We start from the raw sequence: 71650 nt of genomic DNA, 5'->3' as shown, positions 1-71650 counted from the left end.
AACCTGCAGTTTAAGATAGTATGTTTTACTGATTCTTATGCTTCAGAGATTATTAACTGTGCTATTTGTTCTCCTAGTTGTGAGCTGGAAAGTGAGAACACAGAAAGAAAGGCAGAAAAATGGAGTAGACCCCAAAAGAACAATGCCAACAGTGTAAAAGTATGTGACAAACTATAGCAGGTTATCTCTACACGTTTTTAGCCGTTCTTACACACGTTGACGTAGATTAAAATATGGGGGGAAGCAATGATATTGATGAATATCCTGTCTGCTTGAGAGGGAACACTGTACCATATTTCTAGATGACAGCTGATGACATACATTTGGTTGAACAGTAAGTGCTTGTTGGCAGATTGCAAACATGCTGGTGCAATGCAAACACCACAGCACAGAGGAGTTAACGTGTCTGTGACATACACATTGTTAGCCCAAGTGAGGCCAAATTTCTTCATTCTCCCTTTTTTTGCTAGAAAACCTAGCTGTTACTTATTTGTATAAAAGATAATCTACTTTTACCATCTTGGTCTGGATGCTGTATTTATTGTATTTATCCTCACAAAACAAGGCAAGAAGATACTGTCTGCTCTCATTTAATTAGCTGAGAGAAAGAAGACAAGAAAAAAGTGAGGTCAAGTGTTGTAGAGCCAAAGTACCCAAATCCAGACTTTTAATGCCACTGAAGCCACTCCAAGCCCCCATCAGCTGCCATCTATCTCTCTGTACCTCTTAGCTGTGTCACCTTGAGCCTTCAGTCACACTGAACTGCAGACATGCCTAGGGGCTGTTCGCTGCCAGGCTCATGCATCCCCAGCATGTGTCCCCTGGGCCAGGTTGTCAGATCCAGAAAGCAGGTACTGCCAGTCAGTGAGATGGGCTGCAGGCTGGGAAACACTAGCTGGGACATGGACAGAAAGAAAGACTTTAATCTACCTCCTGCCTGACTTGTGGCCATAACTTGAATGTGAATCTTCCCTGTGCCAGTATGGTGATTACTCCACAGGTATGAAGGGTGCCCATACTCATATCAGTGACCTTCCTTAGGGACATGTTTACCCTCATGCCCAGTTATTTCTTTCTGCTAGACTCCTGCAGAGTCCATAAGACTCTGTTTGTACCTATGTCCCTTCCTGGTTTCCTATTAAAATGAAGACAAGTGGTAAGGAGAAGAGAAAGCTAAGGCTACACCTTAAACCTCTATGAAGGAGTACCTTGGCACACACACACATTTGTAGGGATGTCTCCAAATATACAGTCTCATGTTTTCCATTTATATTTGTAAAGTCCATTTGAATACATTATTTCCTCCTAGTAATCATTTCCGCAAGCCTTTCATTTAAAATGCTTGCTGTATGTTAAATTGGTTCTGTGTAACTTGAACTCCTGGAGAGTCCCAAAGCCCAGCACATGACAGGCACAGTTGACTGGCTACATGGCAAAGCTGAACAGAGTTGTGCAACTACTAATTATAAGATTAAAAAATAAAAGCACTCTAGTAGCAAACCAGCCCAATGGAAATGTTAACATTCAAAGTTTTGACTTACTCATATTAAGAGGCACTAAAGGGCACTTTCAACTCAGGTTTGTTTAACTGTTAATAACCTTTATCACATTACGGTAATTCCACAGGCAACCAAGTAGGTGTGAAAACTATATTCCCTTCCTTATGACTGTGAAAGTACATGTTATAACATCAAACTTCAAACAAAATTGCTGCACTGTGTGTATAAGTTAATATGGAAAATAATTCTACTCTAATTAGGTTCTTGTTTATGACTTCATGCCCAAACCAGGCTGCTAGGTATATTGTCTTCTTCATTAAATTAATTTGAACAGAAAACTGAACAGAAAAACGAGCTCTGGAGAGACCATATGCTAAAACAAGATCTGCTTTGATCCTTCAAAAAAGAGTCATGGAGAAATAAATAGACCTGATATTTTTCCTGAAACTCAGGTTAGGCTTTCTTCCTCTTATTACACTCCACAGATATGTCCTTGCACCAAGCTATGCAAATAACTCCTGTCCAGGCCTTCAGTACTCTTTTCTCTTGCCTTAGAAGTGTTTAAAATCTATGCTCACTTGGCTACATTAATGAACAAAAGTGAAAAAATACTTGGACATCCCAGAATATAGGAAGAATGACTAGCATCACAGAATAAATGAGGCTGGAAAGGAAGTCATTGAGTATCACCTGCTGCTTATAGGAGGGCCAGTTAGCTCAGGTTGCTCAGAGCTTGCACAGCTGAGGTTTCAGTATCTCCAAGGATGAGGATCCCACAACCTCTCTGGGCCCCAGTCTAACCAGCCTGGTGGTGATATTTTTTTTTTGCTAGTATCTAATCAAAGTATCCCATGTTTTAACATGTGCCCATTGCCACTTGTCCTGTCACCATGAACTTCTGAGAAGAGTCTGGCTCCATCCTCTCTGCTACCTCCCACTAGCTAGGTCCCGACACTGATAAATTCCCCTTGAGATATGTCTTTTTCAGGCTGAACAGTCCCAGGTCCCTCTGCCTCGGACTGTGCTCCAGCCCCTGACCATTTTGGTGACCCTGTGCCTAAGTTCCTCCTGTAAGTCCATAACTTTCTTGTACTAGAAGCCCCAGACTGGCCACAGCATTCAAGATTGGTTTCACTAGTGCTGAGAAGAGGGGAAGGATCACCTCCTTGGTCTTTCCAGCTACACCCTTGCCAAGGTTCCTCTGAACAGTAGCCCTGACCTTCAGCATTATTGACTGCTCCTGCAGTGGAGACTTACACCGCCCTCTCTCCAATTGCCTTCATCATTAATAAAGGCATAAAACACCACTGGTTCTAATATTGATCCCTGAGGCATACTGTTGGTAACTGGTCACGAGTTGGGCTTTGTACCACTAATGGATTACAAACAACTCTCTGAGCCCAGCAGTTCAGCCAATTTTCTACACACCTTATCTTCTACTTACCCAGTCCATATCTCACTAGTTGGGCAATAAAGATATTGAAGAATACAGTGCCAAAGGCCTAGCTGGAGTCAAGGAATATGATTTCCACTTCTCTCCTTTCATCCATAGAGCCAGTTGTATCATCATAGGTATTCCGGCTGGAAGAGCATGATTTGCCCTTGGTAAATCCACGTTGGCTGTTCCAAACTAACTTCTTGTCTCTCCTGTGTTTGGAAATGGCTTGTAAGAGGGTTTGCTGTGTGAACTCCAGGTACTGAGTTGGGGCTGACCAGCCTCTAGGTCCCCAGATCCTCCTTCTTGACCTTGGTGATGAGTGTGATATTTGCCCTTTTCCAGTCTCAGGAATCTCACTTTTATGGTAAAGGCTCTTGGGAAAAGGCACAGAGATTTGTATTTCTAGGTATATACCAAGATAACAAATGACATTTTACTCATTCTGCCTTTTAAACTGAAAAGAATATCACATGGCTATACCATTTATTGTCCTTACTTGGCATTAATAAGGTGATTAACAGATTTGGCTAAATTCCTGGAGAACAAAACAGTGGGCAGCTACTAAGAATCTGTGAGCCAGCTCATCTCCATCTCCACTGAGACTTAGTGGACATTTATACTTTTAGTACGTTTAGAAGGGAGGAGCTTGTCCTGTTGTCACATAAGCAGGAGGGCAATGCCTGGTGCAAAAAAGACCAGGGAATTCACCGGGATTACTCAGCACAGTTACTCATGTATATCAAAGTTTCCAGTTCTGGCCTTATAATCCTAGTAAGTTTCTGATCATGTTACTAATCATAGGTTTTGGGAGTAGCAGGAAGTCCAAGTTAGATCTCCTCCAAAAATCTCCTTTCACCTTTCTCTCACATACCCTTACTCTAAAGCAAACTCTCCTTCCAATATTGCCTACAGTTGTTATTATTCTGACACTTGTGATTCATTCAGTTTACTCATGCAATTGCATGCAGATGAATTTGAAATGTAAATGTGCTAATCTTATAAAAACTATTGCTTGATATTTTAAGGACTTATGGCCAAACAAAGGATCTACAACAGCAGGAATGGTTATATGCACTGTTCTTTATGTGTACAGTTCAATTTTAAAATAACCACAAATATTGTATATAACAATGAAAGTAAAAATGAATAATGACTAAGAAAAGTCATGCCTCTCACTGTCTTTTTGATCATTAATTTCTATTTAATGTCAGGAGTTATGCAGAGGCAAACCCACTCACGTTCATCCTTTCAATTTTCTTTAGCGCAATATCAGCTTTAACAAGGCATACAGTACAAGGTATGCAGTACAATTATGTATGTATTTTCACCTTTATGCGGGAAAGCTCTTTCCCTAGGTAGTATTGAACAACTAGAGCAGCATTAATTTTTTCACTAAACCCACACAGCTTTTTTTTTTTCAGAACCATGGATCTGTCTGTGTGTTTATGTAAATCTTGGTACTGGTAAGTCAAGCTTCCAAGACATAAATTTTAGGAAATAAAAAATAGAGAAAAAAACATGGTGCTTATTACAGTATTTAGGAATTATCTAAGTTCTATTAAGAAATATATATATTTCCCAGTTACCTGGTTGGGGTTTGGATTAAAGGGGAAGATCTGACATTCTGAAAGTCCTGTTTCTGAGTCCTGAATCAATTTTAAGGACTTTGGCCAGAAAACTAAGGGTGGATAGGGAAAGATAAATGAAACTGAAGTTCTTCATTTTGCAAATTATGTTCTTCCTTGTAGTAGTTAAGTGAAAACACTTTTTTGAAGAATTTTGAAGAATCTTGTAAATAGCCTGAATTTTTTGTTATGGCTTTAATTAAGCCGTCTTCCCTCTGGATCACTAATCTAACCCCTTCCATGTCCAATTCCACTTTAAATAAAGCTTGGTGTGTGAAAACATACTGCTGTGAAGGCACGTTGTGTCTTCAACAATGGTTTTGGTTTGAGCACCTGCGGATTGTTGGCTATGTTCATGATATGAAACACAAGGCCATCTGTTTTCGGTATCCCACCTATACAAGCTTAACATATCCTGAAGCAATGCAGTGACTGTACAATCCCACTATGCCCAGAAGGTCTTCCAGGAGACCTTTCAGAGGAATGTCTGGGACCTTATCTTTACTGTGAAAAAATGCCTGAGGTTAGAAAGCAGAGGTATTTCAGGGTTCATTTTATTGCCCTCTGCATTCCCCACCTACCACCACCAAAGCAGCTCTCACTGCAGCAAGGGTTGCCCAAGTGGAGGGTGCCTGGGGGCAGCATCCCCAGCAAGGGGCCCTTGGCTCAGAGCCTCTGTTTGTTCTTAGAAACTTCAGTTCTTAAAACCGATAGCCGGGGCCACGTTGCAGGTAGGTATTAACTGTACTTCACCTGTGTTGCAATCAAGGGCAAAAATGTGCCTTTGCAATCTTAAACTTGTGCTTTTAAGCAACATGTTCCACTGGATTAACTTCAAGAGGAAACAGTCGGTTATAAGGGATGCATGCTTGTCCACACTGAGCTATGTAAGGCCAGCCCTTGTTGATAAGGATGAAGGTACCTTGTCTTCCTTTTTAAATGAAAAACCAAACTGGATTTTGAAGGACCTGGTTACTGCTATTTATTTTCAATGCATGAATTTTTGTCATTTCAACAAAGTAAAAAGCTGATTGCTCACTGCAGTTATATAGCTGATCATGTGAATAATCTCTAAGATTGAATATTAAATTCTTTTTATATAGTGATAAAACTGCACTTGGCTGAAGCGCACAACAAAATGCAAGTTGAAAAGGGTTCTGAAACCCTCTCTCTTACTGACAACACACTTGGAGAGAAGGTTTCCAGTTTTTCTTGTGTTAATAGGTGGGGTTTTATTACTGAAGTATATTTTTAGAAGGACCCAAAGGGAATAATCTGATGGTCTTTCAAATTTAAGATCAGGAAAACATGGCAGAAAGAGAAAGAGGTGGAGCAAAAGAAGAGGAAACCATCTATGTTGGTTTTGCTGGAAAAACAACACATGGATGTGGATCACACTCACATGAAAGTGAGACCGGTGTTCAGGTCAGCAAAGCCTCATTTCTTATGGTAGATTTTGTTAAGAAAAAGACATGGAAGAAAGCAGCAGCTACCAAACAGAAAGCATGTATAAGGAAGCCTCTTATTTTGAAGAGACCAACCAGGATGGGCAAATAAAGAAGGGAAGAGCAGGGCAGGTAGGCAATCTCCAACAGCAAACCAAGTCAGATCCTTGGGTGAATGAAGAGCTGTAGCTTGCACCTACTGATTATTACAGTATCTAGTACTTTTTCCAAGGCTGTAACTTTTCAATTTATGTTACCCCCTTTTCAGTTCACTTGCTTGCGTGGCCCTGAAGGCCCCAAGCATATAGAAATTCTTGCCTTTTCTTTTATTTCTTATTTTAAATAAAAAACCTTTGTATTCCACTTTTTGACCCTTTGTTATGAAGGGAAAGTCTTGACCCACAAGCACATATAGCACATTATTCCAGTGTTTCTCAGTGGCTTGAGACAACTGCTGACCATGAGGCTTAATGCTCAAGTTAGCAGCAGTGCTGGTCAAAGGATGGCCCCATTGATACCTACTGGTCAAACCTGGAGGCCTACGAATAGGTCTTTTCCTCTTCTTCCTCAGTCTTCAAAAAGAGAACAGCCAACAATGTGATCTGATGCTCTGCCACAGACTACTACAGGAAGGCCCAGGCATGCCTCTTTTAAGTTTAGCTAGAAATAAGTGAACACTACTTGCAGTGCAGTATATTTAGGGTTAAATAGTTATACACATATTATTTCAACTTGAATGACAGGGGAAATCTATGGTGCGGCATGAGCAGGATTTTGTCTACTATAGTGTGTGAAATACTGCATAAGATCTGAGTTCTTTTAGTTGCTCCTAAGGGATGCATGACACTAAAAACACTGAAGAACAAAAATCTATGCTGGCACCAGTGATATATGTCCTAGCACCTCACAACTCAGACAAAAGTGTCTGAGAAAAACCAATCTAAAAACAAGTTCTGCAACCTTGACTTTTGTTTAGCAGAATAGGTAAGACATGCACCAGTTTCTGAAGCAAAAAACAACACATGCTAGCTTTAGACTTGCTAACCCACTTTAAACAAAAAACCCACAGAAAAAATCTATCATGTGACACAAAATACCTGTCTTTCTCTTTATTTCCCACACAGCTTTACTGAAACAAGTCTTTCAAGTAATCTTGTGGCAGAGTTTTATGCAATACTCCATTAAAAGTTTGTCAGATGAGGGTTGTTTCTACATCCCATTCTTTTCCTGAGGTTGATGCAGTCCTAGTGTGAAAAGCCTGTTCCATCTGTCTGCCCCTTTGAGGCTGCAGATCCAGGCTGCCTCCCCAGGAGGATATCTGTCCATCAGTCAGTCTCTGGAGAATGTGGAAGGTTTTCTGTGGTGAACTCTATGTTCCATCTTTCAAACCATCCTGCAGAAGCCCTGTCTCTAACTTCACTCTTGTATGCTTTCAGTTCAGATGGTCTGGGACAAAGCCAAACAGAGGACTTGATGCAGGCAGTGTCAGAGTCAGCAGGGCTCTTCCCTGAAATTTATGGGCTTTTTTATTCAGCAGCCCAGGACAAAGTAATTAATCCTGTCCTGGGCAGGTCCTAATGGAGCAATTCAAAGACTCTGCCAGAATAGATGAAGAGCCTCCAAGCTCTGAAGGTTTGAGTAAGACATGAGTTATTTGGCAGAGTTTTATGAGAGTTTTATGCTCACAGCTGACATAAGCCCACATGGACTACATGTTACCCCGTAACAGCGATGACAGGCTACTTGCCTTTTACTTTGTGGTTTTAGCTTTGGGTGTACATCTAGGAACACAACAGCATCTACAAAAATGGACACTCAGTTTCAGTGGTGTTTCACAGAACTGCTCACCTTCTGCACTGGGACACTAGATGCTGCTCAGGACAACTGGATACAAAAATTTCCTACCTGAAAACAGTACTGTTGCTTCTGGGAGGGAGATCCTGTTTTGGAGGTATAGGTTTGACCTTTGCAGAGCTTTGCAAGGTTGCTTTCCTCTTTGGATTATCAAATCTTTCTGGATCACCGTGTGCATGCATACAGTGTTCAAGAGCAAGAGACACTATACTGGTAGTAAGTACTTGCACTGTTAACCTATTCCTCTTTTAGCTTATACTACATTTCACAGCAGCATAGTCCATAGAGAGCCTCCTCTGCCTCAAGAGAAGCAGACTAAACCCTCCATCCTCAGCCTGCTGGGTATGGGTTACACGTTCCACTTACCTCTGGACAGCCTGCAGCTGGGTTTATCAGGACACTCTGCTGATACAGATGGACAGATACAAAATCCTAACTTACTGGGCTTGCACCACAGGTCCTTCCTGGCCGTAAAGGCTAATTTGTGTGTTTATGTCCTCCAGGGATTTGGCATTGCAAATCTTTCACAAGACAAGCAGGCTAATCTCAGCCAATTGAAATAATTTTTGCTAGCCTGCTTTATTCTTCCAGAAGGGAGCATCTGAAGAAACTGTTAAAGAATTATTTCTGGTCTTTCTGGGAGCAATTTTGAGGATGATGGTGAAGTGCCTCCATGCAGAAACAGTGGCACTAGCCTTCCCTGTTCACATGCAAATGTGTGGAATCTCACCACAACCAAAACCTGCTGGTCTTGCCCCATTTGGGGCTTGACAGCATGGGTGTCCCATCTAGCTAACAGTCTAGGCAAAGAGCCCTATTGCCGGTAAGATTATTAGTACAGGATTGTCTCTCTCGTGGGACAGGAGGTCTGTCTTTATGCTGTTTCCTGCTTCTTTTAAAAAAATTTTTTTTTTATTTTATTTTGAATTAGTGCAGACTTGTTTCATTCAAAATACACGATTGATTGAGCTAATCTGGGTGCACAGGATGCAGTATACCGTGTGGCCTCCTTGAAGTCTTTTTATAAGTGACTAACTCTGAATGTCTAAAAGTCAACCAATGTGCTGAATTAAATGACTAAAGGGCATCTGGGCTAATTGGTCATCTTTAGCATATCTAAGGCAAAAATTCCAAGTCTTCTCAAATAGGGCTCAAACAAGTGCTGTCTTGCTAAAGTACAGAGCACCCTCCTGAATGTCTAGCTTCTGGTGCATGTAATGTTGCAATTACATGCCCTTCTGATGCATGTAATGGGCTGTTAAAGGTCTGTCTCTTTTGTGGATTCTTTGCCTTAAACTAGCTAACAGTTCCAAACACTCACAGGGTAACATGCTGAGTTCCAACACTAATCTCTGCAAAGATACCAGGTGAAGCATGTTTTCTGTGTGGATTCCCATCATTCTTGTTTTAAATTCAGTCCAGTGTTAAAAAATTATGTATTGACCGGGCTTTTCTAACAAACATGGCTGGTATCAAGATACATGAACAAGAGCAGAATAATTTTAACAGGGTTATTTTGTATTTATAAGCCATAGGGAAGATATATTAAAACTCTCTATATGTTATCTAGCCCACCCAAGTGTTTCCAACATCTACCTTAGCTCTTCCAGCTGCTCTTTGAGAGATTATTGGGCTACCCAACTGTCCTGGGTTCAGCAGTAGCACTCATTTTTCTCCTTCTTGGTAGCTGGTGCAGTGCTGTGTTTTGACTTTCGGCCTGGGAGCAGAGCTGATAACATGATGTTTTGGTTTGGCCAAGGACTTTGTGAGCCTCTTGCTCTGCCAGGGAGGAGGGAAGCTGGGAGGAAGCAGAGACAGGACACCTGACCCAAACTGACCAAAGAAGTATTCCATACCACAGCACGTCATGCCCTGGAGGTAACTGGGAGTTACCTGGAGGGGCTAGGGGACTGCAGGGTTGGAGGAGGTATCAGTCGGTGCTTGGTCGGGCTGGGGGGGGCGAGTTATCAGTCACCTGGTGCTGAGGTATTGTATTATCTTCCCTTGTTATTTTCTCTTATTCTTATCATTGGTAGAAGTAGTGATTTATGTTATACCTTAGTTACTAAACTGTTCTTTTCTCAACCCGTGGGAGTTGTATTTCTTTCTGATTCTCCTCTCCGTCCATCCAGGAATAGGGAGAGGGCAAGAAGGGGGGAGAGTGGGTGAACAAGCTGTCTGGCTGGGGTTAAACCACGACACCAACCCACCACCTTTTGAATTAATTTCCAAGGTCTGAACCTTCACATGTTTATCAATTGACCCTCACAGATTCTGCACTGGCACTCTTTTGATAAGCCACTATCCCTAGGAATAAGCCTGGAGAGCTCAGGAAGCAGCAGGACACAAAAGCACCAAGCTCTTGCATTACTTCTGAAGACCTTGCTCACTGAGTAGCAATCTGAAGGTAGAATGCTCTCTCTCTAACACTTCAGCACAGCCAGTTTAAGAAGAGGTTAACTCCTTGTTTTCATACAATAGGCACCTTGCAGCATTCCTGTTGTGTTCCAAGATGTGAAAATCCTCTTTATCAGGCTGGAGTAGTTTAGTAGAACTAAGTTCACTAGAAACAGGGCAGGGGATTGTTTTGTCTTGAAGATCCAACAACAGGAGAGAAAATAAAACAAGGTAATGTTTTCACTTACTGTATAGTTGGTAAGATTTGCCACATGGACATAAGCACAAGCAGAAATTAAACAAAACCAGAATCATTAACAAAGGGGCAAAATAAATGAAAATGACACACTCCCCCCCATCATTAGATATTTACAATGTGCCCCCTCCAAATCTGAATAAGGGAGGATGGTTTTGAAGTAGACTTTAAAAATAAAACAGGAAATGGAAGTACAACTCCCCCAGAACAATTACAATCCAGTTGCTTCAGATACTTGTTATCTGTGGGATTACATAGCAATGTAACAGCAAAAGAAAAATAAGTGGCAATATTAATCCAGTCCAGATACAGGAGCATTTTGTCTCACAGACAATCTTTTTACACCTCAAGGAAATGTTCTTGCAATATTCCATGTGTTCCTGGGTACTTCAGTACCTGTACCTTTGCATAGACAGCTCTGCAGTCAGTAGCAACACAAGCTTTATGAAGGCTGGAGCAATACATTAATGCTATTAAGAGAGGGGATGCTTTGCAGTAGGACTAATTGAACAGAATCATGTGAAAAGTGGCCTACGAATATAGAAAATACTTTGAAAAAGTTTGAATAATAGAAAGAGATTGGAAGCAAGGGAAATCTAGTCTAGCATAACAGGCACATAAGCAAAATAGTAGAAAAAGTCTGGGAAGATGGAAGATAGTTCCAGACAGATTTTATTTTTAATGGGAAATGGACCAAGTAACCTAATTTTTCATGCCTATTTACTATGTGAATAATAAAAGTATGTGGTCTGTAGTCTTGTTTAGTAAAACTACATAAAGAGTTAAAATAAAGCAAAACAACTGCTTACTTTTAAAATCTTCAATATAAAAATAGTACGTGAAAATACTGATTGATGGGAAGCAACTAAACTTTCAAATAGCTATAGGTGTATGCAAACAACTACAAAATAACCTGAATTTTGATTAGTAAATTCTTGTAAAGATACTTAACTTTGCACTTTAAAAACAAACAAATAAACAAAACAGGGCAGGGGAGTTAGATTTCCACGTACTTAAAACATTTACCAGCTCCTGAAGCTTTTATAGGTTTCAAAATAATGTGGTCTAGCCACTGTGACTTTTTTATATGTTATCATTTCAGTTCTAGTACTCATGCCTCTCTCATGATGCTAGCGGTGGAAAAAAAAACACCCTTAGTATAGCCACAACATGTTAATAAAGTTAATTATCATTTGACCCATTTCTGTTACCTAACTTCTATCTATTCTCTCTATTCTGCTTTTTTTCTTCAAAACCTGTGCAGACAGACTCAAGATAATAAGCATTTTGCAAACAAATTCTGTAAGTCTGTCTGCAGCATTGAGTGTGTGTATCACATCCTCTATCAGCCACAAAACTCTGGAAAGACTGAGAGATATAATGGACTATGTTGAGAGTATCGGGCAATGGAGGATGGAAGCACGGGGATATAAAGTTAGTAGAAGACACTTGGCTGGTTAACACCAGAAGATCTACTAACCATCTTGGTCCTGCCCAAACAAAACTCCTACACACTGTGGGAGGAGATAAGGTCCTTGCAGTGCACATGGGGAAGTGGCTGGGCAAGGTGGTGTGGATTCCTCCTCTCATGGGAGAAGGCAAACCCATTTGTATTGGTAGCCAGAATGGTGCTGGTAACACACTGGTTTTTTGGCTACTGCTGAGCAGTGCTCCCACAGCATCAACACTGCTATTCTAACATCCCTTCCCCCTCCCACACACACCCCGTAGGCTGGAGGTGGGCAAGATCTTGGGACATAGCCAGGAAAGCTGACCAAACTGACCAAAGGGATATTCCGTACCATATGGTGCCTGCTCAGCAGTAAAGGCTAAGAGAAAGTGGGAGGAAGGGGGAGCATTCATTACTTATGACATTTTTCATCAGGAGCAACCACTACATGTACTGAAGCCCTGCTTCCTGGGAAGTAGTTAGACGTCACCTGTTGCTTGGAACTAGATAAAAAAATCATTTGTTTTCTTTTGCTTCTGTGTGTGACCTTTGCTTTTGCTTTATTAAACTGCCTTTATCTTTACCCATGAGGTTTTTTTCCATCTTATTTTCTACCCAACTGTCCTGCTGAGAGGTGGAGTGATAAAGCAGCTTGGTAGGCACCTGGCATCCAGCCATGGTCAACCCACCACAGTCTGGCCCCACTGGCCAATTAATAATAAAGGTACAGTGTTAAGAGCTAAAGCATAGACTTTGTCAGCTTTGGATATTGATGGAAATATTAATTTCCCTAGGACATTTTCTACAGTGTACATGCAATCTAAGTGGTTTTCATTGTACCTATACTTTAAATAGCTTTAAACAAAACAGCGGTGAAGATGCCAGCCTTAGCTGGTATTTGTTTTATGAGGACTATTGATGTTGCTACCACAGAAGTATTTAAGAGGTCCATCACCAGCAGAAACTTGTATTGGCTAGCTTGTACTCAGGATGAGTTCAAACTACCTTTTGAAAATTACTCACTCTGTGGTTGTAGAGGAGTTTGATGACCTATGTCAAATCAATGACAGGAAAAAAATACTTTGAGCTATCTTCTTTTAATTTCATAGAACCTTTGACATGTTTCAACGTGGTTGGGATTTGATCCTAAAGGAGTTATAAAACTAATAAGAAAAAGTTTGGTAAACGAGCAGTTAAACGAAGTAAATTCAAGAATTTACTTCCTTTATGCTAAAGTGTTGGCAAGTAAAGCTAGAATTAAAGCATCAATCTTTCACCTCTTGGAGGAAAATAGTAACGCCATAGTTCTCATTATTCACCAGAAAGGATCTATTTTCTCATGCCACATTCTCTAAAGATAAGAAACATTTTGGCTTTGTTTTATTTGTGCCTTCAAAACCAAGACTTCTTTACATAGGCAGCAGGCAAGCAAACAGTTCTTGAAGGAATTAATTCTGAAGGAATTAATGTAGCCACAGAACCAGAATAAACCAATGAAGAGAGTCAGACCTGAATTAAAAAGATGAAGTGAGATGAAAAAATGCAAACATATTTTAGTGATTGATAAATAAATTGTAGCAAGCAGTATGACTGCTAAAAGTGTGATGTTCTACTTCAGGTTAATACTTTTTATACTAAGATGTAGAGGAGTTGTAACTGTGATTCAGAAATTATTTTCTACACTCCAAAAAACATTCATATTGCAAATAGGGCTTCACTGAACCACTCCAGTTACAATAAAGAAAAAGAAAGGTCAAGAGAAATAACTGAACATATTGGAACCAAACTGTAAAATCTTGTCTTACTCACAACCATAACGTTGCCCTGTGAAATGTTATGAACAACACATCTAGCTGCTTTTACGGACAGCACAGCTTCCTGAATGGTACAGAACTGCAAAAGTCCCCTCATTAGGAGTATCTGTTCAGAAGTGCAATAACAGAAACTGAAATATAGCATTTGCATATGCAAACAGCACTTCCTCATAATTGAAATTAAATACTTCTTTCTTTTTTCTTTTTTTTTTCCCCCCCAAGTTAATTGCTGGCTCGCTGAAGAATACAAACAGGTGACACTGAACTGCATTTTCACTTGCTTATAGCTCATCTGATCCAGTGAACAGGATCAGTATTTTGTTTGCAATCCATCAGTGATTTACAGTTTTCTGCCTTCATCTGCACAGGTTATCATGGAATTAAAACAATGTCCAATTGTTGATAAAAATCGGGTACTTATACCTGATGCAGGAACAGACCATAAAAGCTTGCCTAGCTGCATGTAAATATAAAAAGGACACTTTATTGTTACCCTTTTATAACAGGTTAATCAACAAGTCTCCAAGCACTTTTACAAATATTTGGTTAATGTGAAAATAGCTGTACTCCTCTTGATAATGCATACCAGTAATTCCCTTTAACAGAGCAGGAAGTGGAGGCAGCTGGAAAAAAGCTCCCCAAAGTTATACAGCAAATCTGGAGCTGAACTAGGATTGAAAGTGAAAAACCCTTAACTCTCTACTATTCAGACAAACAAAAGGCAATTCTTTTCAGATAGGATTTATCTCTGGTTATCTCATGCAGGTATGCAAAAAATTCAGCTGTTCAAAAGGATCGTTTGGGAAGATCTGGCTCCACTAAATCAATGTTAATTGATTCACATTCAGATCCAAAACGTCACTTTTGGTTTCTAATTGAAAAAAAGAATTAACTCTTAATTTAAGATTTATCACAGTTTGTTTCTTTTTATTTTCTCAACCAGTATTTTTCTGCATGCATCAGCAAAACCACATATCTATGATTCTAATTTCTACTGAAACACATGTTTTTCACTAATTATTTAAATCCAATTGCATAAGAATTAAGTATTTTTCCTTTTTAAAATTCATATTAAATAAAATATTTGAAAACGTAATATTTCTGTAATTCCTTTTTATAAGAAGAGTAGGATCAGTCTGCATCAAACCCCATAGTCACCGATGCATTGTAGTTGTTTCAGGGCTGTTTGCTGGCACAAAAGTAACTATAAACCTTGTCTAACTGGCTGAGTAGTTTAGATTTATGGCTGCTTTGTGTTACAAGTGCAAAACAAAGTTAAACCACCAGATCAGTTAAAAAAAAAAAAAGAGTCACAAGTATCAGGAAAAAGCCATACAATAAAGTTGTGTAAGTTGTCATTAAGTTTCTGTGCCACAACAGCAGCATTATTTGAATGTGGATAGCAGGTCAAAATTGTAGGTCCAGTTCCATTCTGATGTAGGAAAATGCAGCTGTATTTACATGGTACACCCAGAAAAATCCAACAAAGAGCGGTATTTGAATTTATAGTCTCTCTTCTTTTACAGTAACAGACAAGAAACCCATTGAAACAACATGCACCTAAAGGAAAGTTAAGGCCACTTATTATTTCTGACAGTTTATTCCCTCAGGGAGAGAGCAAAGAATTTCATAACTCTGTGACTTTCTTTGTCTTTACACAAGAAAGCTAAACTGGGGGGGGGGAGAAGGGAAAACCAAGAAGAGCCATGGCAATTTTCTGTTTTTTTCCACTTGTATAGGGCTTGAAACTCCTGAAAAAGTTTCTGACAGGCTGGGAAAGAAGTGTGAATGTTCACAGGGACACACCTTCCTAATCTGCAGGCACAGGGACCCTCTCCTAGCTCCCCATAACAGGGTAATTGGTTTAAGGAGTTGTAGTTTTTCAAGCATATTTAGTTAATACTTTAACAACGGACTAGCTCCTCTTTCACAGGCACTCAACAGTTAGAAAAAAAACCCAAACATACTATTTTCTAAGATACCTGCCTGTTTTTCAAATATACCTGCAGCAGGTAAATATCTGTGTGTGTATTCTTGGTAGTTATCAGCTGATGCAAATGTACTTCCAAAGTCAACATACATTTAGTTTAAGCTTAGTTATTAAATGACTAATTAAGCTCCCAGGTTTGATACCGTTTTATGGCTGAGTGAGTAACTGTAGCAAAAGTGTCAACCACAGAGCTCTCTCATAGTACAGGTGAAAAAGAAATGCATATAGAGGACTCCACCACTGTAGGGCATAAGGTGGCACCTGGTGCTTAAAGCCGAGTTGTGCAAATGAAGGAGCTGTTGAGTTGGGTGAGCCAGTTCCTCATCTGAATACTTGTGGGTTGTCTGGGTTTTTTTTTCCAGTTGTGGGCTTTAACACCAATTTCCTTTGAGACACCTCTAATTCTAGTCCTATTGGTGTGGTAAAAGGAAGTCTTGTGCTGTAGTTGCAAGTGGCAAGGGCAAGGTCGTCCTGGCATGCTTTCAGTGAGAACTCTGCAGGTTGGGTTTGGAGTGACCTTATTTTTGGAGTGATCGATGACTCCCCTGGGTTTTGAATAGACACTAGAAACACAGGAAAAACTTCAGAAGTAGGAAAGACAATGGAGCGAAAGACAATGGAGCAAAAAACACGTTCAGTATTAACAGAGTAGGAAAAGAACTGCTACAACAAAGTGCTGCAGAAACAAAGTGAGTTATGATTAACGGCTAGGCAGAGCTACCTTAAAAAATAAAGCAGGTGTCACAGGAAGCCATGTACCAAGAAAGGTACCATGCATGTAGTAGGACGTACAATGGTAGGTGATACCAGATACTTAAAAAAGATCAGTTTATTTTACATGCTGAAATGCAGATGCTTTGCACTAATCTATAGAAACATTTTCTTACACTCCTGTAAAAAAAACAAAAAACATCCAAACATCCTTCCTCTGCTCCCCCCGCGCATACATATGGAGGAGGAAGTGGCTCACCGAACGTTTAACAGTTAATTTTAAGTGAAAGAAAGGTGTTTGCAGTGTGGAGATGAGCAGTGTTAGGGTGGGCCATGTTGAAGCTCTCAGACACCTGATATTCTGGGCTGCGAACTCTGGGTTCCTCAAGCAAGAGAAAGTCTCTTCTAGAGGACTCACCTGCCGCTCCCAGTGCGTGCAGCCACCCTGAAAAACTAAACCCTGCCCAGACCTCTCCTGTAAAGGTTGCATGTAATCCACTAGTAAAATGAATAGTGAGCACCCTGCTCTGCAAAAGCATAATGAATACACAAGAATACACACATACAACTATTTGGGAAGCGATTTACAGGGCCACGAGCTCAGCCGTCCGCTAGAAAAGACAAGCTGAACAGACCTAACAGCTTCTGCTGCCAAGAGGAGGCAGTGTCCCCCTCCCCACCTCCACCTCACCGCTTCCACTGCTCCAGTTCTCCTATTCCTTTGACCTTAGTTAGCAAACTGAGTTAACCTTGGGGAATATTAACCCAATCAAAAAAAAAAAAAAAAGGCAAAAAAGCTTTTTACCACGTTAGAGATCTGAGAGGCCAACACTTCGGTAACCCAGATACCAGCCCGGAGGAAGGGAGGAAATGGGGGAAAGAGGGTGGGAATGCACTGTTCACTGATCGGCTCAGCCATCTCCGAGAAGAAAAGGTGTTAACAGGGGTAATCAACGAGCTGCTGGCTTATGCCCAGATCTTCAAGTCTGTAAGTAAGTAGAGCGCCATTCTTTCTAATGGAGCTGCACTGACTCGGGGGGGGGCCCCCCCCCCCGGCAGGTCTGGTATCGTTTTCTAATGCAAAAAGCAATGTGAGTCCTCTTAAAGAGTTTAAAACTTCTCTGGTAGAGGAGCACACCGCATTTCAGCACAACATATTTGTTACCTGTTAGCGTGTCCTCCCTAGTTTTGTTTTTAACACCTGAACTGATGTAGTACCTTAGAAGTGGCGACGTACAGACAACATCAAGTTACAGGGGAACCCGCTTGCGTATTTTACATCTCCCTTTCTCCTTACCTGTAGCCATTGTGCAAGACATTTGGACAAATCCAAAGTAAGATCCAGAATATTCTTAAGCTCAAAAAATGAGCTTTGTCTTGAGAGAGGAACTAGACATCATAACTACAGCACTACATAGCTTCCAAATGACTTTCAAAGAAAAAAAAAAAGTTAATTTCCAAAGCAGATAAATATTCAGGTTCAACTGAAGAGAAGAATAAATCTTGGGGTGATCCCCCTTGAAAGATCTGGTCATCTCTCCTTGTTGATATGATGCCAAATGACAAATTTCAGGGCTGTTTCTTTCCATCTTATGACTAGATAGCTTGCTTCAAACCTAAAACGCTTCTAAGCTCTGAAGGCTCCCAACAGAGTTACTGTAGATTAAAGACAAAGACATGCCATAGAGATGGACATAGTAGAGAACTACAGAAGTTGACACCACGGTATATTTTGTTTCTGACCTGGGACAATTTTATGTTTTACTTCAGGTGAAATTTGAGGTCCAATTCCTGTAACTGAATCCATACTGGAAAATTACTGAATCTCATTGATTCCTTATGGGAGAGCATGAGAAGAAATAGTCCTACAAAAAGGTTCAGCTGAAAAGCCTAAGCTAAAGTTTAAGGACGTTTCAATACTACTTACGTTTTTTTATGCTAAAGGGTATGAAGATACATAGAGTTCTCTTTGAATAAACACATAAAGCTGGAAAAATACTGAACATATGAGCTTAGCTTCTTGGTGTACTTGATGTAATTCCTTGATATGCATTCGGAAATATAAACAAACCCCAAACACTTATCATGCCATACCTGTGTACTGTGCCTTATCTGTAGTCTCCAAACAGAGATGTTAAGATTAGCATGCAGCAATACTGTAGCTAACATGGCACTTTTATTTAAAGTAAGTGGAATTTCTTCAAGCACCTATGCACTTTTCCAGTCATACTCTGAGATTTTGGGATACAAGTGGATTATTTTTATTTTTTTATTTTTTTTTTCCACTGGAGCTCAGCTTTGGCAGATAAAAACCTCACTCCTGCATAGATCTGCTTTACAGGGGAGTTACCGCAAGTTATTAGAGCGTTGTAAGTAACGTGACCATTGAGATTGCAGTGATTTTCCAGAGTGCCTCTTTCTTAAATGGCCTAAAAGGCAGAATTAAAAAGAAGCAGTTTGCTTGGGCTGGATGTTTTATAAGCAATCTTTACCAGCTCCTGACCTGCCCTGTTCAGGGAAGCCTCGTGGCTTCTTATTTGCATACAGCACCCTGAAACGCAGGGAAGACAGGTTGATATGGAAGAGCCAAAAAAATAAAAGGCACGGACCCACCACCACAACCCCCTTAGGGTAGAGCAGAAACCCCAAAACCCGGGTCACGGTAACCCCGGAGCGGGGCTCGCAAGGGGAGGCACCATCACCGCCGCGCCCCCGGGCTGCTGCGGCCAGGGGTCCCCTTGCTCATGTCCGGGATCCTCCGTCCATCAGCCGTCTGACCGGGGACGGATGCCGGCTCCCACCGGGCACAAAGGGCTGGCGCACGGCTGGACTCCCCAGGGGGCTCCTGGGCGCCGTCCTCCTGCGGGCAGTGCCCTCCTCCTCCCCGGCAGTGGGAGGAAGGGGCCGGGCAACGCATCCACCTGGCGGCACCTGCCCTTTCCCCTCTGCTCCCCCCGCCGGGTAACTCCTCCCCGGCCGCGCCGGCTGCTCCCGGCTCGGTGCACCGCGTTCCGTCCCTCCTGGGCTTCGCTCCGGCAAGGGCAGCCCCAGGTAAGCGCGGTGCTCCCCGCCGTGGCCCCTTTGCTTCACACGGACTCTTCCTCCGGGACCAGTCTGTTCCCACAGGCCGGGAGTACCGTCTCCCGTGGAAGGGGGGGCCCGGGTTCGGCCAGGCCGCTCCGAGTGGCGCCTGTGGTTTTGGCTTTTGATTATGGAAGTTTACTTTGGGGGAGAGCGGAGGGACCCCGGGAGCACCTGGAAATCGCCATCCCACATAGGGGCCGGGGCCCGCTGGGGCTGGGGGAAGTGGGGAGGACGGGACACGTATGTCGTCGTCTCCGGAGAGCAAGAAAAGGAGGTGCGGGTAAATAAAATCCCGGGGTCTAGTAAACTCTCATCTTTCTGCGGCGTTTCCCTGTGCTTTACCCAATTGCTCCCTTTCCGTAGCTGGTTTCTCTACTGGTAAATGAACGCGAAAAAGTTGCGGTTCCCCGCGGAGCGGTGGGCAAAGCAAGGTGGGAGCTGCGCACTAGCGCAGGAGAGGTGAACGGGTTATTGTGCAGTGAACAACGAGGTTCCAGGAGGTACGGGCGGAAAGGTGCGCGGTGCCCTACCCACGCCAGCGCTGGCCCACCTCTGGCTTCTCGAGATGGAGGTTGTCCATTTCTTGCGTCGTCGTGGAAGGAGACGGGACGCTGAGAGATTAGGCAGCTTTGTCAAGGTCACCGTGTGAGCAGTTGGCCACACAGAGGATGGACAGCATCTGATTCTGGGGTCTCTTCATTGAGTTCCTTGCAAAAGCACTCATTTCTGATTATCGTTGTCCCAACCTGTCAAGTAATTTTGGAGGAGTAACTTTGTTAATAGACTGCCTTCCCACAGGAGCCCTAGCATTAAAACTACTGGGCCAAAGTTTTGAATGCTGAAATCAGCTGTACTCCCCACTTCCCCTCAGGTGGTTTTACTGACTATCACAGCTTACCCGGACTTTGAGTTTCACCTCAGGTTTCTGGGTGGGTGCGTGACAGTGAATTTAAGAGACCATTCTTACGCTGTGCCTTTGTCCTAGCTATTACTGTTTGCCCTGAGTAAAGTGACACTAATGCCTTTAGCGCTTTAGGAAGAGCCAAAGGAAGCAGCTTCACCTCTGGAGGGTGGCTTTTATCAGCTAAGACAGTGTTAGGCCAGGAAAGAGATGGATGTTGTATGTGGCATAGGCCAATGAAACTGGGAAATGATTGCACCTGTGGCTATTACTTACAGGTATCAATGTAAAGCCAAAAGACAGGTGAACTAAGATCAAATGTAATGTCAAAGTTGGACTTAACAGAACTTTTTTCATTTTTCCTTTAATTCTTAAACTGTTAAAAATTATACTGGTACATAGAAAAGTCTTCCTGGAGCAAATCAGTCACAGTAGTCTAGCCTGAAAATGGAAATAAGTTGAAAATATGTTCCTGGATGTTGATGAAAAAACAAAGTAAAACAGTATTCTGGAATGCTGGTCAAAATATTTCTCTTGGGAGTTACTGCTCCTGAACATACGGGCTGTTCCTTGTGTCAGGCAAGGTTTGGTCCATACCGAATAGTTCCAGTACTGCGATGGTAGCTCAGTTTTGTCTGAGTACTGTATCCGTACTTGTCCCATGTCTTCGGTGCCTGGATCCCTAAACTTGTCTCTGGCAATAGGAGCCTCCCTGGGGAGTGAATTCAGACCTCCTTCCGTCAGTCTTGCTTTTCTTTCTTCAGTGTCATACACCCCTTGGAAGTGGTTTACAGCTCCTCAGGATCGCTAATTCACAAGTTGAAAACAGCTGACCCCGGGAAAATACCTAAATAAGTCTGATTTGTTAATATGGCTAGTTCTTATTTTCCTGCATAATGGGTACCTGTTGGTACCATATTCATACAATATTCATTTTCAACTCTAATATGGTAGGCAAATATTCTTGAGAGCTTTTTTTTTCCTTGCTGGAGTCTTTCAGTGCTGTAGACAGAGACTTGAATTTTATTGCCAGGTGGGGTTATTTGCTTCTGCCATGGATGGGAAAGGACGGAGGCAGAACTGGGGATCTAGCATAGGGAAAGAAAGCATCCAAGTGCAAGGCTGCCTGTTGCTGTATCCTCTAGCAACACTGTGATCTGTGCATGAGGTGGTGTGTGGTGTGGGCAATGGCTGCCGCTGCAGTTGTTGCCTGACCAACAGATCCGTCTCCTACCATGCCAGCAAATCTTGTTCTTCTGGGTTTTTGGTCCTTTATATTTCAGAAATGGCTTTTCTTTTGTAGGGTATTCTGCCACTTATCATGCACTCAGCTGGGCAACACCACTTTGGCCTCTTTTCTTACTCCACCGTTCGTAAGAAAGGCATGTGATATGATGGGCTGAGTTTTATGGTAACATCTGTTCAGAGAAGACAAATAGATGACTATCCATAGTATGACTACAGCATCCTATAACTGTTTAAAACAAGACTGCTACACTCAGAGCTTTTTCACGTGGAAGGAGTATTAACCTTAGTTTGCTGGTTTTGGGAATACTGTTGTGGACTTTATTTGAGCTGCTGGTAGTGCTTGTCAAGAGGCTCTGTTTGTTTTTTTTTTTTTGACAGCTGTTGATAAGTAGTAGTACAGTTTAATGGTATTTTAGGAGTTAATCTAGAGTAGGTTCAAAGCTATTTCTTAGGAGATCTAAGAATGCCAAGGCTCTATTTGTGGCAAACTTTCGTATAATTATTTGCACAGCCTCATATATTTCTCTGCAAGATGTGTACTATTACTGCATAGGCACGCTGGGTAGAGCTATTGAGAAGGTTATCTAAAAGGTCAGGACCTTGGAAGAACCTGATTTTGAATACTTGGAGACATTCAATTGCTTTGTCTTTGGTCTCTTCCAGAAAATAAAATTTACCCTGTGCAGTAAATGTTATTCATTTTGTGAATCATCTCGATAAAAATACTCAGTAGAGTATCAAGGAGCTCTTGTTAATCAAATGACATGAAAAATATTAATTAGTTGCTTATTTAGTTCTTTTTTCATACATAACTGATTTTTTTTTTAACCTTTCTACACTTCATTTGCAAATCATGCTAATTTTTAGTGTTGCTTGTTAAACAGGAGTCTTGACCATGTTTCTTTTCTCTTGTCCAGATAGCAGAAGCAGGAATTGCCCACTGTGTGAAAAGATCATATAAATGAATCTGGAATAACCTCTTTGCTTATTTTCTCTGTCCTTATTTTTTTATTGCTCCTCCTCCCTTTCCTGCTCACCTTCATGCCACGGTTATATTGTGTTTAAGGTTATGCTACTGAAACTTGTAGGTGGCTATAAAACTGTTTGGAATAAAAAGGATGAACTCATACTTCCTTTCCAGCATCATCAAAAAAGGCGTAATTTCTTGGCTTGCCCTTTTTAAGGTTGAGCTTTGCACTGGAATTACTCCTTTGCGATCTTAATAAGCTTTTCCAGTTTGTTCATTTGCAAGTACTCTATTTCTTTATCTGGGTAAAGGGAGCAGCTGATTTTTTGGATGTGACACTGAGTTAGTATTCGTGTAGAGTGTTTGGGTGCTGTTGTGTTTTGGCCTTTAGAAGCTGGATTTTACTTCATGAATTTGGCTTTTAATTGTTCTGTCCTCTCCCTCCTTCCTTGTTTGCATGTGTTTGCTTTCACGTAGGCCTAACTGTGAAGAACTAGTTTGGTTTTTTGATTGTTGTTTTTCAGTTGTAGATACCTATCATAGAGCTTAGCAAACAGCTAATGTTGTTTCTATTTCAGGAAATACCACAAAATATGGATTGAAGTAATACATAAACGCAGGAAGTATGCTGTTGCCCGTATAACTCTGGCTTCACTGACCAAGTTGAATTCATGTTGCGTTAGGATATCTGAAGTTAATGGTTTGACTCTAATTGACCTAGGCATGAAAGCAACATAGAGTATAAAGGCTTGTGGAAACTAATATAGCTAGCAGTCCGTGTGGAACTCCATGCTTCCAAAGCATGTTACTGCTTTTAACTGACAATTACGTCGGGAATTAGCACAGAATTGATACAGAATAGTGTACTAAGGCAGTACAATTATTATTTCTTGCACGGAGAACTAGGGTAGAAGCCAGCAATTCTGGTTTCATTAACAAAATTGCAGTTAAATCTTTAGCATTTCTTTGCCTTTTGTTCTTTCATCTTTTTGGGATGTTGGCTCCTGTCTAGTGAAGGGCACGCAATGTAGAGGAGTCATGACCTGCTGCTGTGAGGAGGAGGTAAAAGGGGAGGCTCACCTTTACCCAACAGTAGTGAGGTGGATGTGGCATTGAGGACCACTTACAGCTGAGCAGCATGACCCTGTGCTTGGTGCTTTTCCTGTCCAGGGACAGTGACTGTCACTGTGGTAGGGAGGAGGGCAAGCCTTTGGATGACTAATAGTCTAGGAAGTTTATATTCAATTATGTTGTATGTTATCAAATGAAGTACAGCCCAACTCTGCTGCAACTTTCACTTAAATATGAAGAACTAATTTGCAGAAATCCATAGAAAAAATTAAAAAAGCTACAGAAGTTGTTAGCAAGCTGATCTACAAGGCCCTGGCCTCCTGAGCCCTGTCTTCCATACCTTCAAGTCTGCTGCAGGGGAGGGAGTTTCATCCCTGTTTCCTTGCCTGAAAATTGCTGTACACATTAATTCCACTAGCTCACTTTAAAGGACTCTTGAGGTTTGTTTCTTCAGATATACCCAGTAAAGTGCCATTATATCTTGTCAGACATCAGGAGGAATGACTGGCAGTGGGAGGGAAGGATAGGTGTATGTTCCCATTAAACTCTTCTGTATGAGGGTGGGTTTATGATACTTTTTTGTGGGATCTATTTAAATCTGTCTCATGTGTGAGGTGAGTTGGAGGCCAAAGTATTGGACTGAGATAAGATGGACCAGTCGCTTCCAGCTAGGTAACTGCTGGGATGGGGAGTGTTTGACAGGTCTGTTTGTTTCTCCATGACCCGGCTTATCTGTGAAGTTGTTGCAGTATTCTTGGTGTATTTGTAAAACTTTTTGAGGTGTGTCAGTGATGTGTGTTTAGCAAAACTAGATTATATCATTATTGGATGCTATACATGGATTTTTGCCTAAACTATTTCTGCAAACTAACAGGAGCCTAGTGGTTTTGCTTTAATCTGTTTTTAGTGCACTGGCAAATGTGTGGCAAATGTATATGTGCAATAGCATGGAAATCTGTATGTACCTATGTCGTGGTTTAAGCCCAGCCGGTAACTCAGAAAGATGCAGCTGCTTGTTCACTCCCCCTCTTCTTCCTCCTCCTGCTCCTGAAGGGATGGAGAGGAGAATGGAAAGAATGGAACTCCCACAGGTTGAGATATGAGTAGTCCGGTAACTAAGGTATAACACAAAACTGCTACTGCTACCACCAATAATAATAATGATAAGGGAAATAACAAGGGAAGAGAATACAACTGCTCACCACCTGCCAACCGATACCCAGCCCAATCCAAGCAGTGATCTAGCCCTTCTGGGTAACTGCCCCCAGTTTATATATTGGGCGTGATGTGCTGTGGTATGGAATATCTCTTTGGTTAGTTTGGCTCAGGTGTCCTGTCTCTGCTTCCTCCCAGCTTCCCCTCCTCCCTGGCAGAGCACGAGACTCAGAAAGTCCTTGGTCAGAGTAAACATTACTTAGCAACAATTAAAATCGTCGGTGTTATCAGCGTTGTTCCAAAGCTGAAAGTCAAAAACACAGCACTGTACTAGTTACTAAGAAGGAGAAAAATGACTGCTACTGCTGAACCCAGGACAACCTATGACTTCCCTGTGTTTTCTGGTGTGATAATGCAAAACTTGTTAATCAGAAGCTGGATGGGAAATAGTTTTCCAAAGCCTTTGAAATGCTAATGTAAAAAATACTTGTTTTTCTTTCTTTGGTCATAGTATCTGTTTGGTCACAGTACCTTACCTCAGAATCACTACTTCTGTCTGCTATCACTGAACTTCCTAATAATCCCCCCCCCTCCTTCTCAGAGAACAAGGAACAAAAATTCCTTCCTGTGACTTGTTACTTATCCTCTAAATCTGTGCAGAGCTACACTTCCTGACTCTGCTGTGAAGAGCTGGGTAAGAATGGATGCAACATAAAGCATAAGACCTGCAGCCTTAGTCACCAATCTGATGGACCTACTGTAAGTAGGAATAAGGCTTGTTTTTTCACGTGTCTGCCATGAGAATGAGAGTTCAACAGTGCATTATTATTTACTTTTTGTTGTTAGCACTAATAAGCAAATACCAGAGTGAGCCTTCCTAAATTGTTATGAAGTATTGGCGTGCTCAAGCCAAGCCACTGTTGAGATATTTACAATTCGGTTTTGGGTAAGATGATGCCTTAGTACAGGTTCTGAAACATAAGCTTATACTTTGGGCTGAATTATGTTGTGTCTTAATATGACTGCTCTTTATAGTCATGGCTTTCAACAGGGGTCATGGCAATGTGCCTGTGTGCAGGGTACTGCTTTGCAAGCTGGAGAAAGGTATTTTTCAGTGCATGACTGAGGCACTTCCTAGGCTGCTTTTTCATGTAGAGTAACATTATGAAAGGACTCAATAGATTAAATTATTTATTAAAATGATTGCTTATAGAGGTGTATAACTGCCTATTTTAGGAGTGTAGCAGAAACATTTTGTGTTTCTTGTGTCTTTGCTAGTCTGTCGTTTTACACAATGTTAATGTTTAACTTTAGAATAAACTGCTGTATGCTTGAAACATTGGCTGTGTGAAAAACTTTCGTATTGGTGTGGCATATTGTTTCCCTGCTGTACTCTTTTCCCTGTTTTTGCTGTGATGACTACAACACACAACTGAGATGACAACTGTTTGCAGTGTGGAAGAGTGAAAAAGATGTGGCTTGTGGGCTGCTAGCTGCGGCATTGTTAAATGAGTTAGTTGAATTTGTATTTCCTGATGCTTTGTTCATGTTCTTGTTTCTGTGTCATAAACCTCAGAGCGATACATGAGTAAGTGTTGAGAGAGGCAGGAGGACCTGAACTTGGTACTGACACCATGTGGGTTGTTGCCAGGATATTCTTTAACTCTCATTCTGTCAGCGAGAGTGAGCACTAACTTAATCTTCTTGGTTTGTGTGGTGCTCATGTTAATGAATAGTTGCCACTGTATAATCCTCAAGGTTGTATTGAGAGGCTATTGAGATCTGATTTCATGCTGCACCTTAATTTGGACCTTCTCTTGAAATACTTCTGTATTTTTTTCCCTGCAGATTTGGTGTTTTTCCAAAAGGAGAACTGACAAGACACATGACAAAGCTTCTGTTTGTGATTGTTCTCTGTTTTATTTTTTATTTTTATATAGGTTCAGGCTTTACTTCCAAACACTTGAATTATTTTGATATTGCTGATAAAGATGACCTCTACTGTAGTAAGTAAAATATTCAAAATATTCCTCTCTGATTTGTTTTTTCTTTAATGAGGTTTTATTTGTTTACAGGTAACAGCCTGTTGAGTGGTGGGTGTTGTGGTTAACAAGTCTTTTAAAACGCAGAGTAGTTGGGTTTTCTGCAAAAAAGGAAAGTTACTCTGAGGCAAGTGTAAGAGGCTTGAATTGACTAGCACTTCAAATGCCCAGGTGCTTCTGGGAGAGATGCATGCTTTTAAAGCTTGTTTTGGAGGTATAGGTTGAAATTGGTTCTAACTAATTCTTAATGCTCTTTCAGTGTAGATATTCCACAACCTGTTTGTAGGCCAGAAATACCTTAGGTATACCTGGTGGTGTTTTAGGACATTATGGGACAGTAAGCATTCATCCTAGACCTGGACAACTGCACCCGGAGAGGCTGTTACTTGTCAGTGTTTCTTTCAATGATGGTGCTACCTAAAACTGGCCTTGCTGCTTATTTCTACCCTGTTGGGTGTTCTAATGCAATGGTTTGTGCAGCCAGCTGGAAGGCTGGGCTCAAGAATCCTTCTTGAGTTGCTTTGGATCAGGAGACTGATCCTTTCATATGCCTTCCAGCCTCACTCTGTTATTTTTATTATTCAAAATGCAAGGTATTAGGCATGTACTGTAAATCTCTTTGTGTGAATTTGAGTGACTAGGATGTATATGCATGCATGATGTATTTCTGCATTGGTAGAATTACTTAGTAGGGTTCTGAATGTAAATGGCACCTGAAACTCACTTTGTCCTAATTCTCTCTTGCCTCTTGTTTTTAATTTTCTCCTGTTTCCTTCACGTCAACATTACCATTTAGGGTCCACCGCCATACTATGAAAATTGTGGCTTTCAGCCAGAAAATATCTATTCTGCCAGGCAGCCAGTAGGTGCTAACCCATATCCCCAGTACTTCACAACAAATGCTCCATCGGTGCCAAGCTATGTCCCAAAGGTTGATACCTATCAGTCAAGTAGGCCAATAGAACATTCATCCAGGAGAACATGTTCATCAGGTAAGTTTTGGTGTGATTTTTTTCCAAATTTAAACTTAAGGTCTTCCTAAGTAAGACAATAAAAGGGATCTTCCCTTCCAAGTCTGGTATTGAAGGAGCTACCTCCCTGTGGATGAAGAAGTAATAGCTGGCTGGGATACCAGTGTAACTAGACAGGAACCTGGGCTATTTGGAGAAAGGATAGTGGAATGGAGGAAAGCCTGTCAGGCAAAAAAGTGTGGGGTTTTTATGTCAAGAAAGTAGGTGGTGTTGGTGGTTTGAAATTACCTTATTTGTGAACATAATTTCTCTTCTTGCTTTCATTTCAGGTATAAAGAAAGCCATAATCATTATAGTAACTATTTTAATAGTCATTTGTTGTGCAGTTGCTGCTTTCTTCATTTGGTATTTTGGTAAGAATTATTTTTTTTTTGTTATGAAAGAAAAGATGTATTAAACTTTTAAAGTTAGAAATATAAATTCCTCCATTTTATGCCAAATTTGTGACAAGAAAGCCTTCATTACCTGAACCTTCATTGCCTTCATTACCATGATCCATAATGGGTTCAAACTTAAACAGGGGAAGTTTAGATTGGATATAAGGAAGAAGTTCTTTACTGTAAGGGTGGTGAGGCACTGGAATGGGTTGCCCAGGGAGGTTGTGAATGCTTCAACCCTGGCAGTGTTCAAGGCCAGGTTGGATAGAGCCTTGGGTGATATGGTTCAATGTGAGGTGTCCCTGCCTGTGGCAGGGGGATGGAACTTGGTGATCTTAAGGTCCTTTCCAACCCTAACTATTCTATGATTCTATGAACTTGTATTGCTTCCTAATGGAGTTTGTGTTTTTGTTCTGTTTGGGTTTTTTTCCTTTTTTGTTTATTTCTTTTTAATGAAAAATGCTGCTGTCACTTTCCTTTAATCAGGGGAATATGTTTTTGATGTAAATGATGTCATCTGCTTTTTGATTCTTCTGGAGCAGCTTATTCTGTTGATTTCTCTGGAAAGCTCCAATCTATCTGCAGAGCTGGTGCACTATAACTGTGCAGCACCATAGCTGTTAGTAGAGAGTAGCTTGAGCTCTTGCAAGGGTTTTTGCACTGGGGGATAGCTGGCATGTGGCTGTGTGTCACCAACATGTTCTGCAGTGCATTTCATTAGGAAGTCACTGCTGTACATCTTTTCTGAAATGTAACTGTTCTGAATTTGAACTTCACGTAAATTCAGGTGAAGGAGGAAGATTGAAGCAGATTTGTATGCCTTCACTGCAGGAGTGTAAACTGTCAAGATACCTTTTATTTTGATAAAATGGGATCTCTCTTGGAGCAGAAGTAATTTGCATCCATTTATTTATTTCTGTGAGGCTTTTGCTTTGAAAGCGCGGTAATGCGTGAGCCCAGCCTGTCTCACCACTGTGACCCTTACCACAAATGGTGTCTTCACCTTGGAAGTCATCCCCAGCCAGGCTGTCTGAACTCTGAAGCTGGGCTAGAGCGCTTCTGTTCAGCTTAGGATAAGTTTGTCTTGTGCTATCTTAATTTCCCTTTCATGAAAGCCACTTTTGAATGAAACTAAAAAACAAATTGTTATGGTTTTAGGAGCCCCTCTGTTCTGTGGAGGAAACAAAAGGAAGAGAAAAGGGTGTTAATTTAAAACTATTAGGATGAGACTCACTTTATTTATACAGGATGAATGTAATCTTGTTTTAAATGGCAGCAAAAGCAAAAGGATGTAATTGGAGTAATTGCTTTCTTCCTGCTTTTCCGTTTCTCAGTGTTATGCTTTGTCAGTGTAAAGCTGACTCCTTTTAGACAATTTAATGTCGCTTGCTTATTCACGGGAGGCAGTGGACAAAATCCAGTCAGCTGCATCAGTGACTTAATCTGACAATTAATGTAAAGAACTGAGCATCTTCTGTTGTGTCCTTCTGTTGTTCTTCTCCCACCTCTGAGTTAAGGTTAGGGTTAGAGCTCTTTCTGATGTTTTGCTTTATCAAAGTGGAACACTCCTTGAGAGTAAACAGTAGTCACCTAAGGCTAAGGCAATTGATGTTCAGTCTAATGTATGTGTTGTTCTTTACCTGCAGTAGAGAATCGTTGTCTGGGCTCCTTAATTGAGTGTGGATCTTCAGGAGTGTGTATACCACCCTCACAATGGTGTGATGGAGTGAGTGACTGCCCCAGTGGGGAGGACGAAAACCGGTGTGGTGAGTGCTGGCAGTCAAGCAGGGGGACCTTCAGCCAACTGCAAGAGGTTTTTGAGCAGATTGCCTAGTCTAAAGCCAGCCTAAGCTACAATAGGGCTGTTTTAGCCTAAGTTATACCTCTAAAATGGTTTTAGGATGTTAGAATGCATTGAAGGCTGTATCTAGGTATTCGCTTTGTTTCCAGACCGATTGAAAAGCTGAAACAAAATGACTGATTTCAGGGGTTTGAGATGGCTTAACTTTGAATCTGTTTTTGGAATATCACCTTTTCATTTGAATGGGATTTGAAGGGGGCCTATAGGGATGCTGGGGATGGACTCTTCATTAGGGACTGTAGTGACAGGGCAAGGGGTAATGGGTTCAAACTTAAACAGGGGAAGTTTAGATTGGATATAAGGAGGAAATTCTTTCCTGTTAGGGTGGTGAGGCACTGGAATGGGTTGCCCAGGGAGGTTGTGAATGCTCCATCCCTGGCAGTGTTCAAGACCAGGTTGGACGAGGCCTTGGGTGATATGGTTTAGAGCAAGGTGTCCCTGCCCATGGCAGGGGTGTTGGAACTTGATGATCTTAAGGTCCTTTCCAACCTTAACTATTCTATGATTCTGTGATTCTGTAAAACGGAATGTAACATTGTCTCTGGAATGAACATAGTTGACTTTGAAGTAGACCTTCAGGTGATAATATAAAGCTGGTGGTCTTCAGTCAGGCTTGTCTTTTTCCACATATTTTTCATTCTTCATTCTCCCAGTAATGCTTCAACTACTTCATAACTCCTTTGTGTAAGAAAGCCTGATCTGATTAGTTTGTTCAACTGAAAAGATGCCAAGGGAGGCTTTAGTGCAGAGCTGAAGGTGGAAACATCAATTTGTCTGTTCCAAAGGCACGGCATCTCATTTCTAACACCTGTGTTGTGCCAGTGCTACTCTAGAAAACTGGCTGTACTCTTTTAATCTCTGGGAACTTTTATTCTGCACGCCTTGTGTAAGGGTAGTGTTTGCTGGCATATGCTCTAAGGCTGTTCCTCTCCATTTGGTTAAATAATGGGTTTTTGGAGACGCTTGTTCATTCCATGATTTTGCTTGAAATATTTTATATTAATGTGCAAATAATTTTGCATGTTACATATGGGATACAATATGTAAGGGATACAAAACACACTGGGAGATGCAGTGTCAGAGCTAATTGCTCCTTGATACATTCTTGCACTATAAGCACTTCTCTGAATAAATTTGATCTATTAATATCCAATAAAAATATATTACAATAGATTATGTTTTATTTTTACACAATGCATGATATATTAAGAAATACATGGTTGCAGGGATGGTGAGAGGCTATTGCAGTCTTTCTGTGTGGTAGAATGTGAAAGAGAATTTTGAGCAAAAAAGCTGTAATGAAAGATGAACAGTCTTGAACACTTGCGGTTTTAAACTGGCAGTTCTTTAAATTGCTTTACACAAAGTAATAAAGTCATTTCAATATTTCTATCTACTTGGTATTTCTTCAGAATTGGGATAGAAGGCAATATTAAATCAACACCACTTCATACATACAAATATTATGGTTATCAATACTTTTAAGGAGCGAGAGCAGTTATATAGCGTGTGATGTTCTTGGTTTGTTTTGTTTTTTTTTTCTTCTTCCTTTTCTGGCAGTTAGACTTTTTGGACCAAACTTTATCCTGCAAGTTTATTCACCTGTCAGCAAATCCTGGTATCCTGTTTGTCAAGATGACTGGTATGATGATTATGGGAAGACTGCATGTAAAGACATGGGCTACAGTGTGTAAGTCTAACCTTCATTAGCCTTTGCACATACATAGAAAGGTTAAAGTTTTCCTCTTGCTGTTTTAAAGAATGTGTATGTGAAACAAAAGGCAGTTGGCAGTCTAGTTTCTGTGAAAGAAGATGGGTGTTATTTTAACAGTGGTAGCTGTTACAGAATCAAAATGAAATATGGCTCCAATGAGTTATGAGTCTGACATGCATGCCGTAGTAACTCAGTGGAGTCACTTGTACCCAATACATTCACTTATAAACGTCTTCCAGAGCTAGCTTCAGATCATTATAATTGCTCAGTAACATCCAGTCTGACTGTCATCACCAGTGTTGCATAGAAAGCCTTGATCTTCTGAGGACCTAAGTAACACAAGCTCATGTGGAAAATTGACGTAAACATTTGTGGCCCTGAGTGCTGCCTCTGTTCTCCTTGCAGAACGCCATAGGCTAAATTCTTCTATGGTTGAAACACTTGATGTTGCCTCTTTTTGATGCAGTTGTCAAATGCTGTCTACTGTTGTGCATGCAGTAGTGGGTGAATTTATTGCCCAGGCAGAACTTGTGTGTGCCCACTCTTGTCATGGCACTCTGAATTCAGGTCTTTGAACCAGCAATGACCCCAGCAGTTCCAACTCTAGTAAGACAGCCCAGCAGTGACTACATGGAGCTTGTCCTCACCTGGAAAGGCTGGCAGAACAGCCCCACTTGCTACTGCTCTCATTGTGCCACAGAAACGTGGCTGTCATGACTTACTGGACCTGAACTTTGCTATGCTGTGTAAATGTACAGGCAAAGGCATCTCTTCATCTTACGCTATTTCATGAGGCTGAAGATTCCTGCTGTGTGTGCATATTAGATAAAAATAATATTTTAATCTAGTAACTGTTTGATGGGAAATGAAACTTGACAAAATTTTAAAGAACCTGAGTCTCTGGCACCGTACAACAACCGTGGGTACTGTGCTTAATTAAAAAATAAATAAAATCCTATTATTGGTGGTGCTTATGTGAGAAACTGTAGCTTGGCACACTATTGTTTTTTGTTTGAAAACTGAAACTGCTGGGTTTCATAATGGACTTTCTGTTTTGCAGAGATACATACTACTACAGTCAAGGAGTAGCAACTGAAGATGGCTTTAAAAGCTACATGAAGCTGAATGCAAGTGCTGGGAATGTAGACTTGTACAAAAAGCTGTATTGCAGGTATCTTTATCTAATACAAACTTACTTCGTTTTATCAGCGTCTTTCTAGCTTTGTAAGAGGTGTACTTTCTTCCTGTAGCATAATGCAAGCACATCTTTTAGTGGGGTTTTTTAGAAGGGAAGAGACTTTGTTTTTCATCCATTTGAGCAACTGCTCTCCTATTTAAAACCACAGCTGTCATTTTTCCACCCTTCCTCTCTTCTTTTTCAAAAGAGATGTCCCGTCCTGCTCCCTCCATGCTGCCTACATGGCTGCCATGTCAAAGGTACTTTTCTAAGGCTCTTTAGCCATCAACAGGAGTTTCTACATGGTGTCAATAGCTACCAGCTCTAACACATTCACAGCAGATGGTACAGCTTTGGGTTTGGTTTTTTTAGTCATATGAACACACAAAATGAATCTTTCATTGTGGAAAGTATTTTTATTCTCATCAAACAACTCTGAGGTGTCTGGTTTCTAAACCTGTAGACTGCTGTGCCTACGAAGTTCCTGTGGCTTCGTTGTTTAGATTCTTCTACAGCTACTTCATAATTCAGCTCACCTTTTTCCTCATGCTGTTCTTCATATTGCTTCTCAACAGGCTTGCAGACCTTTTGTGCAAGAAATGGTGGAGGTCAGATGGTTGCTGGTAGGGTAGCTGGAAAGGGAAAAGTGGGAACTCTGGGCAGGAAAATGAAAGTGAGGGCAGGGCATATAGCTGGAAAGGATAGCAGCAGCTGGAGGGTGATCTTTGCCCACCATTTGCTTCACTGTATACCTAAAAACCTGTTTTTTTATATATTTCTATTGCAGTGATTCCTGTGCATCAGGAAAGGTGGTTTCTCTGCGCTGCATACGTAAGTGACTGTTTCTCAAGTTTCTGCTTATTCATGCTTTGAAATGCCCTGACTGGGAAATCCTTTCAAATATGCATAAATAATTGCCATCTTTTGATGGGCAGATGATTTAACTGTGGTTTCCAAGTTTCAGATGGTAAGAGATGAGAGCAGGAAGGGAGAGGAGATGAGAATGTTGGACTCCAGTTGCTTTTGTCTTTGCTGCCACCAGCTCCTTTATATTTACTTGCCTGCAGTCAAGCTTTATAACCTTTACCCAGTAATTGTGGTAGGACATCTATGGCACATCTGCTCTCCAGCTCGCAGACACTGGGAGGGCAGTGTGTTCTTGATGGTGATGGCTGTCATGAGGCAATTCCTGGCTGTTGTCTGTTTTGTTGCGCAACACAGTACTGTGTCTGTGTGGCTCACCAGAGATGCCTGAATACCACATTCAGGGGTGTAAAGAACCACTGGTTTGTGGTGAACTGATTACAGCAGCTACCAAATACTCATCTTGATGTTTACAATGTGAAGGGAGTGTAGGCTATGGGAGACTTGCGATCTTGGTGTGCAAGGCAGGGGTGTAAGCTAAGACATATTGAAGTCCAGCAGTGCAGAGGTCAGACATAGTCTGTGCTCCTCTCTGCTAGGGAAGCCTTGAGTTGCAGAAGCCATCTTCCAGACCAGCTCGCTCTTTAATGCCTCTGTGTATGTAACTGACTCTTTAGAGTGCGGCCTCTCCACTAAAAGCGTCAGCATCATGAACAGAATCGTGGGTGGCAGCGGGGCGGTGCTGGGGCAGTGGCCATGGCAGGTCAGCCTCCACGTGCAGGGCACCCACATCTGTGGAGGCTCCATCATCACCCCTCAGTGGATAGTGACAGCTGCACACTGCGTGGAAGGGTGAGTCTGTCCGTTGTCTCTTGAGTCCTGATTTTTCTTGCTTCATGCTGAAATACACAAATTTGCTTAAGCTTCCCAACTTTTTCCTTTAAAGCTGAATTAAATACCATTCCTCCTCTCCCCCCTGCCTTTAATGCAGGTGCTAAGTATGGTATTTTGTCTATGTAGCAGTATGATTTTCAATTGTTAAGGGAAAATTTGTTGTGGAGGAGGCTGGCTGCAGATCATCTGTCTATTTTCTACGGGAAGAAAGTCTTACTTGTTAAAGGTGGAAATTAAGTTGAATGGTGGTGCAGGGCACAGGTACCCACCCAACTGAAGATGTAAACTCAAAGCACAAAACTTAATGCCAGACAGTACAATGTTTTCATGAAGGTGTTAAATTGCACTGTGAGGAAAAACAGAAAAGGGGAAAAAAAAAATTGGGAAAAAAAGAAGCGCCAAACCTTCAAATAGCATACAGCTGTAGATATGATCAATTTGAAGATGCCTATACCGCTTATTTCCTCATATCTTCATGCCACATGGTAGTGAAGCCCAAGTCAGTATTAAATGTTAGTTTATACCTGTCCAAGAAGCACCATAAATTGTCATAAACAAGGAAAATAACTGGTACTTGGTGCATTTTTAACATGTAAAGGAGTGTTGAGGGTGTTGTGGTACATATGCACAGTGGCAGAATATATTTAAAAGGTGGCTGTTGGAGAAAAAATTCACTAAGGAAAAACATTTTTACTGGTTAGTTGACTGGATCACAATTTGAGGCTAAGCCAAGAAAAAATAACTTTGTCCTAACCTTGAGAAAGGAATGCAAGTGTGTGTTCCTATGTGATGATCTTACCCCTCCTTTGTTTTCTGATTTGAGCTCTGTAAGATGCAAAAGCTTTAGAAACAGCAGTCAGGCTCTAGCTGATACAAAGCTGGTTTTCAGTCTTGTGGTGGGGTTGGAGTTTTGTTTCATTGGTTCTTAGGTTTGGTTTTTTTGGGGGGGGTGTTTTTTTTTGTTTGGGTTTTTTTTGAGGGGGGACAACTGTTGCAAGCACTACTGCCTTGGCATTTCTTGTGGAACGAGTTCTAACACTTGCAGGAACTTTTCTAGTGATCGTTTTTAAACTATGCTGGAGCACAAGACTACTTAAATTGCATCTAGCAAACATGCTCAACATTTAAAGCCGCCAAAACCACACAACAAAAAAACCCCACAAACCTGGCATTTTCAAGATAGTGAAATTCCTTCACTGGATCATATTTTCACTACCTCTGGGTTTTGCTGCCCTTGTGTGCTTTGGATAGATAGTACACAAGTGATACCGCAGACATGTGAGACCTCAGAAATAACTGCTTGATCCCTCAGCCATGGAAATCAATAGACTTCAGTGTTGCAGACTCAGATTATAATTTTCTGTGCTGAGTGACTAAGGGGACAGAGAGTGATACTTATCCCATTTCAAAGATTTTTTAAAAGTTTATTTTTATTATATTTATGAAATTAGAGTCAAGCTTTCCCGAAGTGAGAGGACTTGTAATTTGTTTACCTTGTTCTTTGGAAATGGTAGTCAAATGCACGTGCATTCTTGGTCACACATGCATTTGACTACTGTTTCTGAAGACTGTTTTTTGAAGGTCATAATCCATGACTCGTTACCAGAGAAGCAAACCTTCTAATCTTCCTTTTTCCTCTAGACAATTTTCTGAACCGCACAGCTGGAGGGTTTATGCTGGGATTCTGAATCAGAATGAGATGATCATAAAAAATGGATACAAAGTGCAACAAATAATTTCCCATCCAGATTATGATACAGATTCTAAAGACAATGATGTCGCCCTTATGAAGTTAGAGACATCGTTGAGTTTTACTGGTATGTATTCTGCTCTTAGGGAAAAAAATCTGATAGCAATGAGCGTGTCCTTTAAAACTTTTGAAGTTCATCAAGAAATCCTTGTATGTATTTATGGCAATAACACAAAACGCGGGTAAAGACACCTTAGAGACAGAGACAGGGTAGAGGTAGAAGCAGAGGGCCCACCCTCCGATTTTCTAAGTAGAATTTATTTAAATCTAGTACATGGTAAAGGAGTTTGGGCTTATTTCAACTATTTTCTTTTACCCCAGAATGTTGTACAGTGCTTATGTATTGCCACTCCTATATATACAGGCTCAGGATATAGAGGTGGGGAGCTGACTGAACCCCAAACCAAGTTATATGAAGTAACAATTGGAAAATCAAAAGAACAACCCCAAAAGAAGTGTTCCAAGAAGTGTCTGTCTTAAAAGTAGCTGTAGGTTGTTTGTAAGCAAGCAGTATAAAATAGAGAACAAACCATTATTTAAACTTGAAGTGCTTTTTATGTACAGGTCCTTTGTATTTCAGTGCATCATTTTGAAGTTCTACTGGAAGTAATCTGGAGGAGCTCTTCTGCTGCTGCTAACCTCTGTTTAGCAGGTTTTTGTGTTTCATGCTTCTCATGTGTAGCCTTTGAATCCTGCTTTCTTTGTAATCATTTTCAGCAGGGTTTTGCAAAGAGAATGCAGAAGGTAAAGTACAGGGAAAACTCATGGTGTGTATGTATTGAAGTGGTGGTCATGATTATGGTTATGCATTTATTTTGAATTATGTCTGGACATCTGGGATTACAGATGTTACTGTGTTTCTTTTGTAGATACTGTACAGCCAGTTTGTCTGCCTAATCCAGGAATGATGTTTGAGCCTAATCAGGAGTGCTGGATATCTGGATGGGGAGCAGAGAGCCAAGGAGGTAAAGAGTGGCTCTGGAATACTTCGCTCTTCTACATAAACCACAGCAACTGTAGGGAGGTGTTCTTTGCCTCTTGCAGATTTCATGTGCTTTTAATAGCCCTATAGGTAACACAGTTGATTTGGGGTTGGAGTAGACAGGTAGGTGCCATCTTCTTTTGCTTTACAGCCCATTGACAGCAAAGCAGGGTAACTCACTGAACTCTTGGGAGGGAGTTTCAATGTCGTTTTCTCTGTGTGGTGGACCGTATATCATAAGTGTCCATCCCAATGTTTCTAGTATGTTTAATCTTGAACAGTGCTAGCAGAAGAGATTTATAATAGCGACATAATGTGATGCTTGTTCTATTTTTGTCTTTGTATGTGTGGTTTTGTGTGTGTTTCATTTTTAGGTAAAACATCAAATAACTTGAATTATGTTAGGGTGCCCTTAATAGAACAGTCTACGTGTAATTCTGTCTTTATCTATAATGGTGCAATTTTACCTACAATGATCTGTGCTGGATATCTAGAAGGAGGAATTGATTCCTGTCAGGTTAGTATTCCTCATTACCACGTAATAATGATCTGATTATTTTTGTGGTCTCACTAGTAGGCTTTTCTAATAATCTATTAATTACAAACAGATGGGGGGGGTGAGGAAGGAAAGATAACATTTTGGTTGAGTTTCCAATTCCTTTGATGGTGCGTCCCTTAAAAAGGGAGAGATTTTGTTTCATCTTCTGAATGGCTGCCAGTTCCGAGTTCTCAGTAAATAACCAAAGAGGGTGAGGCAGTCCTTTTGAATGCTTCAAGGATGTTTTGTTATCTGGTATTTAAAGTTCAATGAATGATCTTAATAACCACGGTGATACCCTACCATTATGTCAGTGAACACGAAAGTCAATAATGCCTGTATCATTTAGTGCGTTGGGCAAACAATTTTCATCACTATTGCAAGCAGTCGTTATTTAATACTGTAATTGCCATCACATTTTGTTTTAGTGGCTGCCTTACAATGGTGGTTAGCTTTTTTTGAAACTTAACCTCTATTCCTGAAGTGAAATGCATTGTGTCTTTTCTGGTGGCCAGGTCAATAATAAAACATTTGCATTTTGTGCAGGGTGACAGTGGAGGTCCTCTAGTAACTAACAAAAACTCCTTGTGGTGGCTGGTTGGAGATACTAGCTGGGGATCTGGCTGTGCTACTCCCAATAGACCAGGAGTGTATGGGAATATGACTGTGTTTACAGATTGGATTTATAAAAACATGCAGGTAAAATATTTGGGTGGTTTTAATAATTGAAAATGTCCAAAATTCTAAACCTTGATTTTATTTATTAAAAAAAAGTAATAATAAATGTGACTTGTCTGCTAATGGGGCTATTCTGTTGCTAAGCATCTAAGTAATTGATAAGGTAGTCAGTCAGCTGTCAACAGAACTTGAACCTTTGTTGGTTTGGTTTTTCTACACAGGCAAACCGATGACAATGCTGGCTGTCCTCCTTGCTGATCGATGTTTCTGAGAACAGGAATAAATGAAGCCATGGGTGCCTGGGATATTTATTCACTTTGCAAATGATTTTTTTTTTTTCTCTTTGAATTATTTTAAAAAATATCATGAAGGATTGTACACTCGGTTCTGTGCTGGCTACAGTGACTGATCTTAATCAATGAAGGATTATCACAATGATCACCTTTCTTCTTGTGGTGGTCTTGTGCCTGGCAGAAACTGTTCTGTCACCTGCTTAATGAAATGTCTCTCTTTAGTTGAGTAACTCTGACTTGATAATCAGGTACAGGCTTATAATGGCAATTTTAATCAAAATTTAAGATTTTTGTAGCAGGATGATGAGACAGTTGGTTTAGTAGTGTTTTAAATTAAATGTTAAGTAATATGAATGTTGACTCTCTGAGCTGCTGGTTGGCAATTTAAAGATAAATGAATGTTGTTTTTTTTTTTGTATAGAATCACAGAACGGTTTGGTTTGGAAGGGACCTTAAGGACCATTTAGTTCCAGTCCCCCTGCCATGGGCAGGGACACTTTTCTTCTAGACCAGGTTATCTAACCTGGCCTCGAACACTGCTAGGGATGGGGTATCCACATTTCTCTGTGGATACCTGTTCCAGTGCCTCACCACCCTCATAGTACAGAATTTCTTCTTAATATTTAAACCTAAATCTACCCTCTTTCAGCCTGAAGCCATTTCCCCTTGTTCTGTCCCTACATGCCCTTATAAAAAGTTCCTCTCCAGCTTTTCTGTAGGCCCCCTTTGGGTGTTGGAAGGCTGCTGTGAGGTGTTCCCTGAGCCTTCTCCAGGCTGAATAAGCCCAACTCTCTCAGCCTGTCTTCACAGCACAGGTGCTCCAGCCCTCTGAGCATCCTTGTGGCCCCTTCTGGACTCGCTCCAGCAACTTCATGTCCTTATGTTGGGGGCCCCAGAGCTGAACGCAGTACTGCAGGTCGGGTTTCATGAGAGCAGAGTAGAAGGGGAGGAGTATACGTATGACGGTAAGTTTTCATGCATTATGGTAGAGGCACACAAAAAAACCCAACCATATATTCAGGTAATTAAAAGCCCTCTGTATCTCAGCACAGCAGTCATCCAAGTCAGATTGTTTGAAGTGAGACCAGTGCAATTGTGCTGTTCTGCCTTAAGCTTCTCTGAACCCCCAGAGGGCAAAACCTGCTGTCACTCTTGATGTAGGCTACGGTCCAGAGCTGTAGCAGGAAGCAGTGAATTAAGTGTCCCAAAGGCGAGGTTCCTGGCTGCGCACATTGAGGTTGAGTCTTGAACTCTCCCTGCTGAGAAAGGCAAAAGGCAAAGTTTTTCAGTAAGGCTGTGTTGCAAGCAATAGACCTCTGATTGCAGACACACGTACAGAGGCTGGATGTTTTATACAAAGAAACACAACTTTGCATTTCTGTGTAACCAGATGAACTACCTCATTTATAAAATTTGGCTTTTAATTCCTTACAGCTCTCCTTTTATGTATCTGCATGTATGTTTTTAGCAAAATGTAATTAAGGTCAAGAGTGCCACCTCAAGTACGATTTCGAAAATAATTTATAATCATAGTGCAAAGGATCAAAAAGCCATAACAAGTCTATTTTAAGACAGATAAATCTTTTGAATGAAATGACTCCACTTGTTTTCTCCTTTAGTACTGAAGTGCAATTATCTTGCATGTAAACACTGCACCAAATAAATTTTTTTTATAAGTCTTTTTCCTTAGTAGTGGTTTGTATTTTTTTGCTTTGTGTTTGGGTTTGGTGTTGGGATTTTTTAATTCTTTTTTTTTGGAGACAGTTGCTGCATTCAGTGTCTGAAGTGCTTTGAGAATCCAATTAGGAAAGAAAACCTTCAAAATACAAAACAAATTAAAACAACACAAGAGGGTGATCCAAGAGGCTTTTTTTTTTTCCTAAGGTCCTTGAACAATCCCAAGGCAAGAGAGCTTGATGTCCCTGAATGCTGCATTTGTTTTAGCAGCTGGGTCTAATGAAATCACTCTGGCTTGTGAAAATGAAATAAGCAAGTTTAGCCTAAAGGCAGTGGGCCCATGGAGTCACACCCTGTTTTGTTATTACCTCTCATGCTGCCTGAAGCAATGTGTGCCTGCCTGTCTTCTCAAGATGTGAGACAGGGTGTTTTCAATAGCACATGAGCATCAAGTGTGCCTTGGGGAATACCATGAAGTAGTCAACAAGTTGAAAGTACATTCAAAATAGAGATTAAATAAGTTATTGTGGTATCAGGCTTTGTTATGGCTTCTGACCTGCAGCATTTCAAGTCAATAGTAGCAAAACATTATACTGAAATGTGGAAAACTGGCTGTAGTGCTAAACAGTTAAGAAAGTTGTACACTGTACTGGGGTGAAAGCTGTGCCACAGAAGTCAGCCGTTTACTGCTGCTGTTTCATGCCAGAGGGATAAACACCTACTATTCTAGCCTGAAGAGGCAGCTTCTCTTGTAAGCATCTTCTAAATTACTGCATGCCATGCTGGCATGAGCACTTTTTTCTCAGCTAAATGCCGATGCTACTCTTGCTACATAAAGCACAGCTTTGCCTGTTAAAATAAATCCTTCATATGAAAGATGCTGTGAGTACAGCATGCAGTGTTATATTTTGCACTGGCTCTCGTGAAATGAAAGAGCTCTTGGAAAGCTGCTCTGTTCTTTGGGGAGGGATACCCTTCTGATGTTTAACATCCTGAATGGTTTAATTTCTTGGTAATCCAAGTCCTGCCATCTATTGAATTGCCCATCAGTCCCAAAATTTCAGGTGATGCTCCAGGCTTCTAAAAGAAACAGCATCAGCCTTTCTCTACAAATCAGAGAACTGACAAAGGAGAAGCAGAGCCAACAGCATCCTGTAGATGTCCTGATAAAATGTGGTTCACTATTTTTCCATCTAGGCTGGAATTGTTTCATGCCCACTGTGTACACTCTACCTCCTGGGCTGGGACTGAACAGCGGCAATAGCTTGCAGAGTTGTTTTTCAGGCTGTGGCAGGAAAGACATCAATCACTGTGAAGCAAAACCACAAAGGGAAGTGTGGGATTGCTAAGGTTGTGCACTATGCTTCATCTAGGATAGTTAGTTAGGTAAGGTGATTTCTACAGTCTGTGAGTTACACAGCTGAAAGCCCTCATCCTCATCAAACAAACAAAACACCACAACCCTCAAGAGCTCTAGCTTTTTAATAATTATTTTAATGGTTATACAAAGTTCATAAAGCAAATGTTTAAAAATTGGACAGCATTTATTCAATCACAACTCCCACAAAAGAGCACTTAACATAAGGGTAGATATTTGCCTGTAACATGATTATGGAAAATAACACTAGAAATGAGTGCTGGCGTTACATTTTCAGGGGGTTTTATGAAGTTCCTCAATAATGCTAGAAAACAAGTAGACTGAAAAATTAAGAAATCTACAGTGAGGTGAAGTTTCGCAGGTACTGGCGGGCTTTGGTGAGACGATCAGCTCGTTCACTGAGGTAGTGCTTATGCTTAGCCGCTTCACTGTCCTCCTGAAGGAGATGGCTTAACTTGTCTTTTTCTTGTAAAAGATGCAACATTGTGGTCTGTAAGTCATCCCCAAAGTCATGAAAGGCAGAAGACAGGATGATCAGAGGTATCTGATTAGAGAGGCGTTTACTTGCTCCCTGCAAAAAGGGGGAAAAAGGCAGAAGACTTATGTCCCTGAAAGAACCAAAAAAGGAAGGGGCTATAGGCAGTATGGGAAGAAATGACAGCACATTTTTAAATGTTAAGCACTGAGTTATTGGTCAAGAAGGGAGTGCTTCTATGAACCAAAAAAAATGTTTGCCATTAGTCTTTTTTGTACCTAAAGGTCTAAAAACTAAGAGTTACGGGAATGTCAACTGTTGCTTTTTTCTCTCAGTGAACTAAACCCAAGGCAGGCTGTTTGCCACTTGGCTCTGCCAGCTATTGTTGGTAAGAGCTTATCCGAGGACATACCTGACGAACAGTATTTGTGAGCAATTTCTGGCATCAAACGTGTGTTCTCTGAAATGTTACCAATCCATTATGGTACAGGAAATCAAAGAGTGTTTTTTACTAAACTTGCTAAATTTCTGTATTTAGATGGTATTTCTGATGTGGTTGTCCTTTTAAGTGGAAGACAACTTTGGAGCAAGCATTAGCTTTAAGGGAAAATGTCTTCAGCAGTAGTGAGGCTTTGTTTTGCCTACATTCCATCTATTGATATCTCAATGAGATAATTTTCTGCTAAGCTGACAAACTGTCTGGTCTGCTATTTGTATATACAAATTGAAGCATTGACCTAGAAGAGCTTGTGGGACACTTTCCCTGAGACATCTGCAGGCCCTGGGGGCTTAGCTGGTGCTCTTGGACAGTGGGAGGTTTGAAACCTTTCCAGTGCTGGGAGGGAGCTGTCTCCAGCCCTCCTAGTGCCAGGTGAGCACTTACTCCTGAGAGACTGGTTGCAATTGAGAAACGTGCTGTCTTCCTTTCTTCTTGTAGCATCTGACTTGCAAATGGTAGTGGGAAGACCTTGAAGAGGCACATTTGATTTGTAGGTCCTATAGGGTTTGGGCAGCCTGTTTCCAGAGAAGTATAAGGTGTTTCTGGCTTTACATCTGGAGCTCAGTGGGTGCAAATCTTCCATGTACAAAGGTGGGGTTGAACTCAAGCTGAAAAATACCTAAGACTAGATGTTTAGCTTTTCTTTCTGTTTTGCAGAGATCTAGTCAATAGCAAGCAATTCGGCTGAGTCAGCTAAAGCACTTACTGAGCCTATGTTTCACTAGGCACTACTGACTGTGGTGGAAGGGAGCCTACATGCTTTAAATATAGGTGCTTTTTTGGAGCCAAACTCTACCCAGAATCTTGACAATCATGCAATAGGTGACACAGAAACATGCATGCCATTTTCAAAGGCCATGGACACTTAAAAGCTTCCATTGCATGCAGAATGTTTTGACCTTGTGTAAGTCCCATGGATATATGATGCTCTGGTATTTGTTATTGTTGAAAATGGCTCTTAGGGCATTTACAAAAATGTATATCTAACTTCTGAGACATTTGTGCTATAACAGAGAGAATAGTGAGGGGGCAGGGAAGAGTATGCAGTTCTGCCTTTGTCTCATTCTCTGAAAGCAGATAGCTTTCTCTCCTTCCATCAGCCTGAGCAGCCTGAACATTTAATGCAGGAATTTGTCAAAATCTTGCTATTGGAATTCAAGGTGAGCTGTTACCTACCTACTGCATTATTAATATTGAACTTGTTGCTTTCTAGGAGAGATTTTACAAAACAAATATCAAAAGCAAATACTGATACTGCATGTTCTCTTTGCTGTCTTTCTTTAACACAGTATTTTGTTAAAACATCCCATTTGTCTTTAGAGACTTAATTTCTATGAACTCTCTGCAATGCAGCATACACACTCTGATCTCTACAGATAGCTGAATCCGATGTTTTAACTTAACATTTTATTATCACTCCTCTTGTCACATTAGTTTAGGCTCCAACTGCAAGCCACTGACATGGCTTTCTGCTGGCAGGAGGAATATGCAGAAGGGCTTGAGGCTGACCTGAGCTGACCTAAGCTCTCAGATGCTGTGCTAAATGCTGAAGTGCTGTACATAATGTTGCTAAGCTCATGGAAACCAGTGTTATTTGAAAAATGTGATACAGACTTACAGTGGGGGAAGCTATCCTAGGCCTGTTGCTTCTTTTGCTGTAGAGGGTTCTTGCCATCAACTGAATATCAGTAACTTGTAGTTACAGGGCCAAGGGCTCTTCCTCATCCTATCCTCTCCTCCATGCTGGTAAGTGATCGAGGGAACATTGTACTGGCATGGGGCTATGTAGTCAGCAGGAGCCACTGCCTTCTCTGTGAAAAGCTAGAAAAGAGAGCTCACTTGCCTGTAGTGTATTCCCTGAGCGAGGGGCATCAGGGAACCATGCCAGGCTGGGAGGCAGTTAACATGTGCTTTAGGAACCAACTATCATTTTAAGAAATTGCAGGCTTTTCTAATCACCATATCTGGCACTGTGCAACTACTTCTCCCTAGAAACTGTGCTGAAACAGCCTTCTGACCAGCTTTGTCCTGGCATTTTCATCACTGGTCAGAAGCTCTGATTAGTTCATACAGAAGCTATGCATGTACTTGGACAAGGCACTTACACCCTCTGGCTGCTATTCCCTGCATAGTAGTAGTATGAAAGACTCAATATGTTAACTACAGTGAGACCTGGACAGCGGGTATATAGCATTCAAAGTACAGAACAACTGCTGTATGTTCATCTGTAAACTCACATAGAAGTAAGCCTTCGTATGAGAAACCAGTTCCCGGACAAAATAGGGCTCTTGTTGCAAATCAGATCCAACCTGCGATTCTTTCCCATTGCTGACTTTCTTAAAGTATTCTCCATTAACAGATTTTAAATCATTTATGTAAAGGTTATCCTGGCAGTATACAATTCTCTCCATTTTAAACTGGGTCCGGATACGTCTTTGAGCCTCCTCTGCTTGTTTCTCTCTAACGTCTTCAATTCTAGTCTAGAAAAGAAAAGAACAAGTTCTCAGACATTTGCTTTTTTTTTGCAAAGGTGTTGGTGCATAGCAGCAAAGTTCCCTCAGTCATCCTCAAATTCCCTTAACATGCTTTCTTAGCACTCTTAAGAAAGCATCCCATCTTTTCTTTCATCTTCAGTGTTTACCAGCACTTCTTCCCTCTGCATCTCTCTCACTGCCTAAAGACCCTCCCTAAATACTTCTGTGTTTGGCTGAAATAGCTTATTAGCTTGGTATCTGGTTGGCCTGGGAGCTCAGTAGGGTTTGGCCATGCAAGTAAAATAGAAAACCATCTGTTTCACTCACATTTGCATTTTAGTTTCCTTTCTAAGCAGTACCCTGTGAATGGACACTGCTTCCTTGCTGTCCAGCATTGCTTCTCATCTCTTCTTCAAAGATCTTTCTGAGAGAAAGGCTCAACGACATCCATATAATTTAACTCTACCCCAAACTGGGAACAGTCATCTTCTAACTCTCATGTCAAATGATTGTTAGCTTGTCTGCTCTTGCTCCCTTTTATTGAAGATGAGATTCCTGCACTGGCTAACAACATGGCTTGCCTTTCAGAAAGGGAAAAGCACTGTTTAGTACTCTTAGGCTACCCACATGCTTACAAATCATTGCAGGACTAAAATTAATTATAAACTCTTCAAGGCTGCCATATTGTGTTTTCTTTGCATTGTGGTGTATGTATCAACAGTGTGACTAGAATGAGTGAGGAATATATGTTTTATATCTTGTCAAAGTTGTACCAAAAGGCACTTTCATTAGTCCCATTGTAAAGGTGCTATCATTTTCATGCTTTTCCTTATTTTATAAAAAGCATAGGCGTAAAAGAAATTCAGCGGTTGCATAAGGGTAATGCAATGGGATAGGTACTCTAAGCAGTATTTACAAATGCTGTCTTTACAAATGGCTGTATTTACAAAGGCTGTTCTGTCATGCTCTTGTCTCAGGTTACAGGTAATGTCTCACCTTAACAGCTCTGTTTAGATTGTGGAAATTACCAAAATGCCTTGTAGTGAGTTCCGTAAATTTCTCTTCAACCAGTCCTAACAGACAGACAGAAGAAGAACAGACAGACAAAATAATGTCAAGTAATCAAGTGAGGTTTTTAAGCTATTGTTAATATGAGACTTGGGAAAGCTACCCATTTTCTGTATTCATCCAGAAATAGCTGGGCAGCTGTACTGGTGCACTGTGCCTTTATGACCAATACAAACAAGCAGGAATTCAGATTTCTAGGTCCAAGAGTGTGAGACATTAAAGACCTGCTGTAATCACTTAACACCTGAGAGATTGAATATCCCTGACATTTCTTTTATGAAGCAATTTCTGTGCTTACAGCTGTATCTGAGCAGATGTGCCATCACTTGGCCATGTAAGCACACCTGCATCTCACCCCCTGAGTTGCCCCTGCAGGGAGAGGGGCTAGCCACATATAGGACAGATCACTGAGTCTGGCACAGACACCGTAGCTGCCTCCTAAGGCAAACATAGGAGAGAGAGGATCATGACATACTTTTTCCTTGGGTGGTTTTTACTGGATGAACTATGTACTCTTCCCCCCAGTCTCAGCAGTCACTATATGATACAGCATACAATACACTGTATGATACAATGTACAATAGCATGCAAAGAACTGGCAAAGAAGCTGGGCTCCCAGTTCAGGTTTGTGAACGCCACTCCCTGGGTTTGGGAATACCAAGCTGCTGGGCTGCAACCAGGTACTTCTACTGTACTATTACTTTGTTATTTATGATAGTTACATTCTAACTTTATTTCACCAGCCACTGCGAAAAGTATTAATAATTGCCAGAGACCGCATGTAGAGATTGGAGGCTCTAGAGAAGTAAGACTCCAGGTTCAATCAAATTCACTTCCCCACTCTGAAGAATCCTGCCTGGAGCTCTTGCTCCAGCAGTGAGAACATCTGCTCATCCTGAAAAAAAAAAGTTAGGTGCATGGGTATGTCCCATGCAACAGCCTCATGAGGCCTGTGAGACGTACCAATCACCCTGTTCAGTATCTCAATGGCTGGCTCCTCCAGTTCTATGATCTGCTCTTTTATAACGTCTTCAAATGTCCTGTAATTGGTAAAACCTGGGAACTCTCTTCCACGATACTGTTCTTCGTATTTCCATGCTTTACCGGGTACAGTTTCATTAACTGCAATATTAAAATAACATTGCTTTACAACTAATCACTCTATTTATGAATATCAGAATTACGAAGGAGGTCTGTTTCTCCTCTTTGAAATGCTCTTGAGAAGAGCAACTACTGAGATGATCTTTCAAGCAAAACCGTTACTACAGAACTGTGCTAACACATTATTGCTCAGTTAATGACACAATGGAGCAACCACCTACATGACAGAAAGCAACCCAGAAATCATGATGGGGCTCAAAAATACTGGTTCTGCTTGGAATTGCTACCTTCATGGAACAAAACAATACCCCAAACTCCCTAAACAGTCTTATTCCAGGGAATCTACTGTTGACTATTTTTATTTAAGATATCACAGTCAGTATTTCTTTGTTAACATTACATGAATTTGCCATCTTAAATGGGGTATTATCTCTTTGAACTGGTTTACCTATTCAGGCAAAGACAGGTCTCTTGAGTGTTTTGAAATGGCCCTGTTTGGGGGTCAAATTTGTGAATTACATGCAGATGTGGAAGTAGAAGTCAAGCTATGAATGCTTTCACTTCTAACATTCAGATATACGAATCCATAGTTGGATAATTAAAAAAGAAAAAAAAAAAATCAGTGGAAAAAACTCCACAGAAAACCCAGAAGTAGATGTAGAGAATCTCTTCCAGAGTCTGAAAACCAACCTGTACAGTTAAGTTAGTACAAAGTTGTAACATGGCCACAAGAACATCTATCAGCTTTGCAACAGAAAGTTCAAGGCTTCAAATATCGAAAGGGTCTACTACTCTTAGTACTTTCCTTCATCGTAAGAAAGCTCAAGTTAAACTGTGTCATCTGACATGCGATGATGTACCTTCAGAAATCCTAGAGATGACTGATAATAGTGCCTTTTGTTGAGGAAGAGCTCGCTAAAGCTACCTGTAGTTTTCAAGTTATGTAAGTGAACTTACTTTGCTGCACATGTAAATACTTTATCTGGGCATGTATACACATGATTTTGGGGTAGCATATTGTCAGCAAGAGTTATGCTGTTGTAACAGCTGCTGTGTGTTGCTACGTGATCCTATTGTGAAGTTAGATGTATTAGTTTAAATCAATGGGGATAACCTGAAAGAGCCCAGACGGTTCCCCACTGTGGTTCAGCTGCCTTGGAATGCCTTGTAATGCAACTCAGTTGTTCTTGTCCTGTGAAGAAGTTGCATCCTTCTGCTAGTGCTTTCTGCTATTTACTTTTTTTTTTTTTTTGTCTATTTCATCATGCCTTCATTATCTTACTCTTTTATTCCTGTCCATAAAATCATGTTGATTGGCTTGATATTTCATGGGTGTGACATAAGAGATGTTAACATACACTAATGTCTGTCTGTCTTTACATATATGCATATATATATATATATGTTTGTCTCTGGTTGATGTCATTCTTGCAGCCTATTTGTACCTATCATTTTAGAGTGACTAGTAATGCTGACATAGATGTGCATAGTATTTGCTTTGAGAACTGCTTGTCTGATAGCTGATGCTAATTCATCTCTAAGAGCAAGTGATGGGGTCTCTGAAAGATGTGCAGGAGATGCTGCAAAAGATGTTGAGTGTGCGGCAGAGTTCAGCTTGTGTGCATCACCCTATGACTGTGTTTAGCTCTGAATTCAGTTAAGCAATTAGCAAAGTGGGAGATACACGGGAAGGGGTGCTCTTTACAAGGTGTGGTGATTTCAGACTCAGAATTGCTTTCTCCACCCCTTAAACCAGAGCTAAAGTAGAACAAAAAAGACCAAAATTGCAAAATGTTCCTAATAATAGTAATAATAAAAATAGTAATAGAATTATAGCAGATTCATTATATAGTTTAAAATAATTATAATGATGATAATGATATGTTTGGTTTATTGCTGTTATTTAGAAGAATGGTTCAGAGACTCGCCAACCAGTTTTGTGGCAGGGCCCATAGTCTTGATTTTACTGTTTTGCTGGGAGAAGAGAGAGATTCACTGATCTCTCCGTAATGACAGCATTTAACACAAGCTCCGTCCTTTTCCTCAAGGACTAAAGCATAACTTGCCTAACACTACAACAGATGCATGCTTCCTGCTTCTTGTTTTTACTTTCGTGGAACAACCCATTGATGATGCTGTGTCTTGATTTAAAAGCAAGGGAATAGAATCTCAGTTCAGCTGCAAACAACGGTTTTCTATACTTACCCTTTGCAGCACACTCTAGGAGGACCGCTTCCCATGTTTGGAACTCTTTGCGGATTTTTGTAAAAAGTCTGATTTCATTTCCAACCAACTGTTCCTCTCCACGTATTGTCTGAGAGACATCTTGGTTAAAGAGTTTGATCAACTGTAGTGAATTAAAGAACAAGCAAGAACGTTGTAAAGTTTAATTTCTCCAGACTGACTTGCATCTGTAAAGCAAATCTGCAATCTTCTGATGTTAAGGCAGGAACGTGGTTCATTGAAAACATCCCTTCCTTACATCTTTTATGCTTGTAACTCCTGTTGTTTTGTTTGGTTTTTGTTTGGCTGTCCCCAAACCAGCACAGCTGGAGGAGAACAAACTTGATACTTTTTTTGTTTTTCCTTTCCTGTGGACTCTTAGAACCATTTAGCAAATTCTATTTGACCAGACTTGTATGAAACCTTTGAAGGCTGATGAGCCTTCATAAGTGCCCCTGCTGGCCTCCCAAAAGCTTTCTGTAAGGGATTAGTTCCCCAAGATAAGATACTTAGATGGTAGTAAACCATATTTTGATATCAAGAATGCATTCGATGAGTGCTGTAAACAATATAAACCCTTCAAAATGTTTGGCAGGCAGGAGTGTAATTTTTCCATCCCTGAAATGCTTGAGTTTGACCTTTCAACCGAGTTGTTGTTCAGTTCTCATCACATAATCACATGAAAAATATTTCTAGAAGGGACCAGGAGCTCCTGTGGTCCATTATTTTTGCAGCTATGGTGTATTCCTGCCAGAGGTTTGTCTATGTTGCTCTTGAAACACTTCGATGACAGATACCACAAGCTTCCTGGTGCTCTATGCCAATGGTTTCCTAACTGTTAGTGTTTTCTTTTTCTCCCATGTTTACCTCTTCATTCTGCTCTGTGACAAAATCAATACTGATACTCACATCGGTGAGGACAGTCAGCTTCTCAGACTCTGTTGTGGGTGAGACTGTTCTGTACTTTTGTAGATCCTGTAATGTTTTTTGGAGTGCCTCATAAATTTGGTTCTCCAGTGCTGGCAAAGTGTTCTGGTGGGTAGACAGTGAAGAAGGATATTTAGGTAGGTTGAACATGTTTGGTTTTGGAAGGCAAATAAAATCACTCTAAGAATGACCTATACCTGCACAAGATCTTTGCTGTTCTTTGAAGTCTAAGAGCTTGCTGTCCTTGCATCCCACACATGACAGTGGGATACCATGGAAATGCAAATATGGCCTTCATTGAGAGCAGGCAGGGGGCTAAGACCCCTCTGAGAAGACAAGCTGGACATCACTGTGAGGTGGGCAGAGCAGCTACAGTCCCTAGGCAACCTAGCAATAGTCCCTAGCAACATTTCATCTATAGTGAGCCAAAAACTATGTCCTCACAGGTTGTGCCAGGGAGGTGGTGATGTGGGGAATGCATTGACCCTTCCATTCCTGATAAATGCCTGAGTGAACACAGCTGTTTAGTTGCATCAGAATATGTAAATGCTTGTTTTTTCTCCTTCAGTACTGAATTTAGAGGCTCCCTGTATTTTAGCATTTTCCCTTAATGGAATAAGATGTATTACATACAGATACATGTCTATAAAATTAAAAGTCCAATATATTTACATTAGTATAATAACATAATAAAACAGTTACGTCTTACTTGATTTTTTTAAAAACATTTTCAGTTAAATAGAAATTATTGTGTTTTAGTAAGCTCATAGCAGTAACTTGTCACCCAGTCAATCAGCATTCACAAACAAGAAGAAATAACACGGCTGTCATTGAAAAGGCAGGAGTTATGAGTCACAAATGAAATTATTTGCCTATTGTAATGTTCGGGTTAAGATTAATAGAACACAGTTTTTTTCACCTTTAACTCTCAGTGCAATTTGTCCTCAGATTGTTGGACTGAAGGATAATTAAGTGCTCTCTATGCATGCAAAGATGCAATCCGATTGCAATCAATTGCAACCCAAGGTTGAAGGGCTGAACTTATTTCTAGATTGTAACTAACACAGCTTAGTATAGCACTTCTGTTACTTACAATAATATGTCTCACAAGTTCATTTGTGAGCTTTTCTGCCAGATAAGGGATAGTAGCTCTTTTTTCTTCCAGCAGAATGCTGCAAAAAAAGAGGAAAAGGTGATTTTGAGTAGACTACATGGGCAGGGCAAGGAGGTAGCACTGATGCTTTGCTGTTTTCACTAGTTGTACACAATTTGAGTAAATACACAAATTGAGTAAAATAAGGGATGTCTGGGCAGTGCAAGCACAGATGCGGCAGCAGCCCAGGACTCTGGGCATTTTACACAAGAGTTGTTTGTCAGATACTGCTACTGGCAAAGCAAATGGAAACAGGGAAGAACCTGAAAATAGCAAATTGTAACAGCAGATTAATGTGCTGCTGTGTTATTTCTGCATTGAAGTACACTGATTCCAAACCCTTTTCACCTACCATTCTCTATGTTATGATTGCTTTGCTGCTGAGTCATCTTCTGGGGAAATCTGTGCCCTTAGCACAGGCAGTATCCTTTCTCATGCTGAGTTTAACCATGTTTCCCAGTGCATAGAAACACTTCAGTGCGTGACTTGAAGTGCTTAAGCACGTAAGATGCTTAAATTAGATTTTTTGAGACTATTCTGAACTTTCGAAGACCATTGCACTTCTCCCAGGGTTAAGGGGAGATATATATGTCAAACTTGTATCCAAAATGCATTTTAAAGTTCTATTTGATGTGTAAAATTCTTCTGGCTTCCTCGAATGTAACACTACATGGGCAATGAGAAATAGTGCGTATCATTAATACCTGTTTCTAACCCTAATTTAAATCTCAGCAAGTCAACGGGAAGCTTTGAAGTGACTTTAATATGTTTTCGATTAGGTCCTTGCTGTGAGAAGTACCTGAAATGTTTGTGAGCCTGGAAGAATTTTCTCTCCTGCTGGATTGCAGTAGCCAAGGACAGTTTGTCGTGGATGTCCTGCTGCCCGCGACACTTCACAATCATGTAACCTTTTTTGAGGGGAATGACCTTGTTTTGCATTATCTTAATGACAGACTCTTCAGTTCCTCTATCCACCAGGTCAGGTTTTGTGAGGATCCCTGGGAAATTACACAAAGAGAAAGTTAGTCAGGTGCAGAGATTAAAGGTGGGAGAGGTGTAGCAGGACACCCAGAGCAGGAATACTCTGCACCTTGCTTTATAAAGCAACTTCTCGTCATTTGTTTGGGTTTTTTTTTCTCCTCTAGAGAGCTGTCAGCTCTTGGGCTTTGCACTATAAAACTTGCTCCGCAGTTGGCCTCCCACTCTCTTTTTGCCTTGCAAATCCTTTTTTAACAGGCAGCAGCAAAGCTTTCCCGCAGTTATAACACGTATGCCAGCGAGACTCAAAACTGAGGGATTCTTTGAGCTACTGGATCATCTCAAGCTTTGTAAATAGTTCATTTAGGCTGTCTTTTCCTTCTTCTAGTAGCTAATTCTACAGATCTAGCATGGAATACAGAGCATCAGACCTTCATGGAAACAAGATTCACATTTCTCTTCAACTTGTAGATAAAAAACTGTCTCACCTAGTGTCCTTTCTCCACTGGGATCCACCTCTTGAGCCATTTTCAATGCTTCTGTTGTTGCAATATCCACATTACATGGCACCACTACCAAATTGAGTGTTTCTTTGAAGCGAATAATTTTTTTAAGTAGTATTTTGATCTGGAATGCAATGCAGCATTAACAAAATTCAGTGAAATTAGATGCTTCCACGTAAGATGTGACTATTTCTAGCAATATGAGCCACTGCCTAATGGCATTAAATGTCACAATTACTAAGGATAGTATTACATGCTAAAGGATAGCATGGAAATGGATCAGCAGTAAAATGCAGCCTCTTTTTCTATGTCAAGATTAATCAAACATCTAGCATGTTTAGATGTTATACCTGTCCTGAGAGCTATCTGCAGTTTAACTTCTCATGCATATAATCTGTCATGGAAATATTGAAGATATTTTGCGAATAATCACATGTGAGAAAAACAAGTTCTGATGCCAAGGTACACACTTACAGAAAGCAAGATAGATCATGTTGATAAATCTCAAATTTGTATCTCTGAAAGGAGAGAAAATGTCTTTGTCTTACATTTCAGTGGAGTATTTGTGGGAAAAGAATCCAACCCAAAACCTCAAACCAAAACCAGGCGACCAAACAAAAACCCCAAGTCACACAAGTCATCTATTTGGTGTTGCTTCTATGTTCCAATGCCAGACTAAAAGAGTTTGCCATAGTTTGTGTTGTATTACAAAAGGTTTACACACCTCTATTGTGTTTATACTAAAGTAAGTTTATTCTTTTTTTCTGCTGAGTTTTGGTAAAGGTGCATCTCTTTCCTACTTCACATTCATCCCAATTTCTAACATGCTACAATGCTATAGCCTCTGTCTATGAGGGATGCAGGCTGAAAATGTGTGGAATGTGTCATACCTGCTGCTTTTTTCTGAATACAATAGAAAGATTACTAAGTGTGAAATGAAATTCATCTTCTCCCAGGGAATTAAGCTCAGATAATCCAATCTTGTCTTACCTGCTGCTTTCTTCTAAATACAATAGAAAGATTACTAAGTGTGAAATAAAATTAGGCTTCTCCCAGGGAATTAAGATCAGATAATCTAATCTTGTCTCAGTTTTATTGGTATGTCTAGTTCAGTTTGGGCTACTCTTATTCCAAGTTCCAATTTAAAGGTATTCTAGGAGAAACAGTACACCCAGCTCCTGCACATCATCCTTATAGATCATAGAATCATAGAACAGTTAGGGTTGGAAAGGACCTTAAGATCATCTAGTTCCAACACCCTGCCATGGGCAGGGACACCTCACACTAAACCATCTCACCCAAGGCTCTGTCCAACCTGACCTTGAACACCACCAGGGATGGAGCATTCACAGCTTCCCTAGGCAACCGATTCCAATACCTCACCACCCTCACAGGAAAGAATTCCTTCCTTATATCCAATCTAAACTTCCCATTTAAGTCTTAACCCATTACCTCTTGTCCTGTCACTACAGTCCCTAATGAATAGCCCATCCCCAGCATCGCTATAGGTCCCCTTCAGATACTGGAAGGCTGCTATGAGGTCTCCATGCAGCCTTCTCTTCTCCAGGCTGAACAGCCCCAACTTTCTCAGCCTATCTTCATACGGGAGGTGCTCCAGTCCCCTGATCATCCCCATGGCCGTTCTGTGGACTGAACCACACCGCTTGGTGTCATCAGCAAACTTGCTGAGGGCACACTCAATCCCACTGCCCATGTCAGCGACAAAGATGTTGAACAAGACCAGTCCCAACATCAATCCCTGAGGGATACCACTCTTTACTGGTCTCCAGCTGAACATTGAGATATTGACCACAACTCTTTGCATGCAGCCATCCAGCCAGCTGTTTATCCACCGAGTGGTCCATCCATCAAATTGATGTCTCTCCAATTTAGAGACAAAGGATGGCCTTGTCCAACTAGAGTTTTATCTGCATTCCCCAGCGTTTCTTCTAAAAGCAACCAGAGGAAGAGCAGAGATCCCCCCCAATTTAGTGCATATTCCGTTTACTTGAAAAAGGGTCTGCTGGGACCCCTTAAGGGGTGAGAAAAACCAGGATGAGTCTGATTCTGATGAGCTCCATAAGTAAGGGATGACAGAGCGAAAAACCTGTAAAAGGGCCAATTTGCTGCCTTGTTCCAGGAGAGCTTACAAGAGCTCAGATCTATTCACCTTTGCCAAATGCACCCAAAAAGCTGGTAAGTGACAACTCATTTTGGAATCTATCTATCTTCCAGACTGCAGTCTAGCCAAGGTACAGACAGGCAACACTGTGTTCAGGGTCCATATGGGTGGCTTATTCCATGCTCCCATGGGTAGGCTGTGGCAGGGCCCCTGACCTGGCTCCTTCACAGCTAGTGTGCCTCTGGCACAACAGGGCAGACAGAAGATCCTGGGCCTCGCTGTTCCTGTGAGCAATTCCTTGCCTGAAAAATAGGCCTATTTGTCAGTGTAGCTTTATTGCTGGCTCAGAAGCCCAGCATAATAACTTCAGCATCCTACAGCAAAGGCTTGTATATGAGGTAGGTTACAGAAGTGACTGGATGAACAGATTGGTGCGAGACTGAGTTTTACCTGTTCCCCAATGTCTTTTGGCTGGTCCCCCACAGCCACTCTGGCAATTCCAGGAAGATCAATTAATGTCAGATCTGGTACGTCTGGCGACCAAACTTCTAGAGAAACTAGTTCTCCACTAATGGCACCTTTAGTACCAGCCACAACATTCTGGGCTGAAGAAGAAAAGAACAAGTCAATGAATATAAGCTTCAAATAATGCATGAAAGTGAAGTTGAGCACAATGACTTTGAAAAATATCTGCTACCAACTAAAGTACTTTTAGGCTTGGCTTTTTTAGGCATGGCATCCAGACATGCACGTAAATCCATTAATGTAAAAATATAAAGAAATTATTATGCAATTTGTGGATACATGGAGTCCTTTTGCAATGTGAACTTTAATATTTTACAGAGCATATACTTATTAACTTTCATATACGCAAAATACACATAAGTAAACCACAACAAAAGTGATAAGACAGAATAGTGATCAGTTTTAGAAATTCGATTTCTCAGTGTTAAGACACTTTGTAGGCATTAATTAATCCTTGGCTGCCTCAAAAGATAATGACATTCTATATTCTTCACATTTTGATAGGTTGAGAGATCAAGTGATTTGTCCCAAATCTTGTAAGGCGATACTGCTTGAACTGTGAACAGTACAGACAAGCAAGGAAGCTCAGTAGTCATTATTAGGAGGAATTTTCAGTTCTGTAATTAGATTAATCAATTCATACCACTTACTTGGCCAGTTTTGGAAGGATATGTTGAAAACACCAAAATAATATATTGAAAAGCTAATGGAAAAACATTAGGAAATTAACAATATTGCAGAGCAGTGTTAGTCAAAGAAATAAGAACAATCCAATTTTCACAAAGACCTTACCATACTTTGGGCAAGAAAAATGTTTCCTTGCACAGCATAAAATACCACAAAATCAAAGCTATGACATAAAAAGTGCAGTGATTGAGGCTGTAGTCACACTAGCTGGCAGAAGCTCTTTATGCTTTCTAGTCTGCCTTCTTGCAATTTTCTCCAAAATCGTAAGTTTTACAGGCACAGACACCTCAAACATTCTCTGAGTGAACTGATGACAGGGACCAGTTAAGGCTTCGTATTTGACTGAGAACCTTCCCAAACCAGGCAGACAGCATCCAGCTGAGGACACAGCCTGGCCTTTTATTGGACATCATGGGTCATCCTCACTATTGATCTAATAAGTGGTACAACTTTCATAAGAGAAATATGTTATGCTCCCCCACCATCTTCTGCTCTAAATCCAGCTCTTAGTGTTACTGCTGGCTACAATCACTGTGTTATTGTGTAATCACTACAGTCTGGGGACTGCTGCTTAGCCTAAGAAAAGATGAGAAAGGATTCAGAGATTGAGAAAGCGGAATCAGAGGGGAATACATTACAGCTCACCTTGTCTTATTGCATTATCCACCTCAGAGGCACTGTGGAGCTCTATGTTAAAATTGCGGTAACGAATTTTCCCTTTCCATGGCTGGGTGGCAGGTGTTCTTTTCAGTTTAAGTTCCAAGGGACATCGAGTAACAATACCTGCAGCAGTTCCAAAGACAGAGGTAACTCTCTCAGCAGCTGTTACGCATGATGCACAGCTATGGACTGCATGGCGTACATAGGGCTGCCTAATACTTTGCACAGAGACACAGAAATGTTTCAGGAAACTTTGACAAAGGGCTGTCATCTGACTTGTTCAGAGTAGGACTGTCATTGGCACTAACGAGGTCAGTTATGGCTCTGTCCAGCCATAGTTTGTCTTGCAAGCCTCCAAGGATGGAGATTTGCACTTCTCTGGGTGACTTGTTTTGGTGCTGCCATATATCCTATGAGAACCTTTTCCTCAAGTCCAGCTTGAAAGACTAAATGGCACTGTCAATGCACACAGAACTTGCAGACCTTATGTTTGTGTATATACACACACAGAGAACTGGAAGGCGAATCATGAGCAGCAAAGTCTTCCAACAATCTTCTCTGACTTACATAACATTCGAGGCACATATTTGTTAACAGAGATCTTTGTATACTTTTTTCCGTACAAAAAAAAAAAAAAAAAAAAAGAAAGAACAAAAAGAACAATAGGTATCTGTAAGAAAATCTTGTTTGAAGAAACCCACAAACCAACTTCAAAAGCAAATTTCAAAGCTAATCTTCTATGTGAAACCGATACTCTGCTGCACTACTCTGCTGGGAAATGTACAGAATCAGCTGATGCGAGCTTTCAATCTGGCCACATTTTGGGACAAGTACATTACACTATACTTTTCTTACTCCTGGTCTCTTGACCACCCAGGAAGTGTGCCTTGTTGAAGTTACCCTGTGCTGCACATCTGTTTCTTCTACTGGAGACCAGAGCTGAGAAGGCCCTTGGGATCTCACAATTTAGATACAGTCTCAGGCATGGAGTTATCCAATTCTAGAAAATAAAATAATAAAAATCCCTTCTAAAAAGTGAAATTCAGGTAAGTTCTGAGAAAGTGAATCCTTACCATTGCCTCTAGGAAGAGCAATACCAGACAGGGCTTCTAGGACAGAGCTTTTCCCAGAGCTCTGGTCTCCAATCACTGCAATTGCAGGTAAAGCCATGTCTTTTTCTATTCCGAGAGCTCTTAGGCTATCGATGAGATTAATGCAGGGTCGGATTTTTTCTTCATATTGGTTATACAAGGTACGTTCTGCTGCCTGTTAGAGTTAAATTTACAATTAATTTTTGATTATTTTAAAAGAAGTTGTTTCCACACAAAACCACCCCACTTTTAGGCATCTTTTCTGGCCAAGCTGTACTTCATATCATTATGCATCCTTGCACCTCCATGTTATACACAGGTGTCTGTAAATAGGACAAAATCAGTTGATGTTGGCTCAATGATTATCCTCAGTTAAAATACCAAGCTTAGTAAGCTATTGTGAGAAGGTAAAGAGTAAAGGGAGACTCATTACTAAATGTGCTTTGTTAATTTACTGTTGTAGTTTTTATAAAAAATAGCTACCATTTTCTTCCATTCATCTACAGTTGTACCAGATGATGTGTATGCAACTGAAATCTAATCCCAGTAGCAAGAGAATTTAGTACACAATAACTTATTAAATCTTTGTTTTGAAGTTTGATGGTTTAATTTTTGCACCGACACTGAAAGTGTTCTGATCTAGCATCCTTAACAGGTGGCTAAAATCTTTTAGTTCATGATGGCTCTTCTTTCTGTGACTCATTTTAGGCTAGGGTAAAGGATGAATGATTTGTTTTAAATGAAAGATTATTATTATTTTTTGATACATATGCCAGGTATTAACAAAGGCTCTTCATTTTCATAAAACTAAACCAAATAATTTCCATCCCTTTACAAAACTGGTCCACCTGCTGTTAAATATGGTCACCTAAAGTTGGTTCAGCTTGGTTTCTTCTCCCTATTCCTGTCTCCATTCTGGTCTGGCTGCTGCATTTAAAAGTGTAATTCTGATAACACCAGTATCTTACAAACCCTAATGGGTCAGGCACATTCATACCTAATTTCTTGCGAAGAAAACCAGGATTTTCCCACCTTCGCCTACGTCTAAGAAAGCCACCTCTGAAAATACATCTATCAGTCGTATATAATCAAACACAGCAGCTTTTTTCTTTCAAAATAAGAAAGATATCACACATTACTGGCAGCAGGTATTTAAAAACCTTATTGGTAAGGTTCTTCATTATGATATTTACTAGCTGGTAAATTCTAACCATTTTGAAGGAACTTCATTAACTATGACACAGATTGAAAACCAATCAGTGTCAAATTTTCAACACAGATAATGATCAATCTTCATATTTCTATTGAAGATAGAAGAGCCTTAAGTAAAAAAAATCTCCTAAAGGATTTCTATTCAACATTTGCTAATTGTTACCAATGAAGCAGATATATGTTGCACATTAAAATGGCTGCTAGGCTGCTGCCATCCTATTTTTTACACCTGTATTTTTTATGCTTGCAGATTAATTGCAGGTACTTAACTTCCTAGTTACACAAAGGACTGCTTGGCCCTGATCCCAAAAGTACTCCTCTGCTTAGGCCTAACAAGATCAGATTGACCAAAGAGACAACAAAATTCATTTTGGAGTACAAAGTGAAGCAAAAGAATAACAATGGGGAGCATCTATGCCACCTTCTGGTATCTGCCTTACTTTGTCCTCTTCTCCATAATATTGTTTCTTCAACTCCTTATGGTCACAGTTAGGCTTTCTCTCCATCACGCTACCCATCATCGTAACTTCATCTTCTAACTCTGGTGGAAGAGGTACTGCAAAAGCTTTGAAAGATGGTTATAAGGAATGCAATGCAAAACCATTTTTCATTAGGGCAAATTTTGTTCCATCAAAAGGTTGGTTGAGTACTACAATCTTATTATCCATGGCCCGCTGAATTTTTGGCTTACCCGGTAGACTGTCCATCGGTGCTTTACTAGTCATTGCTCTTTGGTCCAATTACTCCTTTATATAGCTCCTGAAATCAAACATAGGGCACTGAGTGACTAAACTCGTAACAGTTATCATAGCAGAGAAAATCAAACACCACTTTTATTTACTGATTCAAACCCTCAGCAGATATCAGCTGCCACAGGATTTTCAAATGAAATATTATGCTGAAAGGTGTTTTGAGGACCTCAGTCAGTATAGCAGCTGCTGGGCATGGCTGGAGAGAGTGTGCAAATGCTAACTTCAGTCACCTGGGGTCAGGAGTATAGGTCTGTGTTGCTGCACAAAGAGGGTCTTACATGGGTGGGCCAATGGCAGTGAGAGTAGGACACATCAAGACATAGTCTGCTATGAGGCCAAGTCACCTCTCCTGCAGTAGAAACACTTGGCAGAGGCAAGTCTTACCCCTATTTTAGAAGTCTTAGTTCCCCTCCTCTATAAATTAAAACTCTCTCCAAAAAGCAAACTTTGCTTGACATAATGTTAGAGAAGTGACAACTAGGAGACTCTTTTTTCTTCTTTGTCAGATTTCCATTTTATTAAATTTTGTTGATACATTTTCTATGGGTGACTGAAGAAATCAGAGGCCTTTGATGTGACATTTGCAGGGGAAGCAGCTTCCAGAATGATTTAAAGAGAAATTCTAGAATGATTTAAAGAGAAAAACACAGAATTATTTTTTCAAAGATAGATTTATTTCTTTTTAACCTTTCCCTGCCAAAACTAAGATCTGTTTAACTCAAATACTTAAGAAAATTAATTTGGAGAAACACATTTTTGCTTGAAAAAACTTTCTGGGTTTTAAATTTTTTGGTTGAATTAGGTTTACAGGTTTTCTAATTTGAGCAGGTGTCAAAACAGGATGATCAGACCCAAGTTAAACTTTCAGTATAAAACAAGTTTAGAAAAAAGAAAAGATTAATTCCACATTTGCTATTTGGACTTTCTTTTAAATAAAGCAATATTTTTTAGTAGTTATTCCTGTTCTCTTTAAAAAACTAAACAAAGCAAAAAACCCCAAAACAGCCTATGGGAAATTTCTCATTTTTGGCCAGCAGTAAAAGATAACTGAACTACTTTTGTTTCTTTGTAGTTACTTATTTTACAGTTCCTTCATCTTTCTCCACACTTCCCCTTTCTTTAATATTCCAGTATGAACCTTTTTCTATTAATGAATTCAAAGATTCTTCTTCTGCAAATGAGGTTTCAGTGCTTTATCTGCAACAAATATACATTCCACATTCAGTGGCCACCAAACTCTTCAGTGATTTGCTATTGCTACAGGAAATAATTTATTGGTAATAATTTTTCTAACGGTATTCCCTTTTATTGCCTTTCTCATTCCCCATTCCTTACCTGTGCTTCAATTTAGTGGACCAAACACTTCTATGATTTTTTAATTTAATGTAAATATTATCTGAGAACAATTTTCTATCATTTTTACATTATTTATATTCATTGGGCTGAGTTATTAGTGTACTGATTTTAGCATATGGCCTCCTAAACATAGATGTGTTTCCTTCAGAAAGAGGTTATATAGCAAGCTTTAGATATCCTTGTAATGAATAGGATGAAATGCAAAAATGGTGTAGTAAAGCCACCAGGAAAAATAAAAATAGAAAGATCTTCCAAGATGAACTTGTAACATCTGGGAAACAGATTTAAGGAGTCTGACAAAGGAAGTGCCAACTTTGAAATGTTTTAGTGCAAGAGCTGTATCTTAACCATATACCTGGGTTTTTAGCTAAGCCTACAGTACAGACCACAGCATGCACACACAGATACACAGGCTAACAAAGATACCTACAGTAAGCAATGCATTATCTACAGTAATCAGCGAGTATGGGGCTACACATCTATTCTTCATCTGGACCTGAAAAATGCTAGGTAGGTTGGTGCAATCCCTCACTGTGCCATACAGACATACAGATTTCTTTGTGTGCTGTGCCTTGACAGCATCGATGAAAAACAGATAGGAGAGGAAGAAAAGAGCTTCAATTTTATAGTGCCTTTCTGAAACTGGCCAGAATCTATACATGAAACATGACACCTGGATGACGTGCCGATACTGAAAGTCTGATAACACTCCTCTTTCCCAGAGCTGCTTCTGCCTCCATTATTGGGACAGTATTGTTTTCCTTGAACCTTACCTTTAGAGGTTTGTCTGCCTGTGTGTCAGAAATCTCCCCTGGCACAACACATAACACTGAGCTATGCAACCACATCATTGTGAAGCATGAACTTGCTGATGGTCCTGAAGACGAATTGCCTCATTCTTCTCTAACAACCCCAGCTTTGCATCTTGAGGGGTAATAACAAAGCTAGCTATCAAACCTAAGGTGCAAAGCTGTGGCACTGAACCCACACAGATCTTGCATTTATTCACTCTTTGTCCAGCTAGAGCAGCACATGGACTTCTGCCTGATGTATCCTGCAACTTCAGGATATTTGGGTAAACTACATGGTCTCTGAGTTGTACATTTATTAATTCTAGCTGTCTTAGAAAAAGAATGAAGCAATTCAAAGCTTATGATGCTACACATGAATACTGCCAGCTAGACCATGTTGCTGAACACTGCCTCCACACAGTAGATACTTTAAAAAATGTGTTCTGATTTAAATGCTGTCTCTCAGTGTTCACCCTTTAAAGAGGAAATAATACTACTGTCTTTTTCCCCACCCCAAGAAACAACGAATCCTACTTCTGGCAATCTTATTTAACCACACTAACTTTAGAATCTTATACAGCGTTCTCACATGCAAGTATTGAAAGGAATGAAGATAACAGTCCAAACCTGCATGACTATTTTTAGAAGAGGCAAAAGAGAAAATTCTACCTGTGTAGTGTCCTGTAGCAAGGAGAAGCAGTAACTTCTTTCCAACTTCTTCTGGTGCTTATTTACAGGCTCCACCTACACCCTGTGATGAGAATCAGGAGAAACGAAACCAAATGCAACATGGAAAGGCTTCACTTCGTGGTAGCTGTGGAAATAATAGTACCATGTGTTGATTTTTTATTTCCTTATACACCAGCTGGCTTTCCTCCTGTTGTTTAGTGGATGACAGAAATGACACTTCTCACAACACAGCTGGCTGCCCCTTGCTTGGCTGTACTGTATGGCAGGGTGACAGGGGCAAATGGTGGAGGTACTTGGAAATATTGCCCATGAGCATCAGCTCCTCTTTCCTCCCCCAAAAAGTAGTCTCATGGAGTTAGCTCTCTTGTATGTGGGGTGAAACCAACAGGTTGAGCAGAGACCAGGCAAGCTGCTGAGCCCTGCTCCCATGAGTGCTGCTGGCTGGGCATGCTGACACTGCACCATCTGAAGGACCCTTTTGGTCTCCTCTTCCATTCATGCAAAAAGCAAGTGGGTGAGGATCTCCTCCACAGGAGAAGGAGAGTTTTTTTCACCCCATGGCAAGACTTTTTAGCCTTGCCAGAGTGGCAAGCTGTGCCACTGCTCACCTGGACTGTACCTTTGCTGTCACAGGCTGCAGGATACAACTGAGGTTGTTAAACATGGGCAAAATGAGACACAGTGCGATTTATCACCATTATGCACACTTTGGGGCAGTCGAGGTCTTGAGCTTTCTTAGGTCCTTGCACTGTTTCTTGTTTTGACATTACTGGGTCAGAATGCTCCCTCTTCTGCTCTCTTTGCTCTTCTGCCCTCATTTTTCTTATGTTTTTATGGACTCAAAGCCCTTATCTAAAATCAGCTTGCTTTGTCCTGGCAGGGGCTTTGCAACTCTGATGCAGGATCAACCCTGATTTCTTACTCCCTCTGGTGTTGATTGCTACCTCTATCAGCTGCTCTCAGTTTCTGGCAGTTTTGGTTGGTTTCAAACTGACTTACTCTTGACTGTGGGTCTTACCAAACAGCAGCCACAGTGATCACTTAAGCCAGCCCTTCTTCCTACTTCCTTGTCTAGCAGTGACTCAGAGGGCTTATTTCTGAGCTCTGGTTGTGGGTGCATGTCAGGGAGTGACAAAGATCCAGTGCTGCATGGGCACCAACATGGCCCAGCATGGGCCACTGCAGGGAACTGCACCTTCAAGCTCTCCTGTCTTTCTCCACCATACCTCTTCTGGCCTTCTCCATCAACTGTCTGCTTGCACTCAAGCATAAAGGAGACTTATCTCAGGGGAAATGGGCTTCTAAGTCACAGTACTGATCAGCTTGTTAGCTTTCAGCAATCTCTTTGTTATGTGATTGTTTTGGTTATGTGGTTTTCTTTAATCACAGAACTACCCCTTCAAAAACAACCCCCACCTCAATTAATCAATAAAAGTCCTACAGACACACCAGAACAAACTGGAAAGCCAGCAGTAAAGAAACAAATCCTATAAACAACTATTTTGAAAAAGTGCACCACCCCCCAAAAAAACCCCAAACCGTACACCAAACATCCTACCAAAATAAATAACCCCCAAGTAGAAGCTACCAAAAAATGCGAAAGAAGAAAAAAAAAATAAGAAAAATATTGAAACTGGTGTAAAACAAAAAGGAAAACCAAGCACCTAAACTGCCAAAGAATTGCTCAACTTGGGAAGTTAACTATAAATTGGCAAGGGAAGGGTGCTCATTTCAAGTCTCTTGCACCATCTCTTGAGCTCTTGCCACAGAGAAGCAGGGTGAAGCAGGTAATAATGGCATTTTCATATGAAAAAGAGAAGTTGGCTGGGGTGTTGTTCCAGTATAAGCACATCTAGTAGGAAAGCCAGCACTTTCACCCCACAAACCTGCTCAGGAGCTCCTGTAAAACTGCACAACTGTAGTTCTGCTCCTGTGAAAGCATAGTTTTGGTATTTGCAGTTGTGTTGGCTGCACATCCAGGGCAAGAGCAACATTTGCATAGCACAGATTTGTGCTGTCAAGGGAGAAGGGTGTGGAGGTTGATGCTTACTGTACCCCTCCTCTGAGCAGTGTCAGCCTATAGCAGAAAACTCGTCAGTCCCCACAGAGTGGCTTGAGCAATGAGCAGATGATGTACATCCAAAGTCTTTGGAATTAATATCAAGCTTGTGGAAACATAATTTAGGTTATGTAAATTCCTCCAAAGATGTCGGCCGCAAAGCAGTGTGCCTGAGAACTGGCACTGTGTTATCTAGGGTGTTGTCTAGGCACATTCTTTCGATTCTCCTCCACGTCCTGCCGGAAGCAGGGAGCGGAAGAAGGGGCGGAGTGAGCAAGCGGCTGCGCGGTGCTCAGTTACCAGCTGGGTTTAAACCACGGCAAGTACTGAGCGTACTTGGTCAAGGGATATTGGAGTCTGTTAATGATCATTGTGATGATGGCCAAGAGATAACAGATCCTGACATCTGGATGTTTACAAGTGGTGATATTTTTCCCTAAGCTTTTTTTTTTTTTTTTTGCTGCTTTCCTAGCTTCTGCCAACGAGAAAGGAATAGAAGAGCAGTATCTGTTACAGATAGGGCAAATAAAATCAGTTCCTCACAGCTGTTTAGCACTTCAGTGTTATAATTTGGGGTGGGGGAAATCCAAAGCCTGAAATACTGCGTGTAGTCTATAGATTGCCCATGGACTGTTCAGGTGCAACTAGCTTTTCACATGCTTACTCTGCTTCTGTTCCTTTAATCTTGTTACATTAAAAATCATTAAAATGAGATCCTAATTTCATGCAAATTAGCACTTTCAGTGGGAAAATAAATGGTAGCAGAGGATCTGGCAGAATAGCGTTGGGGAATTTTTATTGTACTTCCTGCTGCTAATTAAACATACGTTTGTGCTTAAATATTTATTATATATTACATATTTGTGCAAAAATATTTAATGAACAACACATTGAGCAGAGCTCTCCCACTAGAAGTGGAGGAAGCACTTGTGCAAGGACTACACAAATATGTGTCACAGGCAGATTCCTTACACTTGCACCTATACCCACTATGCAAGTACCCCATGGTCCATCCCTCCAGCACCATCTCTGCTGTCCAAAGGTGGCCCCTGAGCACTCCCATTGCACCCCTGCTACAACACAGTGCTGTGGTATTTCTTATCACTCACTGAAACTTCACTCCCCTATAGGGAGCAGTCCTGTCTCTGGCACTCCTGCTTCCAGCCAGGGTAACCCTTTCTTGCCCTCCATGCCAGGTCACACCTTGGTCGTGAATGACCACTGCTGAACAGTTACAGTCTGAATTTCCCCTTCTGTGGCGTACCAGCAAAACAGGTTATGAACTAAATTAATGCTCTCTCTTTGTTATGAAATCTCTCTGTAGCTCAAGCTGTTTGAGCTTCACTCCAGCAAAACAAAGGAAGGTGTAGACCCCGAGCAGTGGTTTGGGAAAGGAGAATGCTTTCACCACATCTTGGGAATAAACGTGGGTTCTACTGCTTAAGGAAATCTGCAGGGCCAGTTTCATGTCTGAATTGCATCAGGTATGGTTTGCAAATGTGAAATACTGCAGAAACAGCTTTTTTATATAAAAAAATGTAATCCCTGATTGATGCATATATAGTTCACCGAAGTTTAGTGGTTAAATTGTATAAATGTGAAACAATACCTTAATTTATACTCTCTAAATGCAGATTCCTCTGTGAAAAATCCCTGGGATATTACACATTAGTTTCAGCAGCGTCAGAAAATGTCTACATATAAAACTACATAAATGACTACACATAAACAAGGAGTCTGTTATGCTCTGCTGGGCAGTGTGAGGAAGCCACTTTCTCCTTAGCTTTACTACATCCCTAATGGAACTAGAGCAAAATCTGGCAGCTAAGGGATGTGTTGCATCCCTACCAAGGTGGCCTGCAAGAAAAAATGTGGGAAATTTTATCACAGAAAACCCTTGAGTTCTCATTTTTAGTACAGTGCTATGAAAGTTTTAAGAGAACAACAGCAAAATAAAACTTCCCTTTTAAGTCCATGGGGTTGCTAGCCAAGGGAGGGGAGGAGCAACATACGCTGTGTGTGTGGACATGGGTTTTGTGACAGGGAAGTACACCTGGACCTGAGTTTTCTGTGCTCCTGTACAATTTCTCTGAGATGACTTGAAACAGGACCCCAGGATCCTATCCTAGAGAAGAAGGATAAAAAAGCCCTCACAGTTTGTTCATATAAGCAGTCAGAGATGGGACTGTCAGTAAAGGAGAAGAGAAGCAGTTGCTGGGTACTGCAGAGGTGGCCTTAGGCTAACTTTGTGGCTGATGAAGCATGAAGTCCTGGCAAATTTGAGGTCCAGACACTTTAAAAATCACTTGTTTATTTATGCAGAGGAAACTTTGAGTCTACAGGACTTTTCAACTGATGAAATCACCACACATGCCTAACTGAGTTTCTCAACCCTCTTGTGATGACTAGAGAACAGTATAGATTGTGTACTTGATATAAAAAGCTGACTCAAACAGTAAACAACAACAAACACTCAGGAGGAACTCCTCATTCAGCATAGGTATGACTCCTGCAAGTGGTCCTTTTTTCTTCTGCAACATGGAGCCTTTCAACATGCCTGAGAGATTAACAGATCAGCCCTAATTTTAGATCAAATGTGCTCAGAGAAGTGGCCTTCAGAAAAAGCCCTGCAGTCGAACCCTTTTCAGCCCCACCTGGAAGGATCTTCTGCTTCTACAGATCTGAGCCATCACCTCTTTGCACTGTGCATTAAATATGCTGATCTTCTCCTTTATGATATACTGGAGTGTGTCTGAGAGGAAGTGCCAACACTAATGATGCCCTACTAGTACAGAATCACAAATGTGGTACTGAGATATAATAGCTGTTTTGCCAAATAACTCCTCTTCAGCCAACACTGTGGTAGCAGTCCCTGCACATAGGGAGACTAGCCACTGAACACAGCAATTAAGCTTCCATTTTTGTCAGTAAGGGGTTATATATATATTTTTTAAAATCAGAAACCAGAATTTATTTTGGGTGTTTGCCGTGGGTTCAGCAGTAGCAGTCATTTTTCTCCTTCTTAGTAGCTGGTGCAGTGCTGTGTTTTTGACTGCAGAGAACAATGCTGAGAACACCGATGATTTTAATTGTTGCTAAGTTTACCCTGATCAAGGACTTTTTCAGTCCCATGCTCTGCCAGTGAGGCAGGGCATGGGAAGCTCAGAGGAAGCAGAGACAGGACACCTGACTCAAACAAGCAAAAGGGGTATTCCATACTACAGCATGTCATGGCCAGTATATAAACTGAGGGGAAGGCCCAGATTGCTGCTCAGGTAGGGCTGGGTATTGGTCAGCAGATGGTGAGCAACTGTATTGTGCACTTTCCCCTTTTAGTTTTATATTCTCTCCCCTTGTTATTTCCCTTATTATTACTGGTGGTAGCAGCAGTGGTTTGTGTTATATCTTAGTTACTGGACTGTTTTATCTCAACCTGTGGGATTACATTATTTTGATTCTCCTCTCCATCCCCCCAGGAGAGGGAGTTGTGAGAGGTGGGGAGGAAGAAAGTAGGGAGTGAGAGAGCGGCTGCATGGTTCTGAGTTACCGGCTGGGCTTAAACCACAACAGTGCTGAATGAGAGGAAAAGACTTGGCCCTGCACTGAAATCATTGACAGCTTGAGACCCCTCAGAGCAGAAGAGGGCTTGGCTTTGCCAGCAGTTGCATGGCTGTCACGTAAAGGTCAATCCTAAGAGTCCTATCTGCAGAAACTGCAGTAAGGGTTCACCATATCAGTTTTCCATCCTTAGTCTCCTGCAGTACCAAAGCATGCAGAGGCAGCACTGTTTTGCACAAAGATGCTTTTTGCTTCAGTTCCCTAACTTTTCACTTGCTTTTAAAGAAAACCTTGTGACCATCCCCAGCTACAGCCCCGTGTCAGAGAGGAGACTTAGGGCCTCCATACCGTATTGTTTCTAGATGAGAGCAAGCCAGCAGGTCTGCGCCAGGAGTGCACCTAACACAACTCAGTCACTCTCAGGTGTACAGTCCCTGACAGCAAACAAAATGTTGTCCAAAGCAACCTCCTCCCCTCCCAGGAGCTGTAGTTCATAAAGTCTGGGGCCTTGGCAGGGAGTATTTTGCCCCACAGATCTGCTGATCCATGCTGAAGGAGCCAGACAGTGCCTGAGTGAGCTGGAGGGGAACCAGCACAGTATTTGTGACCCCAGGAACAGGTAAAACTGAATGGGGTTCTCAGCTGTGCCAGCATATGGGTAGCTGTGCCCCTCAACCCTGTCTGTCAGACTGAGCCATCAACTTGAATGACAGGTCTAACTATTACGTACCTGCACATGCATGATGGAAAAAATCAGTGTTTTAACTGAAGGGGATTAAAGGCCTGACCAGGAAATCCTGTGTCAGGTGAAAGCACTTACCATGACAAATGTTTGCTTCCTTGATCTTCGACACTAGGCAACTGCAGAGCAATTATTGGTGGTGTCTGGTTATAAAAGACAGACTCATGAGGAGTCACGTATCAGTGGCCTCTAGAGGCAAACATTTGTTTTTCATTTTTTTCTCTGTGAGGGGGTTGCTCTTGTTTTACTTTGAATACATCAGCTACAGTGGCAAGGTGAGCAAGAGGTTATTTTCTGTTCTGACTTTTTTTCTAGCTCTTCTGAATAAACACACCTGTGAATACACTGAGCATCGGGTCTCCTGTCTGTAGACCTAGGTTTAATGGCTGTTAGTGGAAAGCGTATTTAAGCCAAGCATGAACAGCCATTGAAAGGAGGTTCCCTCAGCTCTTAGATGCTCAGGACTGTAAGATCAGCTGTGGGAGATCAGCCACAAGTTGCTGAATCCAGAGAGAGCTGTAAAGGGCTGGGAAGCTGATTTATTTTATAACAGTAAAAGTTAGTGTCCTGGTTTTTGAAGAGATTTTCTGTGCATGGGGGGTGTTTTGTGTAGAGCTGCAATTTGTTCCCCAGAGAACTGCAGAGAGCCAGCAAATGAGGGTTCTGAAGTTAGCATGGAGAAAGATCGCTGTGTGCTGTCATCTCTGACTGGAGGGGAACAACTTAATTCTGTAGACAGGGTTGTTATTCTTGGGAGAAGAAGACTTTGATTAGGATTGTGTGAAAGAATTTGATTCTAAACACAGGTCTGGGTTTTGTAGGCCCAACAGGCTCTTTTGGGATTGCTCTTTGCTTTTTCTTTCTTAGCTCTATTTAGCCTCTTAAATTTTTCTTATTCCCTATTCCTCCTCCCATGTTGTGGAAAAAAGGAACAGCAGAGATTGCATTCTTGCATGTAGTATCCCAGGGAAGCTGCTATCATCAGGTGGAGGTCTCTGATCACTGACAGTCCTGAGCTCTTGCGCAGGTACATGAAAGAGCAAGTGAGGAGCCTGACTCCCCTGACACGGAGTGACAATTTACACCAAAGCTGAGCTCTGAGCAAACATGGGCCAAGGTGCCAGGCCTAGCCATTTCAGGAACAGTCTGCTCTCTCTTCCCTCCTACTACTCCTCTGTCTCCTGCTCAATGGAGTTCATTTTCCTCAGCATTGCTTCCACATTCCTGCTTGGAAAAACCCAAAGGCAATGTGCATACAGGGTAGATCAGTGAAGTTCAGTTGTATGCAAGACCCTGTTAAGCCCATTTGCTATTCTTAAATGATTCACATACTGGAAAATGCTAGAAAACCTATGGCATTGCTGACTATCCTTGCAGAACAAAAGAACTTGGATAAAGAGGCTTACAGATCATCCTACTATATTATGTATTTGCGGGAGAAATGAGGAAGAGTCTATGCTGTTACAGAGAGGAAACTGAAAAGGCTGGCATATGGGCTGCCACAATTACTCTGAAGGCCACGTTGTCATTATTTTCTCCAGGAAAACAAAGAGTTGGGAGGAAGGTGAGGAGTGAAGGGATTCCCAAATAGCCTCTCAATGGCGCATACCAAGTCATATCTCTAAATAAATCAGCGGGTAACATCCCTATTTGAACATGGAGAAGATGCATTTTTGGGGCATGCATATACATCTGTAATCCTGAGAGTAATAACATTATACAGACAGAGACACTGTTTATAAAATACAGTGTTTCTGAGTGTGTAAATAATCACCTTATATGGCTCCTGCTTTGAAGGCAGGCAAATACCTGTTTGTGCATCCTCACATTCTGCTCTGATAGC

The 71650-nt window shown here is 41.0% G+C and overlaps 2 protein-coding genes across 2 annotated transcripts; one reads left to right on the top strand and one right to left on the bottom strand.

The window, feature by feature from the left end:
• The first annotated feature begins 19369 nt into the window (after positions 1-19369).
• TMPRSS2 (transmembrane serine protease 2) lies at positions 19370-39466 on the top strand. The gene is made up of 15 exons (XM_061359238.1): positions 19370-19530; positions 25507-25664; positions 26846-26911; positions 27744-27939; positions 28248-28331; positions 30002-30121; positions 31777-31906; positions 32991-33101; positions 33895-33938; positions 34649-34823; positions 36507-36682; positions 37485-37580; positions 37972-38114; positions 38682-38834; positions 39035-39466. The coding sequence occupies exons 3-15, from the start codon at positions 26897-26899 to the stop codon at positions 39044-39046; spliced, it is 1455 nt and encodes a 484-aa protein (XP_061215222.1). The 5' UTR covers positions 19370-19530; positions 25507-25664; positions 26846-26896; the 3' UTR covers positions 39047-39466.
• Positions 39467-42245: 2779 nt separating this feature from the next.
• Positions 42246-60581, bottom strand: LOC133215264 (interferon-induced GTP-binding protein Mx-like). Its single transcript, XM_061359187.1, has 14 exons — positions 60551-60581; positions 60300-60424; positions 58630-58822; positions 57542-57679; positions 56135-56289; positions 53548-53686; positions 52881-53079; positions 52022-52100; positions 50911-51033; positions 49984-50125; positions 47641-47799; positions 46606-46682; positions 45373-45615; positions 42246-42732 (listed from the first exon to the last, which is right to left on the bottom strand). Exons 1-14 carry the CDS (start codon positions 60564-60566, stop codon positions 42499-42501), a joined length of 2022 nt encoding a protein of 673 aa, XP_061215171.1. The 5' UTR covers positions 60567-60581; the 3' UTR covers positions 42246-42498.
• Positions 60582-71650: the final 11069 nt, after the last annotated feature.

The sequence above is a fragment of the Neopsephotus bourkii genome, unplaced genomic scaffold, assembly GCF_033783945.1.
Source record: "Neopsephotus bourkii isolate Nb327-2 ecotype Australia unplaced genomic scaffold, CSIRO-AGI_Nbou_v1 NB_962, whole genome shotgun sequence".
NCBI lineage: Eukaryota > Metazoa > Chordata > Aves > Psittaciformes > Psittacidae > Neopsephotus > Neopsephotus bourkii.
Note: the sequence above shows the minus strand (reverse complement) of the source record. Positions and strands in the feature narration are given on the sequence as shown.

Excerpts from the sequence above, each read along its gene's own strand:
- TMPRSS2 (XM_061359238.1), top strand. Across the intron at positions 30,122-31,776 it reads GGAGGACGAAAACCGGTGTG|TTAGACTTTTTGGACCAAAC; the intron begins GTGAGTGCTGGC and ends CTTTTCTGGCAG. Across the intron at positions 33,939-34,648 it reads GGTTTCTCTGCGCTGCATAC|AGTGCGGCCTCTCCACTAAA; the intron begins GTAAGTGACTGT and ends CTGACTCTTTAG.
- LOC133215264 (XM_061359187.1), bottom strand. Across the intron at positions 47,800-49,983 it reads CCTAGAGTGTGCTGCAAAGG|TTAATGAAACTGTACCCGGT; the intron begins GTAAGTATAGAA and ends TTAATATTGCAG. Across the intron at positions 46,683-47,640 it reads GATACTGAACAGGGTGATTG|GACTGGTTGAAGAGAAATTT; the intron begins GTACGTCTCACA and ends TCTGTCTGTTAG.